Consider the following 60,948-nt stretch of genomic DNA (forward strand, 5'->3'; position numbering starts at 1 on the left):
CAGGTATGGAAGGTAGAAAGGGGTGAATTCTCAGTCATCTAGCATAGTTTAGGCTCTAGTCAGATATATATATATACTACTGATTGGGAATATTGTATTTTATATGAACTGCTGGGGGTTAAGTAATTTTACTTGCCACAAAATAAGAAAAAAAATAGTGGATTGTAATGATGTCATGTCATAGTATCGTGGGGACCAGGTTAGAGTTACTAGATAAGTGGCTTGGTGCCACGGAGTCTACATTCCGTTATGTCAAAGGAGATTACTGATGTTTATGTGGTCCTCTGTAGCTCAATTGGTAGAGCATGGCGCTTGTAACGCCAGGGTAGTGGGTTCGATCCCCGGGACCACCCATACGTAAAAGTTTATGCACACATGACTGTAAGTCGCTTTTGATAAAAGCGTCTGCTAAATGGCATATTATTATTATTATGATAGCATGATTGATGGACAGGATATACTGACTTGGGGTAAAGATTTATAACATCAAAGAATGGGAGTGCCCATGATGATTACCAGATGTTCGTGGAGAGACTTGTAACAGAGTGTATATATAGAGAGAGTGGATCTTTGTTCTGGAGTTAGGAAGTTGGAAGAGGCAGGCCTATGTCTGTTATAACTAACCATGGTACCATATTAAATATCCAATATGAACTCCCCATCAAAAGTGTCTAAGTACATCCTTACATTCGTAATCACTTGATACCCTAGAAACTCATCATAACAGTTTTACTGAGTTACAGTTCATATAAGGAAATCAGTCAATTGAAATACATTCATTAGGCCCTAATGTATGGATTTCACATGACTGGGAATACAGATATGCATCTGTTGGTCACAGATACCTTTAAAAAAAAGTAGGGGCCTGGATCAGAAAACCAGTCAGTATCTGGTGTGATCACCATTTGCCTCATGCAGCGCGACACATCTCCTTCGCATAGAGTTGATCAGGCTGTTGATTGTGGCCTGTGGAATGTTGTCCCACTCCTCTTCAATGGCTGTGCGAAGTTGCTGGATATTGACTGGAACACGTCGATCCAGAGCATCCCAAACATGCTCAATGGGTGACATATCTGGTGAGTATGCAGGCCATGGAAGAACTAGGACATTTTCAAATTCCAGGAATTGTGTACAGATCCTTGCGACATGGGGCCGTACATTATCATGCTGAAACATGAGGTGATGGCAGCGGATGAATGGAATGACAATGGGCCTCAGGATCTCGTCATGGTATCGCTGTGCATTTAAATTGCCATTGATAAAATGCAATTGTGTTCATTGTCCATAGCTTATGCCTGCCCATATCATTACCTCACTGCCACCATGGGGCACTCTATTCACAATGTTGACATCAGCAAACCGCTCGCCCACACAACGCCATACATTGTGTCTGTTGTCTGACATCTGCCCGGGACAGTTGAAACCGGGATTCATCCAGAAGAGCACATTTCGAAGGTGAGCATTTGCCCACTGAGGTTGGTTACGACGCCGAACTGCAGTCAGGTCAAGACCCTGGTGCGGACGATGAGCACGCAGATGAGCTTCACTGAGACGGTTTCTGACAGTTTGTGCAGAAATTTTTTCGTTGTGCAAACCCACAGTTTCATCAGCTGTCCGGGTGGCTGGTATCAGACAATCCCGCAGGTGAAGAAGCCGGATGTGGAGGTCCTGTGCTGGTGTGGTTACAAGTGGTTTACGGTTGTGAGGCCGGTTGGACATATTGCCAAATTCTCTAAAACAACGTTGGAGGTGGCTTATCGTAGAGAGCAACAGCTCTGGTGGACAAGCTTCAGGGGAGTCATCTGAAGGTAACCCAGGACCGGGCTGTACAGCTATAGGACAGACACTTCAAAAACTTGTTCCTGATGATACATTTTTTGACTGTCTGTTTTGCCATTTGTGAATGTGTTATTCACTGCATTCCTATTTTTATTTATTAAATTTTTTATTTAACCTTTATTTAACTAGGCAAGTCAGTTAAGAACACATTCTTATTTACAATGATGGCCTACACCAGCCAAACCTGGACGACGCTGGGCCAATTGTGCAGCGCCCTATGGGACTCCCAATCACGGCCGGTTGTGATACAGCCTGGAATCAAACCAGGGGGTCTGTAGTGACGCCTCAAGCACTGAGATGCAGTGCCTTAGACCGCTGCACCACTCGGGAGCCCATGAGCTATAGCAGTAGAGGACAAATTCAAGGTTTCATCACATCGTTTTTTAAATATATATATATATATATATATATATATATATATATATATATATATATATATTTATTTTAGACCTACAGGGGTCCTTAAATTCAAAATCAAATAGCTAAACTATACACTTTATGACCATATTAAAACAATTCCATGTGTTAGCTTAGTATATACTGCGATTTAAGGGATTAGACAATTAAAAAACAATTTAAGACATACCTATTCAAGCTAACTTTAATGTTTGATCGCTTAATTTGTCTATCTTTTGCATTAGTAGGTAATGTTTTGATGTAATGTGATCGTCGTTTCTACTTGTTGATGTACTGATGCTGTTTTTTGTTTTGTTTTCTACCTTATGCGCATTGAGCGTGGGAAATGTGCTCTACAAATTAAATATTGTCATTATTATTATAAACTTATTTTCAATGGTCCCATAAATCTAAATCCACAAACAATTTGGCTCTATAAGAATTACAGAACTACAAGTCATTCATCCATGGAGCAGGGTGACAGGCACAGGCCTTGGGGCCAAGTTTGTGCTATGTAAAAGTAAAAGTCGAGACAGATTTAGAATAAAATGTATTTATTGAGATCACTCTTCACATATTGAAATGTATTTATTTTAAAGCAGATAGATAAATGACTGACACAACCCATTACAAAAGCTCATAATGTAATACCAGAAAAGCAAATGTAAAAAACAAACAGTGGATGTAAAAGTGAATGCAAAATTGTTGGTAAGCTTAAAACTTTACTGTTAATTCTATGGGCTGCAGTCTTGAAACATTTGTCTCTCTGTGTTGTTAAAAACTCTCCTCTGTCTCCTATCCTTTTTCATGCAGAAATCTCTGAAGTTTTCTCCCACAAAGAAGAAAAGGAAGGGGTCTAGGCAGCTGTTCCCTGCTGCAAGACAGAGCGTTACCACGGCAGCCTTCCGAATCCCCTGGAGATAGCTGCAAGAATCCTCACAACCATTTAGCTGAGCATTCTGCTCTGCTGCCAGGAAGAGTGTTCGTACTACATGATAGGGCAAGAAGCAGATCATGAAGATGCCGAGACCAAGGATGACGAGGGCACAAGACTTCCTCCTGGAGGGCCTCTTCATCCCCTCCACCCCAGCCCTACACTGCCTAAGGCTGAGCAGAACACACACATAGCAGACAGAGATGACAGTGAAGGGCAGGGTGAAGCCGACCACCAGGGCAGCACGGTTCAGGAGGATGATGGTGCCCAGGCTGCTGCCCAGCTCCAGACAGCGGGTCCGCTCTTCCCCATCCTGGATAGTCCCAGTACTCAGTAGTGGTGCGGAGGCCAGGGACACAAAGATCCAGATGAGTAGACACCCTACCCAACCACAGGATCCACCCTCCAGACTCATGAACGTGTAGGGGCGCGATACAGCCAGGTAGCGGATGACACTCAGGGCCAGCAGGAAGTAGACAGAGCCATACATGTTGATGTAGAATACGTAGGAGACCAGGCGGCAGGTGATGTCCCCAAACGGCCAATGGGAGTCCAGCAGGTAGTATGCTGCCCTGAGTGGCAGAGAGCACACCAGCATGAGGTCAGACAACAGCAGGTTCAACATGTACAGGTTAACTGTGGTGATGCTCCTCCTCCTCCTGTACATGCTCAGAAAGACCCAGAGGGAGGCACTGTTGGCTATCAGGCCCAGGAAGAAGAAGAGCAGGTATGCAGCAGGAAACACGCTGCGCTTGAAGCTGTCGATGGGACAATCGCATGTCAGATTCCTCACCTCTGATTCCAGACTCATATTGTCTGTGCCTCCAGTGAGACCTGTGAATAATGGGAGGGAGACACAGGTATGGAAAATGTACTGCAAGTGCTGGAAGGTAAAAAGACAACAAACAAAAGACTGAAAAGTGAATAGTAACACTACATTATGTTGAGGCATTTCATTACAGACCTCTCCTCTTCCAATGCTACTTATATACCGTACATTTTTACAGTCACTTGAGGGGCATAAAGAGAGAATCTAATTATTTGCTTTACTATCAGATGTTGTGGTTACTTTATAAAACTGGCCAACAATGAGTGATAGAAAATCACAGGTTTACTAATGGGTTATTTTCAATCCATGTAAAAATCTAACAAAAATAGCCAAAGCCACTTTACAGGAAGTATTTTTCACATACAGTGCATTTGGAAAGTATTCAGACCCCTTCCCTTTTTCCACATTTTGTTACGTTACAGCCTTAATCTAAAATTGATAAAATAATTTTCCTCATCAATCTACATACAATACCCCATAATGACAAACTGAAAACAGGTTTTTAGAAATGTTTGCAAATGTATTACAAATAAAAAACAGAAATACCTTATTTACATAAGTATTCAAAACCAAGCCATGAGGTCGAAGTAATTGCCGTAGAGCTCCGAGGCAGGATTGTGTCGAGGCACAGATCTGGGGAAGGGTACCAAAACATTTCTGTAGCATTGATGGTCCCCAAGAACACAGTGGCCTCCATCATTTTTAAATGGAAGAAGATTGGGACCACCAAGACTCTTCCTAGAAATGGCCGCCCGGCCAAACTGAGCAATCTGGGGAGAAGGGCCTTGGTCAGGGAGGTGACCAAAAACCCGATGGTCACTGACAGAGCTCCAGAGTTCCTCTGTGGAGATGGGAGAACCTTCCAGAAGGACAACCATCTCTGCAGCACTCCACCAATCAGGCCTTTATGGTAGAGTGGCCAGACGGAAGCCACTCCTCAGTAGAAGGCACATGGCTGCCCGCTTGGAGTTTGCCAAAAGGCACCTAAATACTCACAGACTATGAGAAACAAGATTCTCTGGTCTTATGAAACCAAGATTGAACTCTTTAGCCTGAATGCCAAGCGTCACATGTGGAGGAAACCTGGCACCATCCCTACGGTGAAGCATGGTGGTGGCAGCATCATGCTGTGGGGATGTTTTTCAGCGGCAGGGACTGGGAGACTAGTCAGGATCGAAGGAAAGATGAACAGAGCAAAGTACAGAGAGATCCTTGATGGAAACCTGCTCCAGAGCGCTCAGGACCTCATACTGGGGCGAAGGTTCACCTTCCAACAGGACAACGACCCTAAGCACACAGCCAAGAAAACACAGGAGTGGCTTCGGGACAAGTCTCTGAATGTCCTTGAGTGCCAAAGGTGCTTCGACAAAGTACTGATTAAAGGGTCTGAATACTTATGTAAATGTAATATTTCAGTTCGTGTTTAGTTTTTAAATGTGCAATAATGTCTATTCATCTGTTTTTGCTTTGTCATTATGGGGTATTGTGTGTAGATTGATGAGGGGAAAAAAACTATTTAATCCATTTTAGAATAAGGCTGTAATGTAACAAAATGTGGAAAAAGTCAAGGGATCTGAATACTTTCAGAATTGATGACCAATGTCTAATTATATTTTTTTGTATATTCATGATATTAGACCAGGGGTCTCTAACCCTGTTACTGGAGTGCTATCCTCCTGTAGGTGTTCGCTCCAACCACAGTTGTAACTAACCTGGTTCAGATTATCAACAAGCTAATTATTAGAAACAGGTGTGCTAGATTAGTGTTAGAGTGAAAACCTACAGGACCGTAGCGCTCCAGGAACAGGGTTGGAGAGCCCTGTATTAGACCTATCTGATCTGCTGTTGATTTATTTCAGGGAATCTGGTTCCTCATACAGTGAGGGAAAAAAGTATTTGATCCCCTGCTGATTTTGTACATTTGCCCACTGACAAAGAAATGATCAGTCTATAATTGTAATGGTAGGTTTATTTGAACAGTGAGAGACAGAATAACAACAAAAAAATCCAGAAAAACGCATGTCAAAAATGTTATAAATTGATTTGCATTTTAATGAGGGAAATAAGTATTTGACCCCCTCTCAATCAGAAAGATTTCTGGCTCCCACGTGTCTTTTATACAGGTAACGAGCTGATATTAGGAGCACACTCTTAAAGGGAGTGCACCTAATCTCAGCTTGTTACCTGTATAAAATACACCTGTCCACAGAAGCAATCAATCAATCAGATCCAAACTCTCCCCAATGGCCAAGACCAAAGAGCTCTCTAAGGATGTCTGGGACATGATTGTAGACCTACACAAGGCTGGAATGGGCTACAAGACCATCGCCAAGCAGCTTGGTGAGAAGGTGACAATAGTTGGTGCGATTATTTGCAAATGGAAGAAACACAAAAGAATGCAAGATCTCACCTCGTGGAGTTGCAATGATTATGAGAACGGTGAGGAATCAGCCCAGAACTACACGGGAGGATCTTGTCAATGATCTCAAGGCAGCTGGGACCATAGTCACCAAGAAAACAATTGGTAACACACTACTACGCCGTGAAGGACTGAAATCCTGCAGCGCCCGCAAGGTCCCCCTGCTCAAGAAAGCACATATACAGGCCCGTCTGAAGTTTGCCAATGAACATCTGAATGATTCAGAGGAGAACTGGGTGAAAGTGTTGTGGTCAGATGAGACCAAAATCGAGCTCTTTGGCATCAACTCAACTCACTGTGTTTGGAGGAGGAGGAATGCTGCCTATGACCCCAAGAACACCATACCCACCGTCAAACATGAAGGTGGAAACATTATTTACATTTTAGTCATTTAGCAGACGCTCTTATCCAGAGCGACTTACAGTTAGTGAATACATATTTTTATTTATTTAAAAAAAAATAAAAATAAAAATTGTTACTTTTTTTGGGGTCCTTTATTTATTTATATTTTTTTATACTGTCCCCCCGTGGGAAACGAACCCACAACCCTGGCGTTGCAAACGCCATGCTCTATCAACTAAGCTACATCCCTGCCGGCCATTCCCCCCTACCCTGGACGACGCTGGGCCAATTGTGCGCCGCCCATGAGTCTCCCGGTCGCGGCCGGCTGCATCAAAGGGACGATGGATGGGGCCATGTACCGTCAAATCTTGGGTGAGAACCCAAGGCATTGAAAATGGGTCATGGATGGGTATTCCAGCATGACAATGACCCAAAACACACGGCCAAGGCAACAAAGGAGTGGCTCAAGAAGAAGCACATTAAGGTCCTGGAGTGGCCTAGCCAGTCTCCAGACCTTAATCCCATAGAAAATCTGTGGAGGGAGTTTAAGGTTCGAGTTGCCAAACGTCACTTTAAGAGTGTGCTCATAATCTCAGCTCGTTACCTGTATAAAATACACCTGGGAGCCAGAAATCTTTCTGATTGAGAGGGGGTCAAATACTTATTTCCCTCATTAAAATGCAAATAAATGTATAACATTTTTGACATGCGTTTTTCTGGATTGCTTTTTTCCCTCACTGTGTGTGGATTTAGTATTCCCCCGTTTCAACAGGTCTAATATAAAGTACAACAAAAATAAACATGAGAAAGTTGACAGTACCTCTCTCTGTGGTCCAAGACTGTTGCATACTTGTCATCTGTCCAGTGAACCCTGTTGAATCAGTCTTCTGTTGGCAGTGGTAAAAAGTGTCTAACTATATCTGGAGAAAGCCAAGCAGAAATGAGCGCACTCTCTTTCTCTACAATGCCACAGGGTGTGACTTCCTCTGATGCGTCACAATACCACTCTGCAACTCTCCAAGTCCAATTCTACCTCATTTGCCATTGTAAACAGTTCACTGAGGCTATTCAACTACTATGCAAAGCAACTTTTCGTTCAATTATCTTTTTATGACAAGGCTGTGGCTTTGGGTAAGTTAAGATAACATGATTTAAATATGATTGAGACAGTTTATAAATGGAATATACAGTTGTCATTGTTTTTGACAAAACTCGGTGCATGCAATGAGTTCCACTGAAGTAGTTTCACAATGTTAGTCACTTTTGCAGTTTTTCCTGTAACATGCAATGTTCGTGTTTTCATTCCATGTCAGGCTTTGACGTGTTGTTTTCTTCTGTTTAATTCAACCTTTCTGGAGCATCAGAGATAAAGATCAGTTTAGCATCCGCCTTACACCAAAGTAAAAACAAAACTGCTGAGCACAAACACGTCTTCTGATGAACGACCTCTCCAATCCTAGTAACCCACTATTCTCATGACCTGAATATGTCATTTTTGCAGAGGGAGGATGTATCAAACAGGATGTATTATTCAAGTGATTCAGTACCTCACTAACTGTGACATTTACTCCAAACATTACTAGTTAGATATTTTTTAATTAAGTACCAATAATTTTTACCATCTTCTTTTAGGCCAAAGACCTGGTAATTTCTGACTGAAAAAGAAAGGGAGAGCCTCACACTCTAGGAGCTCAGATGCAATAATTTGCTGTCTACAGCTTGTCTGTCGAAACATTGGTTATTAGGTTATTAAATTATCGCATCTGAGCTCCTAGAGCAGGGTTCTTCAATTCCGGTCCTGGAGGGCCGAAACACCTCTGTTTTTCATCCTCTCCTTCTAATCAGGGGCTAATTCAGACCTGGGACACCAGGTGAGTGCAATTAACTACCAGGTAGAAATAAAAAACAGAAGTGTTTCGGCCCTCCAGGACCGGAATTGAAGAACCCTGTCCTAGAGTATGAGGCTCTGCTTTTCTTTTTCAAGTGTTCTACTCCGCTAGCCAGCACCTCGCCTAAATAGGTGTGCGTTTCTTTCACCTCCAAATTTCTGACTGTAACCATAAAATAAAGTGTAACGACCAAAGCAAAAAATTCACCATAACAAAACCTACAACGTTTTAGACAATGGTAAAAACAAATGTTTTATTATAGCATCAGAGAAAGACAAAAATATACAATTAATCACATAGGAAAACCTTTTACAAATCATTTTACGGCAGAAAAATAACAAAACATATGTATTTAACATAATACCTTTGCTATAGAATATGCATTAATTTTCAATGTATAATAAACTAAATCCTTAATGGAAATGTCTGTCACCCCTTTGGGGGAAGTAAGCACTAAGAACCCTCTGTAGTTACTGTGGTTAGACTAGAGCGTCCTCTAGTGGAACAGGGGACTGAGGCTAGAGACATCCCTCCTGCCTCACTGTGTAGGTTTATTGGCGGAATCTGTCAGAGCTGATGTCTGATTGGTGACCGTGGCAGTATGCGTCACTTCAGTTTTTCTACTGGCCAAAATGGTCTGGATGCACATTGTAAGCTGTCGAGGGGAATCAGGGAAAGATGCAGGGTTAAGTAGTTACAATTTACAAAGGCATATAAAAACCAGAAAGAAAAACAAAAAAAAATGTTGTTGAGAATTGAGGCTTACTGATTATTGTTTTGCGAGAAGGTTGTGATGTAAGGCCTGTCTTCGCTCCCGCTCCCTGTCATTGCTGGTTTTCCAGGCCTGGGCCAGGGCTCTCACCTGCTTCTCATCTAGACCCTGGTTATCTTGCCACTGTAAATACACAAGTCACATGTCATTGTAATGCACATTTCATTTTTTCCACACAATACTTCAACGAGGCATCAGTGTAATATGAAAGACTAATTTTAATGCAATATAACATGAGGGACTAACCAAGCGCAACACATAGTCATCCAGGGAGAGGTTCAGGAAGGAATGCAGGGACTAGATGGCCTCGCTGACTTTCTCACGGCTGGAATAAATCATGTTCTGTTATTCAGGAGATAGACGCATTTAAATGTTAATGTGAGAGGCATCTATCTACTGACAGATAATCCCAAACAGAAACTTTAGAGATAAGCAACTGGCCTGATACCTTCAGCTGCCCATTAGTCTTATTGTACAGGGATGACATACTGACAGCCATAGTGGAGGTGGAGGGGCCGGGAACGTTGGTGTTGCTGTGTGCTGCCTTGTTCAAGAAGAAAGTGGAGAGATAACAGAGGTTTTTACACATCATTCATATTTTACTTATTTTTGATTAACAAGAGTTCAAGTAAGGAAGTCACAATGACTCAAAACCATAATTAGTCAATGTTTACAGGTGAGAGCAGGAGAGAGAGAGAGAGAGGGGGCCGAGCTCCCTTCCATCCAGGACCTCTATCAGGCGGTGACAGAAAAATTGCCAAAGACTTCAGCCACCCAAGCCATTGACTGTTCACTATGCTATACCGTCCGGCAAATGGTACCGGCGCATTCGCTCACGGACCAACAGGCCCAGAGACAGCTTCTGCCCCTAAGCCTTAAGACTGCTAAATAGTTAATTAAATGGTTACACTGACTGACTGACTGACTGACTGACTGACTGACTGTCTCTCTCTCTCTCTAGACTTGCACAAGGCTGGGATGGGCTACAGGACAATAGGCAAGCAGCTTGGTGAGAAGGCAACAACTGTTGGCGCAATTATTAGAAAATGGAAGAAGTTCAAGATGACTGTCAATCACCCTCGGTCTGGAGCTCCATGCAAGATCTCACCTCTTGGGGCATCAATGATCATGAGGAAGGTGAGGGATCAGCCCAGAACTACACGGCAGGACCTGGTCAATGACCTGAAGAGAGCTGGGACCACAGTCTCAAAGAAAACCATTAGTAACACACTACGCCATCATGGATTAAAATCCTGCAGCGCACGCAAGGTCCCCCTGCTCAAGCCAGCACATGTCCAGGCCTGTCTGAAGTTTGCCAATGACCATCTGGATGATCCAAAGGAGGAATGGGAGAAGGTCATGTGGTCTGATGAGACAAAAATATAGCTTTTTGGTCTAAACTCCACTCGCTGTGTTTGGAGGAAGAAGAAGGATGAGTACAACCCCAAGAACACCATCCCAACCATGAAGCATGGAGGTGGAAACATCATTCTTTGGGGATGCTTTTCTGCAAAGGGGACAGGACGACTGCACCGTATTGAGGGGAGGATGGATGGGGCCATGTATCGTGAGATCTTGGCCAACAACCTCCTTCCCTCAGTAAGAGCATTGAAGATGGGTCGTGGCTGGGTCTTCCAGCATGACAATGACCCGAAACACACAGCCAGGGAAACTAAGGAGTGGCTCCGTAAGAAGCATATCAAGGTCCTGGAGTGGCCTAGCCAGTCTCCAGACCTGAACCCAATAGAAAATCTTTGGAGGGAGCTGAAAGTCCGTATTGCCCAGCGACAGCCACGAAACCTGAAGGATCTGGAGAAGGTCTGTATGGAGGAGTGGGCCAAAATCCCTGCTGCAGTGTGTGCAAACCTGGTCAAGACCTACAGGAAACGTATGATCTCTGTAATTGCAAACAAAGGTTTCTGTACCAAATATTAAGTTCTGCTTTTCTGATGTATCAAATGTCATGCAATAAAATGCAAATTAATTACTTAAAAATCATACAATGTGATTTTCTGGATTTTTGTCTGCAAAATCGGCAGTGCATCAAATACTTGTTCTCCCCATTGTGTATATATATATATATATATATATATATATATATATATATACTGTCACGCCCTGACTCAGGGGACTCTTATATGTTGAGTCAGGGTGTGAATATTCTATGTTGTGTTTTCTATGTTTCAGTCTAGGTGTCTCTGATTGGGGATCATACTTAGGCAGCCTGTTGGCATGCGTTTGTTGTGGGATCTTGTTCCGTGTATAGGCTTGTTTTGGTGTTCAGCCTTAGGACTTCACGTTTCGTTTGGTTTGTTGTTTTGTCGTGTGTTTATCAGTGTAATAAACATGTACGCAGTTCACGCTGCGCCTTGGTCTGACCCGTCCTTAAACGAACGTGACATATATATATATACACACACACACACACATATATATATACATACAGTACCAGTCAAAAGTTATAGAACACCTACTCTTTCCAGGGCTTTTCTTTATTTTTTACTATTTTTTACAATGTAGAATAATAGTGAAGGCATCAAAACTATGAAATAACACATATGGAATCATGTAGTAACCAAAAACATGTTAAACAAATTAAAATATATTTTATATTTGAGATTCTTCAAAGTAGCCACCCTTTGCCTTGATGACAGTTTTGCACACGCTTGGTATTCTCTCAACCAGCTTCACCTGGAATGCTTTTCCAACAATCTTGAAGGACTTCCCACATATGCTGAGCACTTGTTGGCTGCTTTTCCTTCACTCTGCAGTCAAATAGCCCTTACACAGCCTGGAGGTGTGTTGGGTCATTGTCCTGTTGAAAAACAAATCATTGTCCCACTAAGGCCAAACCAGATGGGATGGCGCATCGCTGCAGAATGCTGTGGTAACCATGCTGGTTAAAATGTGCCTTGAATTCTAAATAAATCACAGACAGTGTCAACAGCAAAGCACCCCCACACCATCATTTACATTTACATTTTAGTCATTTAGCAGACGCTCTTATCCAGAGCGACTTACAGGAGCAATTAGGGTTAAGTGCCTTGCTCAAGGGCACATTTACGTCATTTAGCAGACGCTCTTATCCAGAGCGACTCACAAATTGGTGCATTCACCCTATAGCCAGTGGGTAAACCACTTTACAATTTGTGGGGGGGGGGGGGTAGAAGGATTACTTTATCCTATCCCAGGTATTCCTTAAAGAGGTGGGGTTTCAAATGTCTCCGGAAGGTGGTGAGTGACTCCGCTGTCCTGGCGTCGTGAGGGAGCTTGTTCCACCATTGGGGTGCCAGAGCAGCGAACAGTTTTGACTGGGCTGAGCGGGAACTATGCTTCCGCAGAGGAAGGGGAGCCAGCAGGCCAGAGTTGGATGAACGCAATGCCCTCGTTTGGGTGTAGGGACTGATCAGAGCCCGAAGGTACAGAGGTGCCGTTCCCCTCACTGCTCCATAGGCAAGCACCATGGTCTTGTAACGGATGCGAGCTTCAACTGGAAGCCAGTGGAGTGTGCGGAGGAGGGGGGTGACGTGATAGAACTTGGGAAGGTTGAACACCAGACGGGCTGCGGCGTTCTGGATGAGTTGTAGGGGTTTAATGGCACAGGCAGGGAGGCCAGCCAACAGCGAGTTGCAGTAATCCAGACGGGAGATGACAAGTGCCTGGATTAGGACCTGTGCCGCTTCCTGTGTAAGGCAGGGTCGTACTCTCCGAATGTTGTAGAGCATGAACCTGCAGGAGCGGGTCACCGCCTTGATGTTAGCGGAGAACGACAGGGTGTTGTCCAGGGTCACGCCAAGGCTCGTCGCACTCTGGGAGGAGGACACAACGGAGTTGTCAACCGTGATGGCGAGATCATGGAACGGGCAGTCCTTCCCCGGGAGGAAGAGCAGCTCCGTCTTGCCAGGGTTCAGCTTGAGGTGGTGATCCGTCATCCATACTGATATGTCTGCCAGACATGCAGAGATGCGATTCGCCACCTGGTTATCAGAAGGGGGAAAGGAGAAGATTAGTTGTGTATCGTCAGCGTAGCAATGATAGGAGAGGCCATGTGAGGATATGACAGAGCCAAGTGACTTGGTGTATAGGGAGAAAAGGAGAGGGCCTAGAACTTAGCCCTGGGGGACACCAGTGGTGAGAGCACATGGTGCGGAGACAGCTTCTCGCCACGCCACTTGGTAGGAGCGACCGGTCAGGTAGGACGCAATCCAGGAGTGAGCCGCGCCGGAGATGCCCAGCTCGGAGAGGGTGGAGAGGAGGATCTGATGGTTCACAGTATCAAAGGCAGCAGACAGGTCTAGAAGGACAAGAGCAGAGGAGAGAGAGTTAGCTTTAGCAGTGCGGAGAGCCTCCGTGACACAGAGAAGAGCAGTCTCAGTTGAATGACCAGTCCTGAAACCTGACTGGTTTGGATCAAGAAGGTCATTCTGAGAGAGATAGCAAGAGAGTTGGCTAAAGACGGCACGCTCAATAGTTTTGGAAAGAAAAGAAAGAAGGGATACTGGTCTGTAGTTGTTGACATCAGTGGGATCGAGTGTTGGTTTTTTGAGAAGGGGAGCAACTCTCGCTCTCTTGAAGACGGAAGGGACATGGCCAGCGGTCAAGGATGAGTTGATCAGCGAGGTGAGGTAGGGGAGAAGGTCACCGGAGATGGTCTGGAGAAGAGAGGAGGGGATGGGGTCAAGCGGGCAGGTTGTTGGGCGGCCTGCAGTCACAAGTCGCAGGATTTTATCTGGAGAGAGAGGGGAGAAAGAAGTCAAAGCATAGGGTAGGGCAGTGTGAGTAGGACCAGCAGTGTCATTAGACTTAACAAACGAGGATCGGATGTCGTCAACCTTCTTTTCAAAGTGGTTGACGAAGTCATCCACAGAGAGAGAGGGGGGGGGGGGGGGGGGGTAGGATTCAGGAGGGAGGAAAATGTGGCAAAGAGCTTCCTAGGGTTAGAGGCAGATGCTTGGAATTTAGAGTGGTAGAAAGTGGCCTTAGCAGCAGAAACAGATGAAGAAAATGTAGAGAGGAGGGAGTGAAAAGATGCCAGGTCGGCAGGGAGTTTAGTTTTCTTCCATTTCCGCTCCGCTGCCCGGAGCTCTGTTCTGTGAGCTCGCAATGAGTCATCAAGCCACGGAGCTGGAGGGGAGGACCGAGCCGGCCGGGAGGATAGGGGACACAGAGAGTCAAAGGATGCAGAAAGGGAGGAGAGGAGGGTTGAGGAGGCAGAATCAGGAGATTGGAGGGAGAAGGATTGAGCAGAGGGAAGAGATGATAGGATGGAAGAGGAGAGAGTAGTGGGAGAGAGAGAGCGAAGGTTGCGGCGGCGCATTACCATCTGTGTAGGGGCAGAGTGAGTAGTGTTGGAGGAGAGCGAGAGAGAAAAGGAAACAAAGTAGTGGTCGGAGACATGGAGGGGAGTTGCAGTGAGATTAGTAGAAGAGCAGCATCTAGTAAAGATGAGGTCAAGCGTATTGCCTGCCTTGTGAGTAGGGGGGGACGGTGAGAGGGTGAGGTCAAAAGAGGAGAGGAGTGGAAAGAAGGAGGCAGAGAGAAATGAGTCAAATGTGGACATAGGGAGGTTGAAATCCCCCAAAACTGTGAGGGGTGAGCCATCCTCAGGAAAGGAACTTATCAAGGCGTCAAGCTCATTGATGAACTCTCCAAGGGAACCTGGAGGGCGATAGATGACAAGGATATTAAGCTTAAATGGGCTAGTGACTGTGACAGCATGGAATTCAAATGAGGAGATAGACAGGTGGGTTAGGGGAAAAATTGAGAATGTCCACTTGGGAGAGATGAGGATTCCTGTGCCACCACCCCTCTGACCAGATGCTCTCGGGTATGCGAGAACACATGGTCAGACGAGGAGAGAGCAGTAGGAGTAGCAGTGTTTTCAGTGGTAATCCATGTTTCCGTCAGCGCCAGGAAGTCGAGGGACTGGAGGTTAGCATAGGCTGGGATGAAGTCAGCTTTGTTGGCAGCAGAACGGCAGTTCCAGAGGCTGCCTGAGACCTGGAACTCCAGGTGTGGGGTGCGTGCAGGGACCACCAGGTTAGAGAGGCAGCAGCCACGCGGTGTGAGGCGTTTGTGTAGCCTGTGCAGAGAGGAGAGAACAGGGATAGGCAGAGGCATAGTTGACAGGCTGTAGCAAATGGCTACAATAATGCAGAGGAGATCGGAATGAAATGAACTAAACATCTGGAAGAAGAGAGAGCAGGGCCTCCCTCACCAAAACTTCCACCTCAGAAACTATAATTGTTTCACTGAACCACCCGAACAAAAACTCTCCCAACTTCCACCTTTAGAAATCAGAATTGTTGTGAACCACAGCGGTTCAATGTTTAAAGGAATAGACTCAACCCACTTTATTCAGCTAGCTAACTATGACACCATAGCTAACTAGCATGCTAGCATCCAATAACACACAGTTTAGCACCAACACTTGGTCACAACAAACCACCAATAGTGTGTTAACACACTAAGCAGATAATTCGTGTCCGTGTCTAGTTCCTTTCATAACGCAGCAATAATTAAACGTTGGCTAGCTTAGCACAAATATATTGTATTTGGCTGCCACAGTACAGCACACAATGGCTACTGTGTTGACTCTGTTCGAAAAACGGCTAGCTAGCTAGCTTCGTGCTACACCGAAGACAATGCCAACCTACAGTAACTACCCACAACAGCCCACGATGCCTAACTATGACGCCATAGCTAACTAGCATGCTAGCATCCAATAACACACAGTTTAGCACCAATACTTGGTTACAACAAACTACCAATAGTGTGTTAACACACTAAACAGATAATTCGTGTCCGTGTCTAGTTCCTTTCATAACGCAGCAAAAATTAAACGTTGGCTAGCTAGCACATTAACATTGGAAACAACTCTCCACCGTTGTTAAACGTTACCAGTAGCTACCCGCTAGCTAGCTAGCCTCGTGCTTTCTCCGGGCTCCGCCGTAAACAATACTTACCTACAATAATTACCTACGGAAACCTACAATAACTACCTAAATAAACTACCTACAATACCTAACTACCTACCTACGATCAAATGCATGGTTTAAGCTTTACTCAACACCATATAAGAAGCCAAGCTTACCTCAAGCTTACCTCCTGCTAGAGAAAACACAACCTCTCCCGACCACTGCTCCCATCACACCTCCTCCTCCATGCTTCACGGTGGGAACTACACATGCAGAGATCATCCGTTCACCTACACCGCGTCTCACAAAGACACAGTAGTTGGAACCAAAAATCTCCAATTTGCACTCCATACCAAAGGACAGATTTCCACCGGTCTAATGTCCATTGCTTGTGTTTTTTGACCCAAGCAAGTCTCTTCTTATTGATGTCCTTTAGTAGTGGTTTCTTTGCAGCAATTCGACCATGAAGGCCTGATTCACACAGTCTCCTCTGAACAGTTGATGTTGAGATGTGTCTGTTACTTGAACTCTGTGAAGCACTTATTTGGGCTGCAATTTCAGAGGCTGGTAACTCTAACTTATCCTCTGCAACAGAGATAACTCTGGGTCTTCCTTTCCTGTGGCGGTCCTCATGAGAGCCAGTTTCATCATAGCGCTTGATGGTTTTTGCGACTGCAATTGAAGAAACATTCAAAGTTCTTGAAGTTTTTCATATTGACTGACCTTCATGTCTAAACGTAATGATGGACTGTCGTTTCTCTTTACTTATTTGAGCTGTTCTTGCCATAATATGGACTTGGTCTTTTACCAAATAGGGCGATCTTCTGTATACCCCCCTACCTTGTCACAACACAACTGATTGGCTCAAATGCATTAAGAAGGAAAGAAATTCCACAAATTAACAAGGCACAGCTATTAATTGAAATGCATTCCAGGTGACTACCTCATGAAGCTGGTTGAGATAATACCAAGAGTGTGCAAATGCGTCATCAAGGCAAAGGGTGGCTATTTGAAGAATCTCAAATATAAAATATATTTTGATTTGTTTAACACTTTTGGTTACTACATGATTCCATACAGTGAGGGAAAAAAGTATTTGATCCCCTGCTGATTTTGTACGTTTGCCCACTGACAAAGACATGATCAGTCTATAATTTTAATGGTAGGTTTATTTGAACAGTGAGAGACAGAATAACAACAACAAAAATCAACAAAAAAATAAAATAATGATTTGCATTTTAATGAGGGAAATAAGTATTTGACCCCTCTGCAAAACATGACTTAGTACTTGGTGGAAAAACCCTTGGTGGAAAAACCCTGGCCACCAGGTTTGCACACATCTCAGGAAGGATTTTGTCCCACTCCTCTGCAGATCTTCTCCAAGTCATTAAGGTTTTGAGGCTGACGTTTGGCAACTCGAACCTTCAGCTCCCTCCACAGATTTTCTACGGGATTAAGGTCTGGAGACTGGCTAGGCCGCTCCAGGACCTTAATATGCTTCTTCTTGAGCCACTCCTTTGTTGCCTTGGCCGTGTGTTTTGGGTCATTGTCATACTGGAATATCCATCCACGACCCATTTTCAATGCCTTGGGTTCTCACCCAAGATTTGACGGTACATGGCCCCGTCCATCATCCCTTTGATGCAGTGAAGTTGTCCTGTCCCCTTAGCAGAAAAACACCCCCAAAGCATAATGTTTCCACCTCCATGTTTGACGGTGGGGATGGTGTTCTTGGGGTCATAGGCAGCATTCCTCCTCCTCCAAACACGGTGAGTTGAGTTGATGCCAAAGAGCTCGATTTTGGTCTCATCTGACCACAACACTTTCACCCAGTTCTCCTCTGAATCATTCAGATGTTCATTGGCAAACTTCAGACGGGCCTGTATATGTGCTTTCTTGAGCAGGGGGACCTTGCGGGCGCTGCAGGATTTCAGTCCTTCACGGCGTAGTGTGTTACCAATTGTTTTCTTGGTGACTATGGTCCCAGCTGCCTTGAGATCATTGACAAGATCCTCCCGTGTAGTTCTGGGCTGATTCCTCACCGTTCTCATGATCATTGCAACTCCACGAGGTGAGATCTTGCATGGAGCCCCAGGCCGAGGGAGATTGACAGTTCTTTTGTGTTTCTTCCATTTGCGAATAATCGCACCAACTGTTGTCACCTTCTCACCAAGCTGCTTGGCGATGGTCTTGTAGCCCATTCCAGCCTTGTGTAGGTCTACAATCTTGTCCCTGACATCCTTGGAGAGCTCTTTGGTCTTGGCCATGGTGGAGAGTTTGGAATCTGATTGATTGATTGCTTCTGTGGACAGGTGTCTTTTACACAGGTAACATTTTACATTTACATTTTAGTCATTTAGCAGACGCTCTTATCCAGAGCGACTTACAGGAGCAATTAGGGTTAAGTGCCTTGCTTAAGGGCACGTCGACAGATTTTTCACCTAGTCGGCTCGGGGATTAGAACCAGCGACCTTTCGGTTACTGGCACAACGCTCTTACCCACTAAGCTACCTGCCGCCCTACCACTCCCTTTAAGAGTGTGCTCCTAATCTCAGCTCGTTACCTGTATAAAAGACACCTGGGAACCAGAAATCTTTCTGATTGAGAGGGGGTCAAATACTTATTTCCCTCATTAAAATGCAAATCAATTTATAACATTTTTGACATGTGTTTTTCTGGATTGTTTTGTTGTTATTCTGTCTCTCACTGTTCAAATAAACCTACCATTAAAATTATAGACTGATCATTTCTTTGTCAGTGGGCAAACATACAAAATCAGCAGGGGATCAAATACTTTTTTCCCTCACTGTATGTGTTATTTCATAGTTTTGATGTCTTCACTATTATTCTACAATGTAAAAAATAGTAAAAATAAAGAAAAACCCTTGAATGAGTAAGTGTGTCCAAACTTTTGACTGGTAATATATATATATATATATATATATATATATATATATATATATATATATATATATATATATACATACACACACACACACACACACACACACACACACACTGACACATTCACACATACACTTCATACGCACACAACACATACACGCATACCGATGTCACGCACACTTTCACACTCATCACATGCTGCTGTTACGTTGTTCTTTATTTTACTCTTATTATTATCTATCCTGATGGATAGTACGCTGCCTTTACGTACATATCTACCTCAAATACCTCATACCGCTGCACAGTGATATGGTACTGGCACTCCCTGAATATAGATTAATTCTTGTGTATTTTATTCCTCGTGTTACTCTTTTTCTTTAAACTGCATCGTTGGCAAGGGCTCGTAAGCAAGCATTTCACGCTAGTCTACACCCGTTGTATTCAGCGCATGTGACAAATACAATTTGATTTGACTACCAGAGACTGCTCACCACCCACTGTGTTGTCAAACTAATGTATAGTAGTTCCTCTTTACCTCTGCCTCGTACTCAGCCCAGGCAGTTTTGCGGTCCGCCTCACTGAGCTCCTCCTCTTCTTTGTGGTCCAGCAGGGACTCGTGTTCATGGTAGCAGACGATCTGCTCCTTACAGCTCTGCAGCAGCTCTGCCAGCACCATGTCCTGAGAAACACAGACAAACAATGTCACTCCCTACTCTAATGATTGAGATTATAATGGTCTTGTGTGTTTAATTTGTAGCTCTGGTCACCTTGGGCAGCAGAGGTGTGGTCCTCTTGCTCTTCTTTTCAGAGTTGGGGTCATCCAGCAGGTCTGGCTCAAACATGTAGAGCTCTGTCAGTTCAAACAGTGTGAAGTGTCGCTGTATCTGCTGCTGGTCCACCACCCGGAACGACAGTGATTGCTTGGCCACCTGCCGGTCGTAGATCTTTTCCTCCATGGTGCCCTGGAAAGAATCAGCAATTCAATATCAGTGATTACAGAATTATATGTGGGGACCCTATAAAATCCGCGTTGCGAAGAACGCTGACGGAATCCACACATTGAAATGGATTCAACAATATTCAAAAATGTATTGAACTTAGTAGAAATTAACTAAATGTATTATTAGAAAATTAATTAATTTGGTAAAGTTCACAAGACATGAACAAAATGCATCAGTGATTCGTATTTTCTGAAAATGGCACAGGAATGCCCCTGTCCGAGTGTGTGTGTGCAGTGTGTGCATATGTCTACACTGTGTAACCGTTAGCGATGATGTTAATGATAACCTTTTTCTGGTAGAGATGGAAAGGCTTGCCAAAAAAACATTCTCAATTAAATGTTAACTACAAAGTAACCTATGACTACCTGGCAGAATTATATCATGATTATTTGCATCAATCCACTGGTTTTGCACACTGCAATGGCATGAGCTCTACAGAAACAGAAACATAGTAACGGTCTCTTGCTGGTGCACACTTGCATTAAAGGGTAACTACACCCAAATATCAAAACTTCTTCTATTTTTCACAGACCTCAAAAGTGGTCTCCTGATGTGGTTTAAGCATTGTTGTGTACTTAAAACATCCAATTTTGTAAAAAAATTTTTATTAAAAAAGGTATGATTTTACGAGGGAAAACCTGAGAAATACTGAGGAAAACCGAAACCTAGCAAAACAAAACAGATAAAACAGAATTTGGGAAAAAATAAAACAGATTTTATAGTGCCCTATATATGTAATCATACAATGTGTCCAACAATCATATTAACGGAGATAGGGTCATACGAGATGTGTTTACCTGAGCCAAGAAGCGGTAGACAAACACAGCCTTCAGCTGGCCTAAACAGTACACCCTGAAGATGCTCTGGATGTCATAGGAGGGGTTACACGAAGCATCAAATATGATGACCCTGTTAGCTGCTACCAGGTTGATCCCAAGGGACCCAGCTCTTGTCGAGATGAGAAACAGACGACCCCTGAAAGAAAAGGGGGATTAAATTAAATCAAAGGAGTGAGTGTGAGTTGGTTCTTTAAAAAAAAGCATCTCGGCCTCCCGAGTGGTGCAGCGGTTTAAAGCACTGCATCACAGTGCTTGAGGCGTCACTACAGACCCGTGTTCAATCCCAGACTGTGTTCACAGCCGGCCGTGACCGGGAGACCCATGAGGCGGCGCACAATTGGCACAGCATCGCCCGGGTTTGGGGAGGGTTTGGCAGGCCGGGATTTCCTTGTCCCATCACGCTCTAGCGACTCCTTGTGGCAGGCCGGGTGCCTGCAAGCTGACTTCAGTCGCCAGCTGGACGGTGTTTCCTCCGTCACTTTGGTGCGGCTGGCTTCCGGGTTAAGCGAGCAGTGTGTCAAGAAGCAGTGCAGCTTGGCAGGGTCGTGTTTTGGAGAAAGCATGGCTCTCGACCTTCGCCTCTCCCGAGTCCGTAGGGGAGTTGCAGCGATGGGACTAGACTGTAACTACCAATTGGATATCATGAAATTGGGGAGAAAAAGGGGTAAAAGTACAAAAATAATAATAATAAAAAATGTAAAAACTGACCATCTCATCAATTCACATTAGGTCTACAATTACTGATGCCTTGCCATATAATAATACATCACTATAGGGCTCCCGAGTGGCGCAGTGGTCTAAGGCACTGCATCTCAGTGCTTGAGGCGTCACTACAGACCCCCTGGTTCGATTCCAGGCTGTATCACAACCGGCCGTGATTGGGAGTCCCATAGGCCCAGCGTCGTCCGGGTTTGGCTGGTGTAGGCCATCATTGTAAATAAGAATTTGTTCTTAACTTACTTGCCTAGTTAAATAAAGGTACAATTATTATTATTTATTTTTTTTAAAGTAAAGTGTTATGCTGCATACTGTGTTGAGGTTTGGCACAGCGAAATTTGAGATGTAGAAAAGTACAGCAGTCAGACAGAAACGTACCGCTCATTGGTGGCATCATTGAACTCTTCAGCCCACTTCATCCTGGATGTAGCGCTGGTGGAACCGTCAATACGGTAATAGTCAGTATTTCTGATCCAGCTGCCATCACCTACAATTTAGAAAAGGAAACAAAGAAATTATTACACAATAATAGACACTGAAGATACAAATTGTTTTGTAAAACTATAACACTTGAACAGCCAATGGGACTGGTACCTTTGTATAGGGATGATTGCCCGTTGTTTTTGGCTTTGTTGGCGAGGTCCAAGAAATCTTCAATCATGTCTAATGAGATCAAGGATTGACTGAACACTAACCTGTGAATATACAACAACAATTGATGAAGAAAAGGTTAATTCAACAAATCTGCTCTGTGAAACTGGCTAACTTCATCTTTCTTTTTTGAAATACTTCCCTGGTGCCTGAATCCATTTCCCAAGCACACTTACGGTGAATCCCATACCAGCCCCTCGCCCCTACCAACTCGCTCGGAGGGTCCTCTGTTGTCATGTTGCTGACGAAACTCAGAGGGTGACTTCAAGAGTGGCGGGGGGATCAAATTAACCCTTCAACTTCGGGACACACTCGTGACTTGAATGATGCAATTCATGTTACACATTTAAATAATATAATCAGCATGAAATTCAAATGAGAAATTTCACCCTGTCGTTTTACAAGATATAAACCTCAGTAACAGTTCAACATTTAATTTGGGATGCATTTCATATGTTACGTGTCAAGCTTTGAAATCAGACAAAAACAAATCTCTATTTGCACATCATCTTCTGCACATCTATCACTCCAGTGTTAATACTAAATCGTAATTATTTTGCACTATGGCCTATTTATTGCCTTACCTCCATAACTTACTACATTTGCACACACTGTATATAGATTTTCTATTGTGTTATTGACTGTACGTTTTGTTTTTGTTTATTCCATATGTAACTCTGTGTTTATGTTGTTTTTAATCGCACTGCTTTGCTTTATCTTGGCCAGGTCGCAGTTGTAAATGAGAACTTGTTCTCAACTGGCTTACCTGGTTAAATAAAGGTGAAATAAAATAAAAAATAAAATAGAAATACAGGTGGCTTATAATTATGCACGCCTCTCCATTCTTTTGTGCAACTCAAAATAATGCGGTGTGTTTTTGGGATACCACTTCGCTCTGAAGCGTAGCTTGCTCGGTCAAAGTGTTTATCGGAGGGTCTAAAGAGCCCCTACACCCTCCATCATTTTCAATTCCTCAGCTTTGGGACACTAGTGCATATGACGGAGGCGTGCGTGAATGCACAAATGTAGGGGCCAGGGGAAGGGGGATGATTTGGGATTCAGCCTTACACTTTGTCTTCCAGTTCCTCTGCCATTCGGAGAATCTCAAACAGCAGCACCATCTTCCCTGAGTGTTCCAGAATGGTGGCGTCAGAGTCACTCAGCATCGATTTGTACCAGTCTGCAGCCGGACTGTCAGGCCTGAGACTGGTGGACGCTCTCACTGCTGAACACAGAGCATACAATATCACCACTGACCTCAAATGAATGAGACTACCTTATATTTAAAAAAAAATCAATACTAACACTAGAAGGCAAAGTCATAGACTCGGTGAAGTAATTTCCTGAATGAAAGAGACAACTCTACCTTCTACCATTGGAACCAGTGGACCTGCTCGCTGATCTCCTTCCACATTGACACCCTTTGATGTGCTGTTCCACACCAGGATCACCTCCACATCATTGCGGTCTTCATCAGCATTCACCACTTTCCCCTTGTTCTTCTTCTCTTTCCTGAGTGGGACATAACGGAAAGTTATGCAAGGCAACAATCTATTATTTGCATTATTTTATTTTGTCATTAGGTGGTAATAGACTACTTCAGGCATCACACAGCGGTAGCAGTTAAAATATTTGGGTAGCCTACTGAATACTCATGCCCTGAAAACAAAGAGCATATACAGTTGAAGTCGGAAGTTTACATACACTTAGGTTGGAGTCATTAAAACTCGTTTTTCAACCACTCCACAAATTTCTGGTTAACAAACAAAAGTTTTGGCAAGTCGGTTAGGACATCTACTTTGTGCATGACACAAGTCATTCTTACAACAATTGTTTACAGACAGATTATTTCACTTATAATTCACTGTATCACAATTCCAGTGGGTCAGAAGTTTACATACACTAAGTTGACTGTGACTTTAAACAGCTTGGAAAATTCCAGAAAATGATGTCATGGCTTTAGAAGCTTCTGATAGGCTAATTGACATCATTTGAGTCAATTGGAGGTGTACCTGTGGATGTATTTCAAGGCCTACCTTCAAACTCAATGCCTCTATGCTTGACATCATGGGAAAATCAAAAGAAATCAGCCTAGACCTCAGAAAAGAAATTGTAGACCTCCACAAGTCTGGTTCATCCTTGGGAGCAATTTCCAAAAGCCTGAAGGTACCACGTTCATCTGTACAAACAATAGTACGCAAGTATGAACACCATGGGGAGTACACCACATCAGTCACAGGCTTCATCAATAAGTGCATCGATGATGTCGTCCCCACAGTGACCGTACGTACATACCCCAACCAGAAGCCATGGATTACAGGAAACATCCGCACTGAGCTAAAGGGTAGAGCTGCCGCCTTCAAGGAACGGGACTCTAACCCGGACGCTTATAAGAAATCCCGCTATGCCCTCCGACGAACCATCAAACAGGCAAAGAGTCAATACAGGGCTAAGATTGAATCGTACTACATTGGCTCTGACGCTCGTCGGATGTGGCAGGGCTTGAAAACTATTACAGACTACAAAGGGAAGCACAGCCGCGAGCTGCCCAGTGACACAAGCCTACCAGACGAGCTAAACCACTTCTATGCTCGCTTCGAGGCAAGCAACACTGAAGCATGCATGAGAGCACCAGCTGTTCCGGATGACTATGTGATCACGCTCTCCGTAGCCGATGTGAGTAAGACTTTTAAGCAGGTCAACATTCACAAGGCCGCAGGGCCAGACGGATTACCAGGACGTGTACTCCGAGCATGTGCTGACCAACTGGCAAGTGTCTTCACTGACATTTTCAACATGTCCCTGACTGAGTCTGTAATACCAACATGTTTCAAGCAGACCACCATAGTCCCCGTGCCCAAGGACTCTAAGATAACCTGCCTAAATGACTACCGACCCGTAGCACTGACGTCTGTAGCCATGAAGTGCTTTGAAAGGCTGGTCATGGCTCACATCAACAGCATTATCCCAGAAACCCTAGACCCACTCCAATTTGCATACCGCCCCAACAGATCCACAGATGATGCAATCTCTATTGCACTCCACACTGCCCTTTCCCACCTGGACAAGAGGAACACCTACGTGAGAATGCTATTCATTGACTACAGCTCAGCATTCAACACCATAGTGCCCTCTAAGCTCATCACTAAGCTAAGGATCCTGGGACTAAACACCTCCCTCTGCAACTGGATCCTGGACTTCCTGACGGGCCGCCCCCAGGTGGTAAGGGTAGGTAACAACACATCTGCCACACTGATCCTCAACACGGGGGCCCCTCAGGGGTGCGTGCTCAGTCCCCTCCTGTACTCTCTGTTCACCCATGACTGCATGGCCAGGCACGACTCCAACACCATCATTAAGTTTGCAGACGACACAACAGTGGTAGGCCTGATCACCGACAACGATGAGACAGCCTGTAGGGAGGAGGTCAGAGACCTGGCCGTGTGGTGCCAGGACAACAACCTCTCCCTCAACGTGACCAAGACAAAGGAGATGATTGTGGACTACAGGAAAAAAAATAGGACTGAGCACGCCCCCATTCTCATCGACGGGGCTGTAGTGGAACAGGTTGAGAGCTTCAAGTTCCTTGGTGTCCACATCACCAACGAACTATCATGGTCCAAACACACCAAGACAGTCGTGAAGAGGGCACGACAAAGCCTATTCCCCCTCAGGAGACTAAAAAGATTTTTAGCAAGGAAGAAGCCACTGCTCCAAAACCCCCATAAAAAAGCCAGACTACGGTTTGCAACTGCACATGGGGACTAAGATCGTACTTTTTGGAGAAATGTCCTCTGGTCTGATGAAACAAATATAGAACTGTTTGGCCATAATGACCATCGTTATGTTTGGAGGAAAAAGGTGGACGCTTGCAAGAACACCATCCCAACCGTGAAACACGGGGCTGGCAGCATCATGCTGTGGGGGTGCTTTGCTGCAGGAGGGACTGGTGCACTTCACAAAATAGATGGCGAGGAAGGAAAATTATGTGGATATATTGAAGCAACATCTCAAGACATCAGTCAGGAAGTTAAAGCTTGGTCGCAAATGGGTCTTCAAAATGGACAATGACCCCAAGCATACTTCCAAAGTTGTGGCAAAATGGCTTAAGGACAACAAAGTCAAGGTATTGGAGTGGCCATCGCAAAGCCCTGACCTCAATCCTATAGAAAATGTGTGGGCAGAACTGAAAAGGTGTGTGCGAGCAAGGAGGCCTACAAACCTGACTCAGTTACACCAGCTCTGTCAGGAGAAATGGGCCAAAATTCACCCAACTTATTGTGGGAAGCTTGTGGAAGGCTACCTGAAACGTTTGACCCAAGTTAAACAATTTAAAGGCAATGTTACCAAATACTAATTGAGTGTATGTAAACTTTTGACCCACTGGGAATGTAATGAAATAAATAAAAACTGAAATAAATCATTCTCTCTACTATTATTCTGACATTTCACATTCTTAAAATAAAGTGGTGATCCTAACTGACCTAAGACAGGGAATTTTTACTAGGATTAAATGTCAGGAATTGTGAAAAACTGAGTTTAAATGTATTTGGCTAAGGTGTATGTAAACTTCCGACTTCAACTGTATGTTGATGACAGTTTGACTGGCATGCCTCAGGATCTGTCTGGTGATGAGAAAATAGTAATTTTTGTTCAAACCTGCATCTGATGGGTCTTTACCTTATTTTCTTTGCTGATATAGTTGAGCTGCAGACACCAGGGATGGGTCCAGATTCGGCTGAGTATCTGGAAGTCCTTGAAAAGGCTGGTTCCGGCTTTGCCCCTGGCTCCATCAACCACAGACCCTGCTCCTAAATACATATTCAGCTTTTTTCTCCAAAGGGTTTATTAAATCATGCACATTTCAATGATATGTACAGAGCTTTCTGAGCTAACGATGGAGGTTCTTACCAGTGAAGTTGTCCAGGTAGTAGCGATACAGTCTGTACCTCACTGCCATAACATACTCATGTTCAGGGGGCAGGAACTTGGTCAAGGTTGAGTAGTCTCTTCTCTGACAGAGAGGAAAATACACTAAGTGTATCCACTGGAAACTGACAAAGAACTTTGCAACAAATACTTGTAAAACATAATCAGTGGTTCTGATAAACTACAAATAAAGGTGCCATACACTCCTAGTAATTGAGCTGTCTCACCTGTACACATCCCACCAACATTGCATGAAGGACATGGGTGCGATTCTTCATGATGCGGACGTCTCTGGGGGTGGAGTCTGCACACTGGCCATTCTGAATGGGGTTGATAAAGCGATTCCGGAACTCCTTGATTGAGCCCAGAAGGTTCTCCTTGATGAAGTTGACCATGCAGTGGTCTGAGAAAACAAAAACATATAAAAAATGACTACAACTTTAACTACTCTATTTTTTTAGATATAATAAAACTGAAACATGAACAAACTTCGCCAAAAGTTGGCATACTGCTCACAGAGTAGTAGTTTAAATGGAAAGGCTGTGGTCAATCAGAAGCAGGCCTCCTTACAGTCATTGAGGTTGTTCTGCAGTGGTGTGCCTGTCAGCACCACCCTCCGTTTGGTCTTAATGGCATTCATAGCTTTGGAGATGTTGGACACCTCGTTTTTCAGGATGTGACCCTCGTCGCAGATCACAAAGTCTGGACCTGGAGTACAACAAATGTAGTGTATTAGAGTTTCAACACCAATCAATTATACTACTTAAAAATGGTGCGTACCTCTCAACACTTCACATGCATATAATTGGTAGAGGATGTACCTGGATCGACCAGTGTGCTGTCAAAGGTCTTTTTGAATTTTCTGTGGGTGACTTTGAGGCCTAGAGTGAGGTTGGGGTACATCTCATAGCCCATGATCATAACACCACCATCCTTCTGCCATCTCTGCAGGGCAATATAATGCTCCTGTGGTCGCTTCAGTGTGGCCAACTCTGTCACCTACGAGGTGTGTGTTAGCGTGTGGAGAAACAGAGAGAAATTAAGAGGTCGCGACAGGAAGATGAAAGAGATGGAAAATAAGAAACATGAAATACCTTGAATTTACTACATTACATTTTAATAACCTCTGCATGTATTTGACACAAAAAAAAACTCAAAATCTTCTTGGCTACCTTGACTTTGTCAGCAACCATGTCAACTTGCCACTTGTCAAACTCGTTGACCCAGTTGAGGATGGTGTTGAGTGGACACACCACCAGGGCAGTCCTGAAGTTCATGCACTTTGACTGCAGCATCGTATGGAGAAATGTCACCACCTACATGAGAAAATATTGAAGCAAGAGATTCTAGTATTATATACTGAACAAAAATATAAGCTCAACATGCAACAATTTCAAAGATTTTACTGAGTCACAGTTCATAGATGGAAATCAGTCAATTGAAATAAATAAATTAGGCCCTAATTTATGGATTTCACATGACTGGGCCCACCCACTAGGGAGACAGGCCCAGCCCATTAGAATGAATTTTCCCCCACAAAAGGGCTTTATTACAGACATTAATACTCCTCATAACTTGAGACATCTGTGGCATTGTGTTCTGTGACAAAACTGCACATTTTAGAGTGGCCTTTTATTGTCCCCAGTACAAGGTGCACCTGTGTAATGATCATGCTATTTAATCCGTTTGTTGATATGCCACACCTGTCATGGATTATCTTGGCAAAGGAGAAATGCTCACTAACAGGGATGTAAACAAATTTGTGCACAAAATGTGAGAGAAATACGCTTTTTGTGCGTATGGAACATTTCTGGGATCTTTTATTTCAGCTCATGAAACATGGAACTAACACTTTACATGTTGCGTTTATATTTTTGTTCAGTATAGTCTCTCGTATTGTTAACAAAATATACTGTTTTATGAATGACATATGCATATGATAACACGCCTTCTGTTCCCTTCCTTTTACCTGCAGTGTCTTCCCTAGGCCCATGCAGTGGGCCAGTAAGCAGCCTGATCCAGAGGTTGAATTGGCCTTCTTCACAGACTCACAACAACAGTCCCAGATAAACTGCACACCTATCAGAAGGAGGAAGAGATACAGCAAATTGAAGGGGAAATGCTGATAGCCACTGTATTGGGTTTGTACAACTGAAATAAAAACCGAGACTTACCATCTACTTGGTGAGGCTTGAGCCTGGTCACCAGGTTCCTGTGCACCTGGATGAGTGGCTCCTTGGTCCCCTCATCCTGATCCAGGACCAGCTTAGTGGTGATGGGACAGGCCAAGTGAGACGCCTCATCCTTAAAAACAATCACCTGCGAGGAAACCACCATTAGACAAAAACTGATAATACAAAATTATATAATATATAATTTAATCAAATAAAATCGAGTAGCAGTATGACATTTCTGAGAGTGCATGGATTCTACAGTGAGTGTGCATGGAGAGGGTCAGCTGTGTGTAGTGTACCTCTCTGAAGTCCTCCCTCTGCTCTCTTTCTGCCAGGCGTCTGCATCTCTCCTCCTCCTCCTTCAGGGCTATCTGGGTCTCTGAGCGGAGGTGCTCGTCTAAGATTATCCTGCGGATCTTCTTGCGGCCCTTAGGTGTACCTTTGTTGTCCCCTTCCACGCCGTCCTTCTCTTCATCGTCACTGTTTAGATGGATAGATCAGTCACCAGCACAACCAAGAACCCTTTAACACACTGTAAAAATAGCATACATTTTAACAATGATACATTTAGCACCTGATAGTACAAACAATAAAACAAGAATAGCAAAACGATCATCATTAGTAAGAAGGATATAAAAGAGTGACTGACAATGCAAATGTAAAATGAGATGGTAACATCAACTAGTGTAAATGAACCCCTAAAAACGAGTGTCAGATCACAATGTCTGCTCTATATTTTGACTTTTATTTTCTTTGTACAAGCTTTCAATCCTCACTCTATATTTCAGTTTAGTGTGACTTATTTTAACAACAGGTTTATTACCTTCTCTGTTTTAAGGGTATATGGGAAACGGGAGCGAGAGAAAAAGGAAAATAACTTTTTGTTCAGGTTGTTCAAGCGTCCAAGAAACAACGTCAAACTTAGCACCTACAGTGAGGGAAAAAAGTATTTGATCCCCTGCTGATTTTGTACGTTTGCCCACTGACAAAGAAATGATCAGTCTATAATTTTAATGGTAGGTTTATTTGAACAGTGAGAGAGAATAACAACAAAAAAATCCAGAAAAAATGCATGTCAAAAATTTTATAAATTGATTTGCATTTTAATGAGGGAAATAAGTATTTGACCCCCTCTCAATCAGGAAGGTTTCTGGCTCCCAGGTGTCTTTTATACAGGTAACGAGCTGAGATTAGGAGCACACTTTTAAAGGGAGTGCTCCTAATCTCAGTTTGTTACCTGTATAAAAGACACCTGTCCACAGAAGCAATCAATCAATCAGATTCCTAACTCTCCACCATGGCCAAGACCAAAGAGCTCTCCAAGGATGTCAGGGACAAGATTGTAGACCTACACAAGGCTGGAATGGGCTACAAGACCATCGCCAAGCAGCTTGGTGAGAAGGTGACAACAGTTGGTGCGATTATTCGCAAATGGAAGAAACACAAAAGAACTGTCAATCTCACTCGGCCTGGGGCTCCATGCAAGATCTCACCTCGTGGAGTTGCAATGATCATGAGAACGGTGAGGAATCAGACCAGAACTACACGGGAGGATCTTGTCAATGATCTCAAGGCAGCTGGGACCATAGTAACCAAGAAAATAACTGGTAACACACTACACCGTGAAGGACTGAAATCCTGCAGTGCCCACAAGGTCCCCCTGCTCAAGAAAGCACATATACAGGGCCATCTGAAGTTTGCCAATGAACATCTGAATGATTCAGAGGAGAACTGGGTGAAAGTGTTGTGGTCAGATGAGACCAAAATCGAGCTCTTTGGCATCAACTCAACTCGCCGTGTTTGGAGGAGGAGGAATGCTGCCTATGACCCCAAGAACACCATCCACACCGTCAAACATGGAGGTGGAAACATTATGCTTTGGGGGTGTTTTTCTGCTAAGGGGACAGGACAACTTCACCGCATCAAAGGGACGATGGACGGGGCCATGTACCGTCAAATCTTGGGTGAGAACCTCCTTCCCTCAGCCAGGGCATTGAAAATGGGTCGTGGATGGGTATTCCAGCATGACAATGACCCAAAACACACGGCCAAGGCAACAAAGGAGTGGCTCAAGAAGAAGCACATTCAGGTCCTGGAGTGGCCTAGCCAGTCTCCAGACCTTAATCCCATAGAAAATCTGTGGAGGGAGCTGAAGGTTCGAGTTGCCAAACGTCAGCCTCGAAACCTTAATGACTTGGAGAAGATCTGCAAAGAGGAGTGGGACAAAATCCCTCCTGAGATGTGTGCAAACCTGGTGGCCAGCTACAAGAAACATCTGACCTCTGTAATTGCCAACAAGGGTTTTGCAACCAAGTACTAAGTCATGTTTTGCAGAGGGGTCAAATACTTATTTCCCTCATTAAAATGCAAATCAATTTATCTCATTTTTGACATGCGTTTTTCTGGATTTTTTTGTTGTTATTCTGTCTCTCACTGTTCAAATAAACCTACCATTAAAGTTATAGACTGATCATGTCTTTGTCAGTGGGCAAACGTACAAAATCAGCAGGGGATCAAATACTTTTTTCCCTCACTGTAGTTGGAAAGAGAACAAGGTATTTACGGTTTTTCAATATTGGTCTTGTTTCAGAAATCTTTCAAATTATTTTCAACGTGTACTGAACGGATATTTGTATTGTAATTGATGTTCTGAAGTCTGCTAGCAATATGACGTTATTAGCTGTAGCCTAGCTCCACTGTTTGTGCTGGCTAATATTAGTTCATCTTGCGCCACATTAACAAGCTGTTGGCACGTAATCAACTATTTGGGTAGAAATTCTCATCCATATTGATGCATTTGATGTATGAAGCACGCTAATGTAAAGTTGTGTAAAAGTGTATTGTTTGTGGAATGTATTGTTCATATTGTAAGAGCATTTCTGGTTTGTTTCTCCATCAGCTCTTATGGTGTGTTTATGGAAATGGTACCACATTAAACTTTCATGAACCATCAGTTTGAGAGTTGACCATTCATCCAGCTGGGGATGCTACAGTAAGAGCTTGACACTCTTCAATCCTGCCGCATCTCTGAATGGTGTCCAGGAGGACAGGTCTTCACAGTGCCACACTGCTACCTCATCTGGTGTTGCTGGACCTTTTATCGGGCAGTCCAGCGTTTCCAACACTCGGACTTCAACAGTCAATCTGGCATCTCCACGGGCAGCGGGACAATTTATTTTGTGTGATGGTCATAACTATAGACAATCGTATGCAGTGGAAGTAGTGAGTATTATTCATAAACTGATCATTTAAGACTGTCATGGAAGGAATGATCATTTATCAGTGATCATTAATGCTCACTTCTATGGTTTAAGAAGAAAGTAAAGGCTATCCACATCAACAACTATCTATGGACATAACTAAAGGTATTTTCCCATTGTCAAAAATTATTGCATCTCAAGTGTATTAAGGACTGCTGTATATTGTTGTCTGGTTGATTTACGGTTGATTCAAACATGTTTGTAAGGATTGGATACCCATATATAGTAGAGTGAATATGTTGATATACCGTTATATTGATATTTGGCTGTTTCAATTGTCATATGTGCTATTGTGCCTTTTCTCCCAAATTCACTCTAAATCACATTTTTAATGGCAGAGTCAGTCACCTCTCCTTCAATTTTAGGAGAGTTAGAGAAGCAGCTTAAATGTTTTCAACACGATATTCAAGAGCTTAAGGATGTGCTCCAAAATGAAATGGAGACTACAGAGAGACATCGCCTAAAGGAAGAAATTCAAGCCAAAGAACCAGCTCTGAATGACCTCCAAGGCATTCGACGCTCTGTCCGACCAAAGAACCCTACATACAAAATGCTTGCATTGCAAAGAGAAGAGGCACATACAAAGGAAAAAATCCTTATCTCCATGTATGACCAATGGAAGATCCAAGCCCGCAAAGCAAGAGAGCATCTAAAGTCAGATGTAACAGAGCGCCAGCTGCCATTTCTAATCGACACATTGGAGAAAGGAAAGGACGATGTCATGAGCATCTATCTTGAAATTCGAGATCACATCACACAGTCAACTGAGTTAAGGCGTCGTGTTGACGCATGTGAGGCAGTTACAGCAGATATTATCAAAATTGCCTATGAAAGCATATCAGGCATTGATGCCGAACAGAAAAAATGTTGTCTCCGTGAGTTACTTGATCGCGACTACGCTCGCTCCATTTACTGTCTCACAAATGAGTCACAAGTCCAGTGTTCAATCCAGCCATCACTCCATGGACTCATGTATGGCTGCCAAACGTGCAGACACAGCAGCAGAGCTGGCAGCAAAGGAAGTTGAGTATGAAGTGTTGCTGGAGGAAAATAAACAAAAGGAAAGCATACAACACTTAGAAGAGCAGCAAAGGAAGGATCTTGAAGCTCAGAAATGTGAGTTGGAACGACTACAGGCAGAGAGAGACGTTAGGGCAGCTCGGGCCAGGTTGGAGGCCTACAACCAGGAAGCATCTCAGCCTATGCTACCCTCCAGTCCCTCGACTTCTTGGCGCTGACGGAAACATGGATTACCACTGAAAACACTGCTACCCCTGCTGCTCTCTCCTCGTCTGACCATGTGTTCTCGCATACCTGAGAGCATCTGGTCAGCGGGGTGGTGGCACAGGAATCCTCATCTCTCCCAAGTGGACATTCTCAATTTTTCCCCTGACCCATCTGTCTATCTCCTCATTTGAATTCCATGCTGTCACAGTCACTAGCCCATTTAAGCTTAATATCCTGGTCATCTATCGCCCTCCAGGTTCCCTTGGAGAGTTCATCAATGAGCTTGACGCCTTGATAAGTTCCTTTCCTGAGGATGGCTCACCCCTCACAGTTCTGGGGGATTTCAACCTCCCTACGTCTACATTTGACTCATTTCTCTCTGCCTCCTTCTTTCCACTCCTCTCCTCTTTTGACCTCACCCTCTCACCGTCCCCCCCTACTCACAAGGCAGGCAATACGCTTGACCTCATCTTCACTAGATGCTGTTCTTCTACTAATCTCACTGCAACTCCCCTCCAAGTCTCCGACCACTACTTTGTATCCTTTTCTCTCTCCCTCTCCTCCAACACTACTCACTCTGCCCCTACACAGATGGTAATGCGCCGTCGCAACCTTCGCTCTCTCTCTCCCGCTACTCTCTCCTCTTCCATCCTATCATCTCTTCCCTCTGCTCAATCCTTCTCCCTCCAATCTCCTGATTCTGCCTCCTCAACCCTCCTCTCCTCCCTTTCTGCATCCTTTGACTCTCTATGTCCCCTATCCTCCCGGCCGGCTCGGTCCTCCCCTCCAACTCCGTGGCTTGATGACTCATTGCAAGCTCACAGAACAGGGCTCCGGGCAGCCGAGCGGAAATGGAAGAAAACTAGACTCCCTGCGGACCTGGCATCTTTTCACTCCCTCCTCTCTACATTCTCTTCATCTGTTTCCGCTGCTAAGGCCACTTTCTACCACTCTAAATTCCAAGCATCCGCCTCTAACCCTAGGAAGCTCTTTGCCACATTCTCCTCCCTGCTGAATCCCCCCCCCCCCCCCCCCTCCCCCTCCTCCTCTCTGTGGATGACTTCGTCAACCATTTTGAAAAGAAGGTTGACGACATCCGATCCTCGTTTGTTAAGTCAAATGACACTGCTGGTCTTGCTCACACTGCCCTACCCTATGCTTTGACTTCTTTCTCCCCTCTCTCTCCAGATAAAATCTTGCGACTTGTGACGGCAGGCCGCCCAACAACCTGCCCGCTTGACCCTATCCCCTCCTCTCTTCTCCAGACCATCTCCGGTGACCTTCTCCCTTACCTCACCTCGCTGATCAACTCATCCTTGACCGCTGGCTATGTCCCTTCCGTCTTCAAGAGAGCGAGAGTTGCACCCCTTCTCAAAAAACCAACACAATGTCAACAACTACAGACCAGTATCCCTTCTTTCTTTTCTCTCCAAAACTATTGAGCGTGCTGTCTTTAGCCAACTCTCTTGCTATCTCTCTCAGAATGACCTTCTTGATCCAAACCAGTCAGGTTTCAAGACTGGTCATTCAACTGAGACTGCTCTTCTCTGTGTCACGGAGGCTCTCCGCACTGCTAAAGCTAACTCTCTCTCCTCTGCTCTTGTCCTTCTAGACCTGTCTGCTGCCTTTGATACTGTGAACCATCAGATCCTCCTCTCCACCCTCTCCGAGCTGGGCATCTCCGGCGCGGCTCACTCTTGGATTGCGTCCTACCTGACCGGTCGCTCCTACCAAGTGACGTAGCGAGAAGCTGTCTCCGCACCACGTGCTCTCACCACTGGTGTCCCCCAGGGCTCAGTTCTAGGCCCTCTCCTATTCTCGCTATACACCAAGTCACTTGGCACTGTCATATCCTCACATGGCCTCTCCTATCATTGCTACGCTGACGACACACAACTAATCTTCTCCTTTCCCCCTTCTGATAACCAGGTGGCGAATCGCATCTCTGCATGTCTGGCAGACATATCAGTATGGATGACGGATCACCACCTCAAGCTGAACCTTGGCAAGACGGAGCTGCTCTTCCTCCCGGGGAAGGACTGCCCGTTCCATGATCTCCCCATCACGGTTGACAACCCCGGGGGGGTGGGGGTAGAAGGATTACTTTATCCTATCCCAGGTATTCCTTAAAGAGGTGGGGTTTCAAATGTCTCCGGAAGGTGGTGAGTGACTCCGCTGTCCTGGCGTCGTGAGGGAGCTTGTTCCACCATTGGGGTGCCAGAGCAGCGAACAGTTTTGACTGGGCTGAGCGGGAACTATGCTTCCGCAGAGGTAGGGGAGCCAGCAGGCCAGAGGTGGATGAACGCAGTGCCCTCGTTTGGGTGTAGGGACTGATCAGAGCCTGAAGGTACGGAGGTGCCGTTCCCCTCACAGCTCCGTAGGCAAGCACCATGGTCTTGTAGCAGATGTGAGCTTCAACTGGAAGCCAGTGGAGTGTGCGGAGGAGCGGGGTGACGTGAGAGAACTTGGGAAGGTTGAACACCAGACGGGCTACGGCATTCTGGATGAGTTGTAGGGGTTTAATGGCACAGGCAGGGAGCCCAGCCAACAGCGAGTTGCAGTAATCCAGACGGGAGATGACAAGTGCCTGGATTAGGACCTGTGCCGCTTCCTGTGTAAGGCAGGGTCGTACTCTCCGAATGTTGTAGAGCATGAACCAAGTCTCTGGAGGAGCGACGGAAATATGTGAAAGAAAATAAGCTTTGCTATGGGTGCATGAAACCTGGTCACAGTGCAAAGGAATGTCGTCATCACCACAGCTGTGACACCTGCAAAAGAAAGCATCCCAAGTGTCTCCACGATGACAGTTATGTAAAACGGGAAAAGCCTACACCTCTGCCAATTTCTTCCCAAAATAATAAGGACGAGGCAGCAACTGCATTGTCACTCAACGTAGCTGGAGAAGGACAATCTACTAACACTTCCATGATCATACCAGTGTGGGTGTCAAACGAACAACTCAGGTGCTGAAAAAATTGTCTACGCCCTGCTTGACACCCAGAATGATACAACATTCATTAACCAGGAAGTGAGCAACGCTTTACAAGCAGACACGTATCCAGTGAAACGGAAATTAACTACTATGATAGGACGTGACACAGTTGTGAAAAGTGAAAGCGTCTCAGGGATTCATGTGAGAGGTTACAGCGCCACAATCCATATCGATTTTCATCCTACATGCACCAAGGATTGCATACCTGTAAACCGCACCCACATTCCGACCTGTGAAACGGCCAAGCACTGTAATCATCTCTCCACGGTAGTAGATGAAATCCCACCACTGAAGGATTGTCAGGTTGGCCTTCTGATAGGCTACAACTGCTCAAGGGCAATGGCACCAAAACAAGTGATTTTAGGTAGAAATGATGAGCCCTACGCTGTTTGAACTGACTTAGGATGGAGCATTGTGGTGCGCTCATCGGCGTTCTTCGATACACCAAGCGTCGCTAGTCTGTGTCACCGGGTCATCGTCAAAGAGGTCCCCTCAGTAACCCCTGCAGATGATATTTGCATTCTGGAGTCCGATTTCAAGGACGCCATTGAAGATGGCAAGACAGTGTCTCAGGATGACATCCTCTTCTTGAACAAGCTGAATGATGGTATAAGGAAAAAATAGTCATGGCCACTATGAAATGCCCTTGCCTTTTAAGGAGAGACCCAATCTACCCGACAACAAACAACAAATAACTGTCAGTCTCACGGTAATTGACCGTTAATTAACAAACACATTTAGCATCTCCTGGCTTCCACACATAGCCTACAAGCCACTGATGTAGACCTTTGGAAAATCAACATTTTAAAAGTCTAATAAATCCATGTAATATAGACTACACCTTCACAATAAATCCATTATTTATTTTAGACAGGTCTAAAGAAGCATGATATGAAGAAAATGTAGTTTATTTCAGAAGAAAAGAATAGCACTCTCTGAGTCGTCCTTATGTTAGATCCTGATGTGGCTATGGCAAATGGATGTGGGCTACACTAGTTCATTTAGCAGACAAGATTTGCTTAGAATTCTGTGGCATTATTTTTATATTATTTTATAGTATGAAGAATACAATTGAACAAAGCTGAATAAAATAGAAATATTTTCTCCAAACGATTTGAGGGAGTGTGCACATGCGGCTATTCTGTGTTGAGCGGTTAACAAAGAAATAGGTACTCCTATATGCTTAAATTTAGTGTTAATGTAAGTTTAGTCGTTCTACAAACGTTGGGCTATATGTTTAGATTTTAAATACATTGTAAGGCTGCATGATGAGACTAATGATGATTTGAAAAAAGTCGCTTGAAAGGCATAAGCTCTGCTTAGTTTTTTTGCACAGGCTGTACACACTCCAATAGTCTCTCATTCACAATTTGACAAGCACTTGATAATGCCTCGAATTTCACAGCGGCATCCCCTTTGTGTCCGTAATGCGCCCTAGTGCTGCGTTGTGCCAAAAGCACTAGCCTATGTCAATCTACTATCCCCCATAGTACAAAAGTCTACCGATTCTATTCTGTGCGAGAAATAAATATTCCAAACATCATCTGGGACAGTTGTGGGGTAAAATAGTTCCCAAATTAATACAAGGATGGATGGATGGGGCCATGTACTATCAAATATTGGGTGAGAACCTCCTTCCCTCAGCCAGGGCATTGAAAATATGTTGTGGATGGGTATTCCAGCATGACAATGATCCAAAACACATGGCCAAGGCAACAAAGGAGTGGCTCAAGAAGAAGCACATTAAGGTCCTGGAGTGGCCTAGTCAGTCTCCAGACCTTAATCCCATAGAAAATCTGTGGAGGGAGCTGAAGGTTCGAGTTGCCAAACGTCAGGCTCAAAACCTTAATGACTTGGAGAAGATCTGCAAAGAGGAGTGGAACAAAATCCCTCCTGAGATGTGTGCAAACCTGGTGGCCAACTACAAGAAACGTCTGACCTCTGTGATTGCCAACAAGGGTTTTTCCACCAAGTACTAAGTCATGTTTTGCAGAGGGGTCAAATACTTATTTCCCTAATTAAAATGCAAATCAATTTATAACATTTTTGACATGTGTTTTTCTGGATTTTTTTGTTGTTATTCTGTGTCTCACTGTTCAAATAAACCTACCATTAAAATTATAGACTGATCATGTCTTTGTCAGTGGGCAAACGTACAAAATCAGCAGGGGATCAAATACTTTTTTCCCTCACTGTATATCCACAGTAAAACAAGTCCTATATAGACATGACCTGAAAGGCCGCTCAGCAAGGAAGAAGCCACTGCTCCAAAACAGCCATAAAAAAGCCAGACTACGGTTTGCAACTGCACATGGTGACAAAGATCGTACTTTTTGGAGAAATGTCCTCTGGTCTGATGAAACAAAAATATAACTGTTTGGCCATAATGACCATCGTTATGTTTGGAGGAAAAAGGGGAATGCTTGCAAGCTGAAGAACACCAACCCAACCGTGAAGCACGGGGGTGGCAGCATCATGATGTGGGGGTGCTTTGCTGCAGGAGGGACTGGTGCACTTCACAAAATAGATGGCTTCATGAGGAAGGAAAATTATGTGGATATATTGAAGCAACATCTCAAGACATCAGTCAGGAAGTTAAAGCTTGGTCGCAAATGGGTCTTCAAAATGGACAATGACCCCAAGCATACTTCCAAAGTTGTGGCAAAATGGCTTAAGGACAACAAAGTCAAGGTATTGGAGTGGCCATCACAAAGCCCTGACCTCAATCCTATAGAAATGTTGTGGGCAGAACTGAAAAAGCGTGTGCGAGCAAGGAGGCCTACAAACCTGACACAGTTACACCAGCTCTGTCAGGAGGTATGGGCCAAAATTCACCCAACTTATTGTGGGAAGCTTGTGGAAGGCTACCTGAAACGTTTGACCCAAGTTAAACAATTGAAAGGCAATGCTACCAAATATTAATAGAGCGTATGTAAACTTCTGACCCACTGGGAATGTAATGAAAGAAATAAAAGCTGAAATAAATCATTCTCTCTACTATTATTCTGACATTTCACATTCTTAATTCCTAACTGACCTAAGACAGGGAATTTTTACTAGGATTAAATGTCAGGAATTGTGAAAAACTGAGTTTAAATGTATTTGGCTAAGGTGTATGTAAACTTCCGACTTCAACTGTACACTCGGAAAAGGTGGCGCCATGTTTAATATCTAGCAGAACAATTTTGGAGCTGCTGGCGAAAAGAGTATCTCGCCAACATCACCATCAGGCAGCGCTGGCACACCCCGAAGAGAAACCTGCGAATCGATGACATAGTGATGATGATCTTCCTAGCAATGAGTGGTGGTTGGGTAGAGTTTCAGAGACTACTGTTGATAAAGATGGACTAGTAAGGAGAGTCAAAATATGTTGGTGATCGGAAGTTAGAGAAGACAGGCAAGCGTCTCACCAAGCCATCAGTGTTCAAACACCCAGTTCAGAAGCTGGTCTTGTTGCTAGACTGGTTAAGATAGATGCCCCCCAAATCGCTTTACATCCTATATCTAACCATGATCTCTTATACTTTTGACTGGTTTGTGCTATGATTCCATATCTTTATGATACCCTATTTATGGTCATAGGTCATTTAAAGTACAGAAATCATTCGTGCTTTGTGTATCCCATGTAAATTGTTCCAAATCACTCATGATTTGGTGGGAGTGTAAATGAACCCCTAAAAACGAGTGTCAGACCACAATGTCTGCTCTACATTTAGACTTTTACTTTCTTTGTATGAGCTTTCAATCCTCACTGTATATTTCACAGTTTAGTGTGACAGCAGGTTTTGGCCTTCTCTGTTTTACACACAAAGGGTATATGGGAAACGGGAGCGAGAGAAAAAGGAAAATAACTTTTTGTTGAGGTTGTTCAAGCGTCCAAGAAACAACGTCAAACTTAACACCTAGCTGGAAAGAGAACAAGGTATTTACGGTTTTTCAATATTGGTCTTGTTTCAGAAATCTTTCAAATTATTTTCAACGTGTACTGAACGGATATTTGTGTTGTAATTGATGTTCTGAAGTCTGCTAGCAATATGACGTTATTAGCTGTAGCCTAGCTCCACTGTTTGTGCTGGCTAATATTAGTTCATCTTGCGCCACATTAACAAGCTGTTGGCACGTAATCAACTATTTGGGTAGAAATTCTCATCCATATTGATGCATTTGATGTATGAAGCACGCTAATGTAAAGTTGTGTAAAAGTATTGTTTGTGGACTGTATTGTTCATATTGCAAAATCATTTCTGGTTTGTTTCTCCATCAGCTCTTACAGTGTGTTTATGGAAATGGTACCACATTAAACTTTCATGAACCATCAGTTTGAGAGTTGACCATTTATTCAGCTGGGCATGCTACAACTAGTGACTGATTACCTTATCCCCACTGGAGTCAGACAGCACAATATATGATGGTTGCTGCTTCTTCTGTAGATAACTAAGGACGGATTCCTTCTCGACTCTAGAGGTAGATGATGTAGAGCTAAGGAGACAAAAGAGCACAAAAATATTTCACTGATAAAGAATGCACATTTATATACAGTGGGGAAAAAAAGTATTTAGTCAGCCACCAATTGTGCAAGTTCTCCCACTTAAAAAGATGAGAGAGGCCTGTAATTTTCATCATAGGTACACGTCAACTATGACAGACAAATTAAGAAAAAAAAATCCAGAAAATCACACTGTAGGATTTGTTATGAATTTATTTGCAAATTATGGTGGAAAATAAGTATTTGGTCACCTACAAACAAGCAAGATTTCTGGCTCTCACAGACCTGTAACTTCTTCTTTAAGAGGCTCCTCTGTCCTCCACTCGTTACCTGTATTAATAGCACCTGTTTGAACTTGTTATCAGTATAAAAGACACCTGTCCACAACCTCAAACAGTCACACTCCAAACTCCACTATGGCCAAGACCAAAGAGCTGTCAAAGGACACCAGAAACAAAATTGTAGACCTGCACCAGGCTGGGAAGACTGAATCTGCAATAGGTGAGCAGCTTGGTTTGAAGAAATCAACTGTGGGAGCAATTATTAGGAAATGGAAGACATACAAGTCCACTGATAATCTCCCTCGATCTGGGGCTCCACGCAAGATCTCACCCCGTGGGGTCAAAATTATCACAAGAACGGTGAGCAAAAATCCCAGAACCACACAGGGGGACCTAGTGAATGACCTGCAGAGAGCTGGGACCAAAGTAACAAAGCCTACCATCAGTAACACACTACGCCGCCAGGGACTCAAATCCTGCAGTTCCAGACGTGTCCCCCTGCTTAAGCCAGTACATGTCCAGGCCCGTCTGAAGTTTGCTAGAGTGCATTTGGATGATCCAGAAGAGGATTGGGAGAATGTCATATGGTCAGATGAAACCAAAATAGAACTTTTTGGTAAAAACTCAACTCGTCGTGTTTGGAGGACAAAGAATGCTGAGTTGCATCCAAAGAACACGATACCTACTGTGAAGCATGGGGGTGTAAACATCATGCTTTGGGGCTGTTTTTCTGCAAAGGGACCAGGACGACTGATCCGTGTAAAGGAAAGAATGAATGGGGCCATGTATCGTGAGATTTTTAGTGAAAACCTCCTTCCATCAGCAAGGGCATTGAAGATGAAACGTGGCTGGGTCTTTCAGCATGACAATGATCCCAAACACACTGCCCGGGCAACGAAGGAGTGGCTTCGTAAGAAGCATTTCAAGGTCCTGGAGTGGCCTAGCCAGTCTCCAGATCTCAACCCCATAGAAAATCTTTGAGGGAGTTGAAAGTCTGTGTTGCCCAGCGACAGCCCCAAAACATCACTGCTCTAGAGGAGATCTGCATGGAGGAATGGGCCAAAATAGTGTGTGAAAACCTTGTGAAGACTTACAGAAAACGTTTGACCTGTGTCATTGCCAACAAAGGGTATATAACAAAGTATTGAGAAACTTTTGTTATTGACCAAATACTTATTTTCCACCATAATTTGCAAATAAATTCATAAAAAATCCTACAATGTGATTTTCTGGATTTTTTTTTCTTATTTTGTCTGTCATAGTTGACGTGTACCTATGATGAAAATTAAAGGCCTCTCTCATCTTTTTAAGTGGGAGAACTTGCACAATTGGTGGCTGACTAAATACTTTTTTTCCCCACTGTATATGAGGTTTCCTTCCTGGTTAACAGCATTGACCAATAAGGAGTCTTCTTACCATTTGAGCATCTGTTCATTGCCCTCGTTCTCTGATTGGCTCAGCTCTTCACTCATACCAGACTCTTCTTGCTCTGATTGGCTATCATCATCATCACTACTCTGGCTATCCAATTTCTCACCTGAGGCGATGGAAGAAAGCAGAGAATGAGTTTACTCTGGGTAACAGGACCAACTCCAACACTAGGGCACTGATGGTATCCAATCATAGTCGTGCCACAGAACGCATCCCATACAAACCTTTGGTTCTTCTAGACTTCCTGACTATCTGCTCAATCCCTTTTTCTTCAGCGGTTTTCTGATCACTTGGATTTCCATCATCAAGGCTGAGCTTGTGGCGTAGCAGACGATGTCTGTGACAAGTTTTACTGGACTCAGAGTCAGAGGTTAAACTGGAGGTCTCCCCTGCAGCAGAAACAACATGGTATATTGTCAGGAGGACATCATATTCCTATCGTGAATGTCTATGCAACCTGTACACTAATACGCAGTGACACAGGGTGATGGGTTAGATCATCACAACAATATGGGCCTACTTTAAAATGTCCAGTTACTAAGCAACAGGTGATGTCAGATAAGTATTTCAGCCTAATGACTAAAACACATTCTTATTACATTTACATTTTAGTCATTTAGCAGACGCTCTTATCCAGAGTGACTTACAGTTAGTGAGTGCATACATTTTCATACTGGCCCCCCGTGGGAAACGAACCCACAACCCTGCCGTTGCAAGCGCCATGCTCTACCAACTGAGAAACACGTGGCCTTATTCAAAGCAACACTAAATTGAGCTTATTGCTGCATCTCAAAATAAATGTGAAATTGTAGTGGCGGTAAGGAGGGATCACTAACCATTCTCATCAGAGCTTTCATCTTTCCGAACTTCTTTTTCCTTCTCTTCCCTGTCAGATTCATCATCATGTGATGACTCCACGTCTGAAGAGAAATCCTCCCCCGATGAGTAGTTGGCTTTGATTTGGGCCAAGAGCATTTTCTTAGCGATTCTTTCAGAAGCAAGGGAGAGAGGCAAAGGGACCGGGGGATCATTTTAATGATCATCACAACAAATCCATCAAGCCATGCTTAATAGGTTTATTCTCTAAAGGAACTTGTCTTTACATAGGAATTTACAATCAAGATGTAGGACTTCACCTTAAACTGAGTAATATTACCAGGAGATACATTTCTTCTAGAATTAATGAAAATAACAAGGTCATGTTGGCTATTCTAGTATCACTTTGCAGTCCCCCACCTGGAAACAGCCGACAATATAGTTTAAGTGATTATGAGTGGGGAAAGGCCACTGCATTAAGCAGTTGAATGGTTTTTCTTTACTGATGTAAATACACTACATGACCAAAAGTATGTGGACACCTGCTTGTCAAACATCTCATTCCAAAATCATGGGCATTAATATAGAGTTGGTCCCCCCTTCGCTGCTATAACAGCCTCCACTCTTCTGGGAAGGCTTTCCACTAGATGTTGGAACATTATTGCAGGGACTTGCTTCCATTCAGCATTAGTGAGGTCGGGCACTGATGTTGGGCAATTAGGCCTAGCTCGCAGTCGGCATTCCAATTCATCCCAAAGGTGTTCGATGGGGTTGATGTCAGGGCTCTGTGCAGGCCAGTCAAGTTCTTCCACACCGATCTCGAAAAAACATTTCTGTATGGACTTTGCTTTGTGCACGGGGGCATTGTCAAGCACAGAATCATCTACAATGTCATTGTATGCTGTAGCGTTAAGATTTCCCATCACTGGAACTAAGGTGCCTAGCCAGAACCATGAAAAACAGCCCCAGACCATTATTCCTACACCAAACTTTACAGTTGGCATTATGCATTCGGACAGGTAGCGTTCAACTGGCATCCGCCAAACTCAGATTCGTCCGTCGAACTGCCAGATGAAGCGCGATTCATCACTCCAGAGAACGCGTTTCCACTGCTCCAGAGTCCAATGGCGGTGAGCTTTACACCACTCCAGCCGACGCTTGGCATAGCACATGGTGATCTTAGGCTTATGTGCGGCTGCTCAGCCATGGACATCCATTTCATGAAGCTCCCGACGAACAGTTATTGTGCTGACGTTGCTTCTAGAGGCAGTTTGGAACTCGGTAGTGAGTGTTGCAACCGAGAACAGATGATTTCAATGTGCTACAGCACTCAGCAGTCCCGTTCTGTGAGCTTGTGTGGCCTACCACTTCACGGCTGAGCCATTGTTGCTCCTAGACATTTCCAGTTTACAATAACAGCACTTACAGAAATGTTACGAACTGACTTGTTGGAAAGGTGGCAACCTATGACAGTGCCACATTGAAAGTCACTGAGCTCTTCAGTAAGGCCATTCTACTGCCAATGTTTGTCTATGGAGATTGCATGGCGGTGCTCAATTTTATACACCTGTCAGCAACGGGTGTGGCTAAAATAGCCAAATCCACTAATTTGAAGGGGTGTCCACATACTTTTGCATATATAGTGTATGCTGTGAGCAAATAGACAACGCTAAAACGCTCTGTCAAGGACTATTTCACTTCATTTAATTTTGTCTTAAAAACGCAAAACATTGAGGAGTCAAAGGTCAGATAACTTAATGACCTTGTAAGCACATTTGAATCAACCCCTCCCCTCCATAACAAATATCTAAGACTTATCACTCAGAACAAGATGAACAAATCCAGTCCTATATAGAATAAGGAAGACATACAAGACATCATAAAGGGTATTAATTTATTACAACGAATAGTTTCTCTTACAGAGTTCATTCAATTACAAAAGTAAGAACATATCCTTGGTCTAATGCATGCTCTACAAATAACAGGCCTCTACAAGGCTAACACTACAGCACCTTAGAGCTAAAGACAACATAAATGATTAATTCTATTTGAAAATACGTTTTCTAACCACTGTTTTTTTTAGTTGGTACGCAAGAAATAGTTTGTGAAGGGTAAAGAAAAACAGGGTCCAAATGGTTTTGTAGGGCATTTTCCAAGTTCGATATTCTGTGAAATAAATGTATCCATTTATACATGAATATGTTTTGCAGAAAGAATCCTTTTGGCAGATAGTAATAGTTGAACGAAGCCTCTGATGAAGCCTCAGCGAGAAGTACGTGTACATGATGAGGGCCCCATATGAGGCAGTAACAAACAGCAGCGGCCGGCAACAGCCTGGGCCTGGGCCTTACCTCAAGTGTTTAAACTGGGAAGAGAGAAAATGGAAGAAGAAAGAAAGACACTTCACTACATACTCGTCTCACAGCAATGTTGTAAGGCTGACCTCAGAGGTCACAAAGTTGTGGTGGAATAAAATGCATTACAACCGTTCTACATGACCAGCTTTCAGAGCTGTTGCTTAGGGCATCGAGCTCATCCAAAGTGAAATGCAATTGCATTAAAACTTGTAATAATTTAAAATGTAGGTAAATGGCCAATAAATGTGGCATTGCATGCAAAACAGACATGAAAATACTGAAAATCTGATTATGGATCGAGTATAACAATCAAAGCATACAAGAAATTCAGCTTGGTGCCTGTGGTACAAAACGGCTCTAAAATACAGTACAGTAGGTCTAATAATCAGTGTCTTTGGTATACTGCTGTTCAGCATCACAAGTCCTCTTTCTCTGCTAAGCCCTCAACCTGGTCAGAAGCGATAAATCATATATTTTAAAATTAAATCAAGCAGAATAGATTGCATTTACAGTCTGTTCAGAGAGAATCGGATCGTCAACGCATCGTATTAGTACTCAAGTGTCAGAATAGCAGCACGTAAAACAGCCACCTCACCACTGGCATATTGCACATGAACTTTATCAATAGATCAAGAAAGAAATCTCCATATGGTAACCATACACCAACATAATTACCAAATACTAGGAGAAACTTTTTACAATGACTTAGAGAAATTAGCAACATCCAGCAGCCACAAGGGCAGGGGTGGAAAAAGTACTCAATTGACATAGTAGAGTAAAAGTAGATACCATAATAGAAAATGACTCAAGTAAAAGTCACTTGAGTAAAAGTCTGAAAGTATCTGGTTTTAAATTTACTTAATGTACAGTGGTAGAAAAAGTACTTAATTGTCATACTTGAGTAAAAGCTATACATCTAATTCCTTATATTATGCAAACCATTTTATTTACGGACAGCCAGGGGAACACTCCAACACCCAGAAATAATTTACAAACGCAGTATTTGTGTTTAGTGAGTCCACCAGATCAGAGGCAATAGGGATAACAACGCGTTATATTGATAGGTGCATGAATTTAACTTTATTGCTGTCCTGCCTGTGCATTCGAAATGTAACGAGTACTTTTTGTGTGTCAGGGAAAATGTATGGGAGTAAAATGTACATATTTTCTTTAGTTATGTAGTGGAGTAAAAGTAAAAGTTTTAAAAACATAAATAGTAAAGTACAGATACCCAAGAAAACGACTTAAGTAGTAATTGAAAGTATTTTTACTTACTTATTTTACACCACTGCACAAGGGTGCAGTCATGTACAATACTGCCACCCTAAAGAATGCCTGGTCATGAGTTGACCATTAGGGCATGTATAATATAATCAGGGTTTGGGTTCTAAATCCCAGTCACTTCAGAATTGACATCAAACTCAATGATTACTAATTCCCAGTGATAGGAAGGTAATTCACCCCATCTAGTGTAATGATACAGATATATCCACATCTGTAAGTGAAGTCTAAGGGCACTTTCAGGTGTGTATTGTGTATACTGGTGTGATGTATTAGCTTTTATTAGTTTTAACCATTTTAGGCTATGCTTCGCCAAAAACAAAAATTCTACATAAACATCACCTTGCTGGCTTGTTTTCATGCAGCGCAAAATTAAACGCAACTTGTACTACCATCAGACCATAGATCAAGAACCGAATCCAGATTCAAATGACTGGACCTTAACATATTTGGAGCAAAAAAATTATAATCACATTATTTACAAATAATGCAATCAAATCCTTTAACATGGCTTAAAATAAGTTTTAATATTCAGCATACAGTTATTTATTTGGTAAAAAATTAAAAGAATACTGTATGTGGAAGAAATAAGGATAACTTACAGCAGGGGTATCAAACATACGGCCCACGGGCCGGGTGCAATCCGGCCCGCGGGTGTTATTTATGGGGGGAGACGAACTCAATATACCTTAAAATGACTAAAACCTAATCGAAACTGAAAAAATTACAAATCAACCTACATTCATACATTTTCTTGACTGTGTCCAGCTCGCTAATAAATCACCGAAATGAAAGCTAGACAGTCAAGGAGCATCGAAAATTCCAATAACGATGGATAGGGAAAAGAATAGCACATTTTTCCGGCAAGGAAATACCAAAAATGTTCTGTGCGGCCTTCTGGACCTTGTTTAAGACCGAATGCGGCCCTGGGGCAAAATGAGTTTGACACCCCTGACTTACAGTATTGTTTACCAATGAGCAACTATGAGATATAAAATAATTTGTTTCATCTGTTTTAATATGTGTATCATGCTTTTGTGCAAACTGATGCATTAAACAGCATTTTCCCCTCTTAATCATCTTGGTATGCGCAGAGATATGGACTCAACTGATGCCACATTCTGCTAATAGACAAGTCACATTTAACTTCAAATTAAAAGTCAAAAAATGAATTAAAGAATAGGTAATCAACGAAAACACAGTGGCATAAGTGGCCTATAATTTATAACACAGCCTAAGCGAGGTACGAGGAGGAGGGGTTTCTCCCTGTGCTTGACACGTACCTCTGTGCTCTACACTAGAAATTGTATGGGATAGCTGCTGGTTTACTGCAGCTGCGGGTTGGACGAGACCGGGTCGATTGGGACGGGGTCTTGACAACGGAGGAGTCCCCATTATTAGCACTCGACTTAGGGTTCCGTGGCATGGCCTTTCTCCCGCGCCTAGGGTGTGTTACAAACGCTATGTCCGTTCGTTCGGAACCATACCTATTTTCTGGATCATCATCATCTTCTGCTGCTGCCCAAGAAGGCCCAGACTGGGGCTGTTCTTCATCGCCTACAGAGTGAGAGAGTACAAAAAAGAGAAAAGGTTAGTTCAACATTTGCCAATGAGGAAATCTACACTGCTAGCTGAAAAGGGTTAAACTTCAACTCATGAATGCAGTGCATTGCCTCAAAAGTGCAGAGAAAGTGAGACCAGCTCACCGGACGACTGGTGGAAAGCTGCTGCCCCCAGTAAGGCAACCTCCTCAGTGATAGGCTTGATCTTCTGGTCACAACTGTAATCGCTTGACTCAGAGTCCTGGTCCCCCTCTTCTTGACTGGAAGAGGATGGCGTCTGCTTCGTTCTCTGCTCGGATTGAGGTGTGCTTTTAGGCTTGGCTACCTGGGTATTACCCTCCTTGCTGGATGTAGATTCATCCTCTTTCTTGACCTTCCGAGGTCTGCCCCTGGGCCTATGTTGCGGACTCTCCTTGCTTTGGGTAGGTTCATCCTCTCTCTTAACCTTCCGAGGCCTCCCCCTGGGCCTGCTGCTCATAGTCTTGATCTCCTTCTGCAGGTCCGGATCGTCACTGGAGGAGTCGGAGTCAGAGGAGCAGTCTGGCACCTTGCGTTTGCGGACAACTCTTTCTGGAGAGAGGGGCGTGTTCTTCTTCAGGCCGAAGAGGCATTTCTTGGTCACGCTCCGATGGTCTCCATCGTCACTCTCGGCTTCGTCTGAACTGCGCGTCATGGCTGCCCGCTGGAGGACAGCGGGGACTTCATCGGAGTCAGAGTCATCAATTCCTCTCCCAAGCCCTCCCTCGTCAGCTCCTTGAGGCACTTCAGCACTGGGGCTGGTGTCAGGGTCTGAGTCACTCTCACTGTCCGCACCTGAGGGGGTAGGCTGGGTCTTGCCATCACCTGGCCTGCGTAAGGGCGTGGTCTTTACCCGAGGTGAGCGTCTATTATCTGGTTCCTCTTCCAGTTCCAGAGATTCGCTTCCCTCAGCAGATTCATACTCCCCCTCTGTTACAAGTTCAATAGATTCACAGTCTCCCTCTATTTCCTCCACTTTTTCTTTTCTCTCTTCCTCTTCCGCCTCCAACTCCACTTCCACCTCCAACTCCGGGGGGCCAGAGAGCGGCTCTATTTCAACAGGGGCAGGTGAAATTTGCACCACCAGTTGTTTTGTCACGTTGCAAGCATCTTCTCCGGGCTTTGAGTTTTTCCGCGGCCTGCCTCTACCTCGTCGGGGCATTATCTCTGTGCCAAGGACACCTTTCATTTCAATTGAGGACGAAGGCCTTCCATCGTCCGTAAAGCCATTTGAGTCTGAATCATTCTCTTCCAAATGTTCAGCTGCAATTTTCTTTAAGTAATGTAGGCCATTTTTTTCAGAAATGTCAATTTCCACACAACTCTCTTGTTCTTGTTGAGGTACATCAGTATCATCAAACGTTGGGTTTTCCCCACCATTTGGCAAACCCATCTCTCTGAACTCCTCCAAAAGGGCTTCCTCCAGAGCTGTCTGAGACTTCTTCAGACCCTTCAGTACTGACTGGAAAGTCTTAAGGTATTGGAGCTTTACCTCAGTTGTCTGTTTCTGCTGCATGCCACCTTGAATGAACTTCACAAAAGTTGTGTTTACGGTGTTTGTAGAGTCCACCAGGTTTTTAGCCTTTTTGGCCATCTCCTCTGGAATTTGAAGGGTGTTGTAGTTGAACACAACGTGACCATCCATGCCACTATGGTTCCAATGACCCACGGAATTGTTTTGAGAATGCCTTGGATGAGAGTCATAATGTCCAGATTTGCCCTCGCCTCTGCCCCTCTTGCGGTGGTCTGGCCACAAATGCCCCAAGTTGTCAAGGACGTTGTCACAGGCAACGACCAGGTCCAGTAGAGGCTCTGGGCTGCACACGTAGCAATACCACTTACTCTCCTCATCCAGGATGCCAGACAGCTCCTTTCGCCCCAAGTTCCGCAAAATGCATTTCTTACAGAAGGCGTTGGGGCAAAAGTCGCAGCAGATCAGGTTTCCCCCCTCTGCACACCATCTGTAAAAAGCAAATACAATAGATTGAAGTGATGATTAACGTAACAACTTTTATGTTTGTTAACGTTTCGGGATTTGCTTGCAGCATCTTGTTGTATAAGAGAACCACCCCATCGTACCTGCACTGTTCATCCATGCCATCACAATCCTTGCTGATGTCATCACTTGAGTAATACTTGAAACAAGACTGAGAAAATAATAAGACAATTAGGAATTGAGCCCCTAAAAATGTAGGTGAGCTCAACAACATATTGTTGGAGAATGCCCATTTTAACCAATGTGACGTTAAGACCATTTATTTAAATGACCACTTCTTTGACAGACCCAGGATCCTCTCACCTTGCAAATAAGTACTTTGAGTACTGGATGCTGATAAAAGGAGTCCCTCTGGAAGTGGTTAACTTGCTGGCCACAGGCTGTACAGCTAACAATCTCCAAGTGTTCACCGCCTACAAAGACATCAATCGTCATTCTGCAGCAGACTATTTTAAGGTAAAATATATGTTTTTTCACATTTATTAATGAAAGCTCACCTCCACGTCTCCTGGAAAAAGCTCTCTTCAGATTGCCAGATTTTCCGCAACGGAATTCGGGACCTCTGAAGTCATCTCTGACATTTTCCACCGGCTCAGGCCTCACCAGTACAGTGCCTGTGCATAAGACATGTAAAAACACATGCATGAAAACCAAAGAATTTTCAGTTTATAAATGCAGTGATACATTATTAATATCTCCTTACAGTATAGTTGAAAGCATTAGTAGAAAAACTAACCTTTCGGTAATCTTGTTATATCAGGATAACCATTTGAATTGATTTTCAAGCCGTCATCATCATCCTCACTTTCATTTGAAGCACCAGATTCATCCAGTCCGCTGTGTTTAATCACAACTGAAGGTTTTCTGTAATACAAGTGACATCCATTAGAGTATGCACAAACACCAAAATACGATGTTTTTATGTGTTTCCCGGCCATAAACAACGTACATAAACTATCACATATTTCAAAATATCAGAAGGAAGCCCACCTCCTGGAACCACATCCAGACTGCTTCAAGGCTTCTGTTGAGGTCTGTTGAGGCTGTATTCAACAAGAACATTTTTATAAATAGATCTTCTAGATCTGCATCAACACTGAATACTCTTTGGTCTATAACAGCCTAAACTGATATTTCTCATGTTAATACCTCAAGAGGGGTTCGGTCTGTTGAGTGTGCCGCCACACAGTCCTTGTTTGTTATACCTGTGAATTAAAATCAGCAGACAATTCTGAGTACCTACAAATATTACTTCGAACACCACCATGCCTACTGAGTTAAAGTTTCACTTATTACAGTTATCACCATCAGGACTTTCTGTCACCAGTGTGTCCTCATCTTCCTCTGGAGCATGAGCCAAGAACTCATGCAGTTTGGTCACCAACACATCGAGCTTGCTCGTGCCAGGAGGAACGCTGAAAGGAATGAATAGAATGAACAGAAATTCAGCATACGTCCTCAACCATGCGATTTTCTTTCTAAAAAAACACCTTTGTTCAAATTCCTAACCAAAAAGTGTGTGGATATATGACATAGCTATGATGATGTGGACATATCTGTCCTTGTGCGCATCGGTCTATTTCCTTCAGTAACAGTTATTATCATGATTCAATAGTAGGCTAGCTAGCTATTCTACCTTACTGTCTGTAATGCATACCAGATCATTGACAAAATAAATTAGTTAGCTAACGTTAGCTAGCTAACGTTTGCTAGTAGCGATCATACCTAAATATCAAACGAAATGCATAACTTTGGGCACAGATATGGGGCTATCTTGATGCACGTACTAATATAATGTAAATAGTACAAGTAGGACTAGCAGCTTGAATGCGAGAACGGACTAACTAGCTACTTTAGGACTATCTGCAGCAAATAAACTAACTAGTTAGCTAGCTAGCTATTGCTTGCCCGATTAGCTTGCTCAGGCAGCTGGAGACTTTCGCTATATTAACGTTACCTGAGCATCTCTGCGGACATCTTGAGCTGGTCAAATGCACCTTATGCAAACGGCGCACTCAATGGGCTTATTCCCCCCAAAATTCCACAATTCCCCTCATTATTGCAAGTAATTTCTGCTCAGATTACCAACACAATGCCGGACACCAACAGAGGCGCTAGCTAAGCAAAAATGGCGCTGTTTCTCTGATGCCTTGGTCATTGCGACTGCGCAGACTTGAAAATGGGCGCGTTCCAGTCTGTAGGCCTACCACAGATAGAACAATGAGCTTGTTTAACAAATCTTTTGGCGTACTGTATCTAGCTCAGTGATATCAACTGAGGTATAAAGACTATATCTTCTTCTTCTCTCAAATTTGATAGCGTACCACAACTAATGTTGTATTGCCGCCACCAACTGGTGGGGGTGGAAAAAAATACGGAGAACGGAAAAAAGTCATTCATCCACACACAATACTAATAAAAAAAACTTTACAAAAATCGTCCCACTCCTTCTTCAGTCATTCAAAAAACTCCATAACTCCCTACTCAGGCTCTGGGGCCTGGGACGGTGGGGTCACTTGAGAAAGTACTTAATGTAACTCCTCAGATGTGAAATATTTGAATAAGGAACCCCTCAGCTGCAGAAACAATGATGTCAATCTTTCTTGACTTATTTTCAACTTGAGCTGTGCCGTTTAATAACGTTTACATATATTGCATTACTCATCTCATATGTATATACTGTATTCTATAATATTCTACTGTATCTTAGTCCATGCCGCTCTGTCATTGCTCGTCCATAAATGTATATATTCTTAATTCCATTCCTTACTTAGATTTGTGTGTATTGGGTATATGTTGTGAAATTGTTAGATATTACTTGTTAGATATTACTGCACAGTCGGAGCTAGAAGCACAAGCATTTCGCTACACCCGCAATAACATCTGCTAAACACGTGTATGTGACAAATAAAATGTGATTTGATTACCACCATTGCTATAAAAGTCACAACATCAACCTTCCTCAAATGAAGAATTTCTGCGTCCTGCTGGTGATGGGCAAACTGCAGTCTGCGGCGTAGGCCTATCCACCATGGGACCTTCAGAGCCATTTGTTCTTTCAATCTTTTTAACAGCCTCTGCATAAGAAAATCTCTGAACTGCCCTTACTTTGGAAAACGTAATATCTTTCACCCTTGTTGGATATTCTAAGGATTTCACTTCATGTTTTCCGTAACAGTTACAAATCTTTGCTCCTTGTCCATTCTCGTCTGCTAAACAGTTTCCATAATAATAATATAATATGCCATTTAGCAGACGCTTTTATCCAAAGCGACTTACAGTCATGCGTGCATTCATTTTTTTGCGTATGGGTGGTCCCGGGGATCGAACCCACTACCTTGGCGTTACAAGCGCCGTGCTCTACCAGCTGAGCTACAGAGGACCACAATCATAGTGATCTTTCCACATATCCCACATATTGGCTTCTCCCATCTGCAGACACTTGCTACATGTCCAAACATTTTACAGCGGTTACATTGCAAAGGTATGGATATAAAGGCTCTCACAGGATAGTACACCCGAGGAGGCTGGTGAGAGGAGCTATATGAAGACTGGCTCATTGTAAAGGCTGGAATGGAATTAATGGAACGGTATCAAACATATGGAACCACATGCTTGACTCCGTTCCATTTATTTAATTCCAGCCATTACAATGAGCCCGTCCTCCTATAGCTCCTCCCACCAGCCTCCTCTGTAGTACACATATCTCAGCTGCACTCGGGTAGGGAGACACGCCACATAAAAAAAACACAAGAACAGACAAACTCTTCACCTTCATTCCATTTACCACACGATTCATATTTCGTGCATCGACCACTCAAGGAACATTCTTCAATAGAGCAATGCCAACCTCTTCCGAGATTCCAGAAATTACTCCTTTGACAGGTGCCCTTCTCCATAGATCAAAGCAAGACACAATTAATTAATCAATTCGAGTGAGACCCAAAACACGCCTTTTATGATCATCAGAAACACACGAAATGAAAACAAGCCCACTTCTCGTAAACTTCACCGATTTCACTTTACCCAAAGCTTTCACCACCATTTTAGATGCTTCAAACCGATTCACCAAGTCTGGCATACATTGTTTTTCCAAAAACCGCACTCCTACCAGATACGATGGGATATGATCAGAACTAGACATACTTTCCACAGCAATTTTACTCATTTTCCCATCATTTTGGACAAAAGTCCACTCATCAGTTTTTTCTACCGCCATCCGATTCATGTTCCACTCCACATCCGCTTCCGCCATCTCCAGACTCTCACTCTTTGAGTTAAAATGTTACGTTTGTCGCTTTCCAGGTAGTCATTTTATTGTAGGCAACTAACGTTGCGCAGATGATCACACAAAGCCTCGGAGCCACATTGGTATTGTAACAACCCTTGGGTCGTCGTTACGATCTCGGCTAAGCAGGTTAACCGCTATTGGAGCAGTGGTTCGCAAGTCTGCCTACAGGCTGGGAGACCGAAGTTCGAGATTCAAAAGAGGCAATGCACAGTCGTTGTTCGTTACACTGGTGTGAGATGTAGGCTTGCACCCCTGTGATATGTAGGATTGCACCCGAGGCCATTGGAAAGGAGTGTACAGACATGGTCATGCTGCTTCTTCCCTATGGGCATTCCACCCCCTCAACAGTCTTTACTCTGCTTCCACCCCAATGGTCATTTATTTATTCATCACTGCCACAGTTATGTATATAGTGCTATTTATATTATTTCACTAGTGTTGCATGTTGGAGCTCGAAGCCTAAGATTTTCACTGTACCCTGCAATCACACCTGCAACCCTGTACATGTGGCTATTAAACAATCTGAATCTGAATCCTGAATGGAGAAAGTAGTGTAATGGTTAATGCTATCCAGGTATCCTTGGGACCTCCCTAAACTTAATCTTAAAATGTTAACTCGTACAGGAAAAAAATACATTTCTATATATATACAGTGAGGGAAAAAAGTATTTGATCCCCTGCTGATTTTGTACGTTTGCCCACTGACAAAGACATGATCAGTCTATAACTTTAATGGTAGGTTTATTTGAACAGTGAGAGACAGAATAACAACAAAAAAATCCAGAAAAACGCATGTCAAAAATGTTATAAATTGATATGCATTTTAATGAGGGAAATAAGTATTTGACCCCTCTGCAAAACATGACTTAGTACTTGGTGGCAAAAACCCTTGTTGGCAATCACAGAGGTCAGACGTTTCTTGAAGTTGGCCACCAGGTTTGCACACATCTCAGGAGGGATTTTGTTCCACTCCTCTTTGCAGATCTTCTCCAAGTCATTAAGGTTTCGAGGCTGACGTTTGGCAACTCGAACCTTCAGCTCCCTCCACAGATTTTCTATGGGATTAAGGTCTGGAGACTGGCTAGGCCACTCCATGACATTAATGTGCTTCTTCTTGAGCCACTCCTTTGTTACCTTGGCCATGTGTTTTGGGTCATTGTCATGCTGGAATACCCTTCCACGACCCATTTTCAATGCCCTGGCTGAAGGAAGGAGGTTCTCACCCAAGATTTGACGGTACATGGCGGCCCCGTCCATCGTCCCTTTGATGCGGTGAAGTTGTCCTGTCCCCTTATCAGAAAAACACCCCCAAAGCATAATGTTTCCACCTCCATGTTTGACGGTGGGGATGGTGTTCTTGGGGTCATAGGCAGCATTCCTCCTCCTCCAAACACGGCGAGTTGAGTTGATGCCAAAGAGCTCGATTTTGGTCTCATCTGACCACAACACTTTCACCCAGTTCTCCTCTGAATCATTCAGATGTTAATTGGCAAACTTCAGACGGCCCTGTATATGTGCTTTCTTGAGCAGGGGGACCTTGCGGGCACTGCAGGATTTCAGTCCTTCACGGCGTAGTGTGTTACCAATTGTTTTCTTGGTGACTATGGTCCCAGCTGCCTTGAGATCATTGACAAGATCCTCCCGTGTAGTTCTGGGCTGATTCCTAACCGTTCTCATGATCATTGCAACTCCACGAGGTGAGATCTTGCATGGAGCCCCAGGCCGAGGGAGATTGACAGTTATTTTGTGTTTCTTTCATTTGCGAATAATCGCACCAACTGTTGTCACCTTCTCACCAAGCTGCTTGGCGATGGTCTTGTAGTTCATTCTAGCCTTGTGTAGGTCTACAATCTTGTCCCTGACGTCCTTGGAGAGCTCTTTGGTCTTGTCCATGGTGGAGAGTTTGGAATCTGATTGATTGATTGCTTCTGTGGACAGGTGTCTTTTATACAGGTAACAAACTGAGATTAGGAGCACTCCCTTTATGTGTGCTCCTAATCTCAGCTCGTTACCTGTATAAAAGACACCTGGGAGCCAGAAATCTTTCTGATTTTAGAGGGGTCAAATACTTATTTCCCTCATTAAAATGCATATCAATTTATAACATTTTTGACATGTGTTTTTCTGGATTTTTTTGTTGTTATTCTGTCTCTTACTGTTCAAATAAACCTACCATTACAATTATAGACTGATCATGTCTTTGTCAGTGGGCAAACTTACAAAATCAGCAGGGGATCAAATACTTTTTTCCCTCACTGTATATATATATATATATATATATATATATGTATATATATATATATCAAATGTATTTTAAATACATTGTGATGGAAATGTTTGTGTTTTTCTAATAACCAATTTCTGTGTTCATGCAAGTGACTGATTGAACATGCCTGGGAGGAATCCTCATGATCAGTATCTGCAATTTGGCAGTACGCCGAGACCCTTGTGTTAAGAAAGAAAGATCTCAGTTTCAAGGTTTCAGCTTGGAGAGAAGAAGCCTTGTGAGGTATTGGTCTGTCACATGCATGAACCAGTATTGGTCAGTCACATGAAAGAAGCAAACGTTAATAATGAATTATGAATAAGCTAAATCATGCAAATATTACTTTCTGTGTAAGCAGTATATCACATTTCAAGAGAAGACCCAGATGCAGACAGTGTTGAAGTAACAAAAGTTTATTACAAAAACAGGGGGCAGGCAAACGACAGGCCAAGGGCAGGCAGAGGTCAGTAATCCAGATCAGAGTCCAAAAAGTACAGAACGGCAGGCAGTCTCAGGGTCAGTGCAGTCAGAGGTCAATAATCCAGGGTGGTGTGACAAAGTACAGAGCGGCAGACAGGCTCAGCACAGGCAGAATGGTAGGCTTGACAAAAGAAAACGCATCAGACAAACAGAGAACACAGATATAAATACACTGGGGATAATGGGGAAGATGGGCGACACCTGGAGGGGGGAGGAGACAATCACAAAGACAGGTGAAACAGATCAGGGTATGACAAGTATATAAGAGAACTAACAGGACTGCCCCATTGGGAGCGCCTGATTTTATATGTGTACTTGGTGCATTGAGTTGGTTGGAACTGCGCTGATAATAAAGGATGATTAATTTTGACTTTGAGTGTCCCTGTGTAGAATTATCACTACAACATGTAGATACATTTGCATCTTTGCTGAAATGCATGTAATGCCTGACAATATTCCAGATATGCATGGCTACGACATCTAGTCTACAGAGTGGCCAAAGTGGTTCCTAACTCTTTACGTATTGATCAATGGAGATCATTATTTTGGTCACCAAGCGAAAACTTTGCCAGTGATATAATAAAAATTGTTATGGTGTGTAAAAATAACTTTTGATTTCACCAAATTTTAACATTCTGTCATAAAGAGCACATGTTCTACTTCATTAAAAACACATTTTCCCATCTCAAGATGTTAACAAAAACTACATTAAGGTCCTTTCTTCAGCTTAATTAAATAATGGCAGTTTATTGTTGTATTTTTTGTTTATTGATTTTAACAAACTGTTGTCACCTTCTCACCAAGCTGCTTGGCGATGGTCTTGTAGCCCATTCCAGCCTTGTGTAGGTCTACAATCTTGTCCCTGACATCCTTGGAGAGCTCTTTGGTCTTGGCCATGGTGGAGAGTTTGGAATCTGATTGATTGATTGCTTCTGTGGACAGGTGTCTTTTATACAGGTAACAAGCTGAGATTAGGAGCACTCCCTTTAAGAATGTGCTCCTAATCTCAGCTCGTTACCTGTATAAAAGACACCTGGGAGCCAGAAATCTTTCTGATTGAGAGGGGGTCAAATACTTATTTTCCTCATTAAAATGCAAATCAATTTATAACATTTTTGACATGCGTTTTTCTGGATTTTGTTGTTGTTATTCTGTCTCTCACTGTTCAAATAAGCCTACCATTAAAATTATAGACTGATCATTTCTTTGTCAGTGGGCAAACGTACAAAATCAGCAGGGGATCAAATACTTTTTTCCCTCACTGTAGAGATCGATTTAAAGCCAGTCATCTAAAATAATTCATAGATTTTAACTAACAAACACCTTCTGTTTTTCATAGATGGACAAGATTAATATGAGATGAAAGGCAAGTTCCTAACTAGTTCAGGAAGCTAGAGCTAGAGCTCTGACAGACATTCACAGCAATGGGGGCAGACGTTTTGATCAAGAGAGACCTGCACATTTTCTCTAACACTAAACATACAAATGTATTTTACAGTTATAAGGAAGATAAAATCTTATAGTTTGTCCTTTTATAATTTGATTATACTATATTTAGAAAGCATATGTCATTTCAAGCTTTATTCATACAGTTTTGTTGAATAAGAAATACTGTACATCATATAAAATATTTGTAAGGTGTACGTGAGATTGTGACCTCAAAAGTGACTACACTTCAGCAATTTATAACAATTTTTACCAGAAAAGTGAGATTTTAAACTTCTTGGAGTATGCAGCATTACTAGATATTGTTTATGGCCCTCTCATGATAATTACTTTTGGGTATTACATAGATTACATTGTTGATTACATTTAACTGGTTAATGAGACTGACATACAGTGCCTTGTAAAATTATTCATACCTCGTGGATTTCGTCACATTTTATCAACAATCTACAAAAAATACTCTGTAATGTCAAAGTGGAAGAATTATGATTATTTTTAATTAAAAGATTTACAGAAATTAAATAACAAAAATATAGTCGTTGCATAACTATTCAGCTCCCTGAGTCAATACATGTTATAAATACCTTTGGCAGCGATTACAGCTGTGTATCTTCTTGGGTAAATTTTTAAGAGCTTTACACACCTGGATTGTGCAATATTAGCCCATTATTCTTTTCATTATTCTTAACGCTCTGTCATGGCTAGACAGCAATTTTCTTGCCATAGATTTTCTATTAGATTTAAGTCAAAACTGTAACTTGGCCACTCAGGAACATTCTCTGTCTTCTTGGTAAGCAACTCCAGTGTAGATTTGGCCTGAAACAGGTTTTCCTCTAGGATTTTGACTGTGCTTAGCTCCATCTCATTTATTTTTATCCTGAAAAACTCCCCAGTATTTGCCGATGTCAAGCATACCCATAACATGATGCAGCCACCCCAATACTTGAAAATAAGAAGGCAGTTACTCAGTGATGTGTTGTGTTGGATTTGCCCCAAATACAGTTGAAGTCGGAATTTACATACACCTTAGCCAAATACATTTAAACTCAGTTTTTCACAATTCCTGACATTTAATCCTAGTAAACATTCCCTGTCTTAGGTCAGTTAGGATCACCACTTTATTTTAAGAATGTGAAATGTCAGAATAATAGTAGAGAGAATGATTTATTTCAGGTTTTATTTCTTTCATCACATTCCCAGTGTGTC

General features: G+C 43.3%; 2 protein-coding genes across 2 annotated transcripts; both read right to left on the reverse strand.

Moving 5' to 3' along the window:
* Positions 1–2,925: 2,925 nt before the first annotated feature.
* LOC311135589 (cysteinyl leukotriene receptor 2-like) lies at positions 2,926–7,616 on the reverse strand (the record flags this gene model as incomplete). The annotated part of the gene is made up of 2 exons (XM_084169599.1): positions 2,926–4,003; positions 7,580–7,616. The coding sequence occupies 2 exons, from the start codon at positions 7,614–7,616 to the stop codon at positions 2,970–2,972; spliced, it is 1,071 nt and encodes a 356-aa protein (XP_084025725.1). The 3' UTR covers positions 2,926–2,969.
* Positions 7,617–9,094: 1,478 nt separating this feature from the next.
* Positions 9,095–53,403, reverse strand: LOC311136328 (transcriptional regulator ATRX-like). The gene is given in 37 exon segments (XM_084170445.1): positions 9,095–9,303; positions 9,415–9,417; positions 9,421–9,543; positions 9,667–9,717; positions 9,721–9,762; positions 9,869–9,964; positions 19,777–19,920; positions 20,009–20,203; positions 21,040–21,217; positions 22,177–22,285; positions 22,393–22,493; positions 23,518–23,674; positions 23,816–23,961; positions 24,095–24,108; positions 27,130–27,260; positions 27,361–27,463; positions 27,606–27,781; positions 27,949–28,086; positions 28,200–28,377; positions 28,551–28,694; positions 29,348–29,457; positions 29,553–29,697; positions 29,852–30,034; positions 41,405–41,510; positions 43,215–43,335; positions 43,454–43,618; positions 44,066–44,217; positions 49,171–49,240; positions 49,390–51,224; positions 51,343–51,410; positions 51,563–51,672; positions 51,757–51,873; positions 51,996–52,123; positions 52,250–52,302; positions 52,409–52,464; positions 52,565–52,674; positions 53,217–53,403. Coding segments are annotated over 37 exon segments (5,895 nt in total). The 5' UTR covers positions 53,237–53,403; the 3' UTR covers positions 9,095–9,186.
* Between the last annotated feature and the right edge of the window lie 7,545 nt (positions 53,404–60,948).

Source organism: Coregonus lavaretus, assembly GCF_964263955.1.
Source record: "Coregonus lavaretus genome assembly, chromosome: 10".
NCBI classification, from domain to species: domain Eukaryota; kingdom Metazoa; phylum Chordata; class Actinopteri; order Salmoniformes; family Salmonidae; genus Coregonus; species Coregonus lavaretus.